This window comes from Amphibalanus amphitrite, unplaced genomic scaffold (assembly GCF_019059575.1).
Source record: "Amphibalanus amphitrite isolate SeventyFive unplaced genomic scaffold, NRLGWU_Aamphi_draft 000876F_arrow, whole genome shotgun sequence".
NCBI lineage: Eukaryota > Metazoa > Arthropoda > Thecostraca > Balanomorpha > Balanidae > Amphibalanus > Amphibalanus amphitrite.
Window position 1 is genome coordinate 165,280 of NW_024882370.1, and position 70,862 is coordinate 236,141.

Here is a 70,862-nt window from a genome sequence, read left to right on the forward strand (position 1 = left end):
TGTGATCAAAACTCACACGATACTCGTGATCAGCACAAAAAAAAAAACATGGCAGCCACACTATACGACGTTCCAACAGGTCTCGATTTCCCCGATTTTTGGGTCATTGACCTGACCTGGAAGGTCAACCATTGACCTAGGACCTTAAAACTGGGTACCATCGGCTTTCCCTTATCACGGGCGACACGCTTGTTTTTCCCCGAAGCTCTAGCTTGACTAGGAGCCAAACGGCAAGGAGATCCAACGGACCCCCCCCCCCCCTCTTCCCCATACGTTTGCGGCTGGCAAAACACCGATACGGACGAGGGTTAAATGTAGACGGTGTTGTGTAGACGGTGTGCATGGGCTGCTGAATTGGGTGGGTAGTAGTAGTAGTAGTAGTTTATTTCAAATCTGTCCTCGCAGACCGCTGAGGTTTTTCGAGATTATCGTCATACAGTACGATACAATGCATGTAAAACAATTGTATGAAAGATGGCATACCTGATATAAAATGACATGGCTTAAAAACACAATACATCTACATACGACAGCGAAGTGGAGTACACATCAGTGACTGGCGGACACCCATTATGTGCCCCCCACACGGCGCCGCCTCAGCTGGGCCCTGAACGCACCGCGGGTCGGACACTCCAGCGCCGACACCGGTAATGCGTTCCACGCCGAGGCGGCTCGGTACACGAAAGAACGCCTGGTTGCTTCCAGTCTGCAGCGAGGCAGTTGCAGGCAGCGCTCATGAGCTCGGGTGTCCCTGACCGATACTCGGTTTCGGGGCACAAAGAGAGAGCGGAGCGCGGCCGGTGCATGGTCGTCATGAATGGCCCTGTGGACGTTGATGAGGTCGCGCTCGGTCACCATCTCCTGGAACGTGGGCCACTTGAGCGAGCGCATGGCTGGCGAGATGTGGTCTCTTTTTCGCTTGCCAGTGATCACTCTGGCTGCAAAATTGAGTACCTTTTGCACTCGCGCCTGCTGCGTCTTACATGCGCCTCCCCACACAGGTAAGCAGTAGGTAACATGCGACATTACATGGGCCTGAATGATGAGCTGGAGTGCCGCAGGGGTGAAGTGGTGACGGAAGCGATTTAGACTGATGAGAGAGCCAAAACACTTGCCTACTACACTCGAAACGTGACTCTCCCAGGACAGAGTTTGGTCGAAGGTAACGCCTAGAATTTTCATGCTTGTTGACGGCTGCACATCGGATCCTGAGACACTCAGTGTCAGGTGAGATGAATGCTTATTTACAGACTGTTTTGTTCCAAAGATCATGAAGTTCGTTTTAGCCGCGTTCATTTTGAGAGAGTTACGTGAAAACCATCTTTTGAGCGCTGAGAGCGTGTCCTCGACCCGGTCTTTGAGGTCGGAGAGGCTGTCATCTGTTGGATGAGCCCTGTCCAGAATGTTCGTGTCGTCAGCATAAGAAATGACTTTGCCGAAAGGGATAAAATTTGCCAAGTCATTCGTTAAGACACTGAATAGGACGGGTCCCACCAGTGACCCCTGCGGCACCCCATGCGTCACTGGTAAGGTCAAGGTGCCTCCTCGCACCATCTGGCTCCGATCAGTGAGGTAGCTATCAAACCAGTGGCACGGTACTCCACACCAGGCCAGTTTCTCGATGAGGACGCCGTGATCGACGCTGTCGAAAGCTTTGCTGAGATCTACTGCTGTGATCGATGACAGCAGGCCCTGGTCGGTGTTGTTTGACACCCAGGTGACAGCGTCGATCAGGGCGTCCTCAGTCGAGTGTGCAGGCCGATACGCATATTGGCTGTCAGAGAGAATGTCGTTGCACACGAGATAGCTCACCAGCTGGTTACAAACAACCTTTTCGGTCACTTTTGATAAGACACTCAGTAAAGATATAGGTCTAAAATTGCTAGGCACCGTGCGGTCCCCAGCTTTGAAAATCGGCACGACGCACGCCGTTTTCCACGCCGAGGGAAACACGCCAGAGACCAGCGATGCATTCACGATGCGAAGTAGCCGAGGACCGATCACTGGCCAGCACTTTCTCACAGCGAGCAAGGGGACCCCGTCCACACCGACGGCGCCCGAGCTCCTCATGCCTCTGACTGCAGCCGACAGCTCCGTGAGCGTTACCGGCGTGAGCTGAAACCGAGCAGCGCAGACCCTCGCAGGTCTCACGGGACGCGGAGGTAATGGCTATACAGCGGCTCTCGTGGATATGCAAACCCCAGGGCCCAGGCTGTTCCTCCTGTCTCATACCCCTACATTTCAGCAAAGACTTCCAGGCTTGTGTCGCGGGCTTGGTGACAACAAAAGTCGTCAGGGAGTCAGCATGCACTTTTCGTTTCCCACTGAAGCAGACCATTTCCTAATTGGCTGATGTGTAATGCGTTGCGGCTCCACTCCTACGGTGACGTCACCCGGCTGCTGCTGGTGCCGGATGTGTGTCGGCTCGTTACCATGGCGATAGTGTGTCGGTGGCAGCGGCCGCGAGCAGGTGTCTGCACCGGCCAGTTTGTCGCTAATTGGGCGCTAGCCGGACGATGAGGAACGACTCGTCGGTCAGATCACCTGTCCAGCACTTAGAGCGCCGTCAAAACACCTGACCGGCAGTCACAGAAAGTGGCCGGCCTCCTCCTTCAATCGACAACAGCACCTGCCCACAAAATGATTCACTTATATAACGACGCAAACGATACCCGGCTCCAGGTGAAAGGTGGAGTAGTCCTAATTAATTGTCATCCTGGACGAAATACATGATATTTTGACAAATAATGCAGGCATAGCTAATCCCCGCCAGGCTAAGAGGCTGATGCAATTAGCAAATAGCGATGACTCGTAGTACAGGGTGTCTGGAAGGTCCTGGCGCCCTTTTTTGGACGCCGTCTAACGCGAGCTGTGAATGTGATTATTGGACAATCAGAAAATTACCACAGATATGAACCCTCGTTGACCGTTCAGCCAAGGGTCGTGTAAATAGCCGTTTTCATAACGGCCATCTGGTACACATTTGGTGCACATCTGGTGCAGATTAGGTGCAGATTTGGTCAAATTGGGTTCAGTGTGTCTCTTAGTAGCTATCAGCTAGGGTTGCACTAATTGTTTATATGCCTGCTTTGTCATGTTATCAGAGAGCATCATCGATTAAAACACTGAAATAAATTCATTAAATGAAGGTATTTGCTGTATAAGAGATTAGGTGAAGATTTAGTCAAATTAGGTGCATTCGCCGGATAGCCCGTCGTGAAAACGGCTAATATGACCTTGAAATCGTTTTCAGTGATGGGTAGATGGGCGAAGATGCGCCTGGTCGCCGGCCTGCGTGCGGCGGCCCGGTGCGGCTTGAACGGGGTGCGAGTTGCAGCACAATGCAGCGTTTTTTCGGCGAACATTGAGCAGCTAAAGGTTCATCCCGACCTGGCAATTCCTTAGAAAATTTTATCAGACCAGTTCGACCGCGGTATGTCAAAACTGCTGAGAACGTGGCAGCGTTTCAGCGGCAGTCGAAGAAAATCTGGGGTCTGATGGACGAAAGTGTTCCATTATCTTCCTCGACTTCAAATAAGTATATGAAAACAGGCTGGTCTAAGTGAGGGGTTCCTGGACCGGTACCTACATCAACCCGAGGGTCAATGTGACAATGTGACTTGCCCTAAGGGTCACTTCAAATTTCAACAGCACGGAATGCCCTCCAACAACGCCCCTGCCGTCCAAGCCAAACTGACAGAGGAGCTCGGCGGACCAGAATGATCACCGTGGTGAAATGAGATACTGATAAGGCGGCTTATCCCGCGCCCTGGTAGGGATCTGTTTATAACGCGACCTGGTGGTGGTGGTGGTGGGGGGGGGGGGGGGAGGCTATCCAAAACTACTTGATGGATCCAGAAATTCAAACGGTGTTCGAAAGCCCTGTCAAATTTGTCGAAGGAACTCCAATTTCATTGACCTCGGCGTCACCGATGACGTCACAGGTCAGGTCGAAGATAAAATATTTTGCCGTTCACGGGTCTTCTAGGGAATGTACTATAACATCGAGTAAAACATATTTTATCGAAAATCAGCGATACGGCGTCAGTTGCCTCGTACATATGCTGCTATTAGAGGTCACTGATAATACCAGGTCAGGTCAGAGGTCAGGTCACCAAGGGTCAGCAGTCAGCACATGAACCCAATTTTACTAGGGCCGTGCGATGCATGTTTTATGGCCAAGTTTTCATTTCCAACTCAATGGTGTTGGTTATATGACCATCAGGAACGGTTAAGGTCACTTCCTGGTGGAGGTCAAATCAATGTCAGGTCAAAAAAGGTCAAATTTCAAAGTTGATAGTTCTGCATAAAATGGGTATTGGTTTCATGCAGCTCGTCACGGGGAGTCTAATGGTGGCCTTTGTTTTGCGCTACGTGGTCTAGAATTGCTAAAAATTGAGTTTGAAAATTTGACGTCATCATTTTTGAACTTTTTTTTGCTATTTCTTGGCCAAAAAAAGAGATATCAATCTTAACCCGCGCGGGGCTGGGGTCTCCAGCCGAACGCGCGGGGCTGGGGGGGGATAATTTTACCCCCTGTTATCTCCCGAACTAATGGTCCGATTTGGAAAATTCAAACGCCAATCGAAAGATCTCATCACGAACAACTAAAAACATGTACTTAATTTTAAGTTTGAGGTCAAGGTCAAGGTCAGGTCAAGGGTACAAATTGCAAGTTCCTAACTTCCTACAGTATCGGCCTTGCACTGTAGTTGCCGAAGAATGGAGTCATGGACTTAGACTGATCGCCCAAAACGTGTTCTTAGGCTACCAAGACAGTATTCGTTGCATACAATATCATTCAGAGGTCAAGGTCAAGGTCAGGTCAGGTCAGGACAGGTCACCAAAAACAAAATATAGAAAAGGGCATGTGCGACACATGTTTTATGGGTCATTTTACTCATAGAATTGAATAGGCACACTCAATAAGTGATATGGACCACCTCTGGATGAATTTCAGGTCGAGGTCAGGTCAAGGTCAGGTCAAGTGAGGTCAAATTTTGAAGTTGGTTGTTAAGGCCTAAAAAGGTGTCTATCTGATGCAGTTTTTCACGGCAAATCGAATGGTGCTATTTTTGTTTCCGTACGAGGTCTAGAACTTCCAAAAAAGTCATTTTTCAAAATTTTTGTGTGTCGTGACTAGAGGTCGAAATGAATATTAGTCATTAGTCAAAAATTAGTCGACTAACGTTAGTCAAGCACATTTTTAGTCAGTCAAAAGTCAGTCAACCAAAATGTTTGTTAGTCATTAGTCAGTCATTAGTCAATGATTTTGTTGCATATTAGTCGACTAATTTGTCGTGATTCGTGAGGTGACTTAACCCTCGCCCTGACAGGGGAGGGGTCGATGCGACCCCCCCCCCCCCCTGAGTTTTTTTTTGCGATGCGCGCTGAACTATTAGTCGGATCGTGCTGAAATTTTCAATAGCCTCTGGGGTATCCTTAGCACAACTTTTGCTAGACAAAAAAAAATCGGGTCATGTCAGTTCACCGAGCTATGACGTCATAATAAGTACAACCTCCGACCGTTTTTGACAAAATCGTACATACCGTAACTGGACGTGATCTCATCGACACGAACGAAGCTATTCCGTGTGGTTTATGTCAGAATTTGAGTGGACATGATCTTTACATTGTATATTGACCATTCTAAGGTCAACCAAGATGATCTCGCATGTTCACACGCTGACCTCCGTGATATGAGCTGTGTTTAGTGTCCGTAGTGGGGTTTCTTGAGGTCCTGAATCCGAATCTGCGGTTCAATTTCCACCTAAACGCCTTCAAAACTGTTCCTACAAGTGGCAGTGAACTCCCCACTTCCCCAGGTCTCCGGTTGACGGGCGGCCGCTGCTGCTGCCGGTCAGCGAGCATAGCCTTGCGGCTTTTTGGGCCAGGTACCGTGGTACGTGACGTCATTGAAAGCCTTTTTTATCACCATAAAAAGTCATAAAAAGTCAACGATATGTAATTTTGCAGCTGAGGAATACGCTCTTCTGAGGAATACGCTCTTCGAAGTTGCAAGTCTCTATCTTTCATAGACGCACCAATGTTGACTCGATTAGTTGGAAAGCTCTCGATATTCGCAAACGTCCTCGCCAGCGGCGGGCGTGGCCTCCCATGTTCCCGGGGAATACGTCACGCCAGTAATGACTGAAATGCAGTCAACTATTCCTCATTTTGTTGCTAATTCGTTGCGAAACGCGGTCGTGAAAGTTTCATGACGCTATCTTTCATAAATTCGCCAATATTGGCTAAGTAATCTGGAAAATTATAGTTTTTCTACGAAATTTGACCTTTGACCAATGACCTGTCATAACTGGGTCAAATATTGACCCATGGTAAAAATATACCACCAATCGCGAGTACTCGTTGAGACCAATCGACTGGTCTTTGTTGCGAAACGCCACGACGCTTAGTTTCGAAACGCCAGAAGGATCGCATCGACCCCCCCCCCCCCCCCAGCCAGGCCGCGTTACGAAAAATGCCCTGCCAGGGCCGGGCGAGGGTTAACCCGCGCCCCACTGGGGGTCGCCGGCCGAATGCGCCCGGCTGGGGGGATAAATTTTACCCCCCCCCCCCCCCCCCCCTCCTCCCCGCCTGTTATCTCCCTAACCAGGCGTCGTAGCGGCCGACAAGATATCTTGCGGTGGCTTCGCATCGCGTTGGCCATAAAATGATTAGGGAGAAAATTTGGGATCGATTTGTGTTTTTCCGGTGTCGATCGGAATTATTTACGCAGTGCTAACAAATTCCGAAATTTAGTCAAATATTAGTCAAAATCAAGAAAAATGGCGTTAGTCATTCATTAGTCAATCAAGCCTTTTGAGACCAAAGATTAGTCAGTCAAAAGTCAGTCAACCGAAATTGTCATTAGTCATTAGTCAGTCATTAGTCAAGATTTTGGAAAACGTTAGTCATTTCCACCTCTAGTCGTGACGTCATAAAATTTTGAATAACTCCCACATTTTTGAACCGATTCTTCTAAAACTTGGTATGTAGGTGCACATAGACCACTTCTCTGACATATATTCCGTTTTTTTCGATACACTCAAAATTTTGGATTTTATAATTATTTTCCCAAAAAAGTCAGTTTTTTGAAAAAATTGGGGCCAAAATCCAAAATTTTCAAAAAACCGATATAGCCATCTGATAGACAAAGTAGAATTACGTATATCCTTTTTTTGTTACGTCTTGATTCCTTTAAAAATGAAGATGTTAGCGGCGCTTGAACTTTTGCCGTTTTTGAGGCGAAAATGGCGAACATGACGTCACTAAAACGTCAATTTCTCAAAAATTTTCCGACGGATTTCGCTCAAAATTTCAGAGAACGTGTCAAATTGATGTAAGAAAAGGTACTGAAAGTTTGGCGGCGCTGCGCGCCGCCGTTTTTGAGATATTGCAAAAATTCGCGAATCCCCCCAGCCCCGCGCGGGTTAAGTTGGGTATGTAGATAGAACACGTTAGATACTATCATATATATTCCGGTTTTTCCAAAATTCGAAAACTTTTTTGATTTTTTGCTAATATATAAAAAAGTTTTTTTGGTTTTAAGGGGTCAAAACTCAAAAATTTCAAACATCAGAGATAATAGTTTTGTAGCCCTGTCACTTTTACAGCTTTTGTGATCTTATCATTTTTCTGCATCATAAAAGCTTTACATAGGCCTGGAGCTCTTCCCGCGAAACCTTTTTTGGGTCGCAAACGGCAGAACATGACGTCACTCTGACGTCATTTCCGGCCAACCCATCATTGCCGTTGGAAAATTTTTGTCACAATGTGTAAAATTGACGCCCGGGAGGGTACTGGAAGTTTGGTGACGATCGGCACAGCGGTTCTGGAGATATATTGAAAAGTCTGGAGACCGGCAAAAAATACCCCCGCCCCCCCCCCCCCCCACCAGGGCGCGGGTTTTTCTCCTAACCTTAACCCGCTTGACTAAGGCGTGCTACGTGTTTTGCATTGACTCAAGTGAGCTCTAGGCCACCTCTCATCCCAACATGGAGTCGCTGACCCCCCCCCCCTCCCCCCCCCCCCACGCACGACACGGAAAACACAGGCCACGGAAGCGCGGCGCGGGTTAATATCGATGTTAGGGCGAGTTCCCGAAATCGGCGGATCGGCGGATTTCCTAGGAAATCTGCGGAGCCACCCATTTCGTAGACTCCCTCGACATCGACAAATCACCATTGTAAAGCTTCCAGCGATCCTGGAGATAACCCATCACCTTGCTCGAGCATTTTGACAAGCACACCCGATCCAGTGAGCTCTACTCGAGGCCTGGTTACGTGACGGGGCCGCGGCATGGACCCGCCTCACTTATTACCCCGGCAATTACGACCAATCACTGTATCGAGCTCTCGCCGAGCAATAGCCCGTCACCGCGGCAATATGGCATATCGGTGATTGGCTTGGGAAGGGGACGGAGCGCGGCTCTGGCCGGCCGTCCAGCGCCCGGTCTGTCGCGCCGCGCCGCTCGTGGCCTGTGGCGGCCGGCGGCCGGCTCTCCGATGCCGAGCCGAGAGATCGGCGCTGGCGACGGCCGCCGTCCGGACCCGCCGCGCTCAGTGATCAGCAGACGCAGCGGCAGAGCCTCCGACCGGCGTCCGGACCCGCCGCGCTCAGTGACCGGCAGACGCAGCGGCAGAGCCTCCGGCGCCGCGCTCAAGGTGGGAGTCCCGACTGACAGTGGCAAAAAACTCAGCCTCTGCGTTAAGTTCTGAGAAAAAAGCTCAACTACTGATTAAGTACACTTCGCTTATTCTTGGAAATTTCTAGGAATTTGGAAGTTGCTTTGCTCTGCTGTTGATCGAATGTCAAGTAAATTACTCATTAACCGCCACCAGCAGCATATAACTTTCTACTCAATAGTACAATGGTTTGGAACTTTTCCAATTATGTAGGCATATTATACTTATCACCCAATGTCATTGGCATGGAAGTATCTTTAGGCATCGACACCCAGTGCGGCACGTTAGCTCGTTTTTCATTCATTTCTAGGTGACACAAATTGCAGCGAAGTTCGAAGCGATGTCGGTCGATTTTCTCGGCCGGGATGGATGGCTGTAGAAAACCGATAGGTCCGGCGAGGGTTAGGTAAACGGTGTTTTCGCTTCCACGCAAACCTGCGCAATCATTGCAATAGCTCTGAAACTGATATTGCGAATGACATGAAGCTTAACTTCAATTTTCCTGCATAACTTCTACCTTGTAGGCGCGTCGCTTTCTTAGATTTTTGGAACAAGTTTGAGTAGTTTCTCATCTTGTCACACAACTGTACATACTGACACCATGAGTCATCCTCGCATAGAAAATATAAGCATTCCATTCTTAGTATGTTTTATCAAAGATGCAAACAGGCAATAAAAAAGGCTCATCAATCAGCCGGCGCTGAATGATAATCTGTTCGCCGTCAGAGCTTATTTGGTGGTTGCATCTTTTCAGGTTTCCTTTTGCGCGCGTCCACTTCCGTAGCCGCGCGACGCCCGTAGGCTCAGCCCAATGCCTCCACCGGTCAACGTTCAGACCAGAGGAGCAAAAGTAAATATATCTGTGTGAATAAGCATCTCTAAAGTAGTTGAAAGTCACACATATGGTGCCTAATCTGCATGGACAGGTATTCACACACATACACGGCATTCCACTCTTGTGAAAATTGATCTCTGTTGCATGGCACTGACCGTATTTTGGTAAAGCTTGTTGCCTGATTATTAGTAGTTGCATCTAGATGAATAGGTATGCATAATTTACAAACCGATTCATTGAGCATTTGTTTACCGACAGTACGTGATCCTCGGCCGAGGAGCATATAGAGAATGGCGACGAGGACTGAGTCATCGGATTCGGATCGATGTCCATCGCCAATGTGTAAACTGTAATTAGGCACAACACCTCTTCCTGCGACCCTTCATGTTATTGTGGGCAAATCACAGAGCATGACGGCACTCCTTCGTGATGACCGGCCGGTGCGGCAATCAACATCCCAGAGTTATTTCTTAGTCTGCGACTCTGCATGCGAAGCATTGATATGGAAGGAGACCGCACTACGCGTCTCGCTACGATATGGACACCGCTTTTATTCACCACCTGTGACCCCCACCTGTGACCTCCTGTGTCCCTTGGTTAGCTCAGGTCATCAAAGGTCCCCAGCAGTTTTTTTTTTTTTGGCAATAGTTTTGATTTAGAAACATGGTAGAGCGAGGATAACTGTGTTCAGGTCGATGATACAGATCCACTGTCAATTAACCCGTGCCCTGCTGGGGGGTGTTTGAACACCCCCTTGCCGTTTTTCGCAGATATCTCAAAAACGGCGGCGCTCCGCGCTGCCGTTTTTTGGCACACCTGTTCATGCATCTTTTCTTCACATGTTGTGAAAATTTCAGACCCAATGCTCTCAAGGTCAGGTTGTGGCGAGCTCGTACTTCCTTTTATTAGAGGTCTTTGTTCCTATTTTATCACGCCTTATTTGATTCATGTTTATTTCCTTTTATTGTTGCTGCGATCGTGAAAAACAATAGTTTTTTTTTTTTGCTCAGAAAACCGAGTCAACGTCGATGTTAGAAATTGTTTTTAGTTCAGTGTGTGCGGCCTACTTTCAAACTGTATTGTTCTTTATTTCCGTCTCAATATAATTATATCATTTTTATCTTTTTGTCTCGGACGCCACAAGGTCACCAGGTCACGTCAACTGACCTTACCTCAGAAAAAGTTGCAATCCTCGTCATAACTACACCGACTGAACGATCGCCTTAAAACTTTCAGCGATTGATAAGGGTAACAGTATGTACAAAATTTATTTCTCGGAATTTTAATATGGGGGACCTAAGGTCAGGTCAATTTTGCGACCTCTCCATTAGGTATAACCCAGCCAGCCATCCCAAATGGGGCCCACATGGGCTGGAAGTGGGGAATCTGGGCGAATGTGGCCTGGGCCACATCTGTGTATGTCATGGGCGTCCAACTGGCTCCCAGATGTGCTAAATGGGCTAACTTTACGTGCTGGTGCTGGACTTGGTCAGCGCCTCCACTGTGCCGCTACCCTGCCTGATCTGTGCCGCTACCCTGCCAGACTCCTGATCTGGCAGCCGCCTGGGCATACCCCTGCCCGCGTCCCTGCGAGGTCGCTGATACTGTGTCGCCGGCGTTCGTTGTGTGGTGGGGCATATAACTCTGATTCCTTTTCTGGTATCAAAATAATACCAGTATAGCGCCTCTTGGGGCGACTAACGGAGCGAGCGAGGGGGTGAGTCTTGCACGTGCGAAATTTCGAGGGGGTACCTCCAACTGACTTGTGCACGGCAACCTACTGACCGGTTTCTAGCGATGTGCCAAATTTGAGCACAATCGGCCCAGCCGTTCTCGAGATCTGGGAGCGGCACCCTGCACGTGCGCACGTGCAAAATGGGTCCCAACTGACTTGTGCACGGCACCCTACTAGCTGGTCCCTAACCGTGTACCAAATTTGACCGCCATCGGTCCAGCCGTTCTCGAGATCTGGAAACGACCCCTGCACGTGCGCACGTGCAGCAGCACGCCAATTCTGGCACATGGATATGCAGTGCCTAGTGGGTGCCTACCTACATGCCAACTTTCAGCGCAATCGGCCAAGTAGTTACCGAGATATTGCAACAATTACAAAAGTGACACCTCTTCGTTTTGCACGTGGCACGTGCATAAGGGGTCACCCACATGCATCGGGAATAGTCCAATACTTGGTAGAAGGAATGAAGCTACCCTACAAAAATTACCGCATGTAAATCGGTCAAGTGGTTGCTGAGATATAAGCCTCGCAAAAGCGTCCGCACGGCCGGCCGGCCGGCCGGCCGGCCGGCCGGCCGGCCGCTCATACTCAGAAATTTCCGTTAATCTAAGGAAAGACTCCGCTCGCTTCGCTCGCTCCGTAATTAACAGGGTCTTGTAGGCAATTGATAAGGCTTTGATTTTTAATTATAAAATCAAATTGAAGTGACCTTGAAAGACAGAGTCAAGACATGCTTGCTTGCGTACACTTTCTGAAATGAATGATTGCTGATTAGTGGTATCCCAAACTCTGCGAGAATGGAAATGCATAGTCATCGTAGTCAAGCATTCAAGTTCCATAGTAAAAGTGTCTCAGACAAACAGTATTTTTCGGTGAATTTTGAGCCGTGTGGAAATGCATCATGAAGTAAATTCAACGAAAACATTATCACGCAACAATATCTTCACGTCTTTTTATCTTCACTATACGAAAGAACATACATTTTTGAGTATGTATGTATGGGGAATATCTATTTAATCCAATGACAAATATGGCAGTTAGAGGCCTGCTAAGAGTAACATGTCGCCGGCTGAGGCGGGATCGGCCGACGCGGGAAACGCAGCAATCACAATTTGGGTTTACACGTTCATATTTCAATTGTTTACCAACCGATTTTCAAAATTCTATCACCATAAGATTGCCTGTACATTTCTTAGTCTTCTCACAAAATTTGACGTGAATCGAACGTAATCAGCGGTAAGGAGCGTGATGTAAAGACGGAACCGTTCCGTTCCGTCCCGGCACAGTCTACAATTCAGGCGGCACGTAGCGGTCGGCGCCGGCTGCCGAGTCGCCGCGTCGCCGCGGCGACAGGATGTTCACTTTACACCGCTATTACTAGAACAGTTGTGAACCGATTTTCTTATTGCTTGCACGATGAGATGTGCAAATCAATTCTGGACAGGCAGCCATAATTAATTTCGCATTAACATTATGAGCTATGGGCGAATAACAGGAGGGGTGGGGCGAAATTCGCTCTTCCCCCTCCACTGCGCGTGCTAACATACGTTTGCATACATATGTGCCATTTTCTTCAAAACTTATGAATGGCCCACTCTAATTTTTTCACAGGTTGTTAAGAATATGGTAGGCAATAAAATATGTGAAAATGAGCCAAATCGAAGGTGGCGTGTTTTTTGCTATTTCAATTTTTGTGCTTGAGAACAGAGTTAAGCAAATTTCAAGGTCATATATTTAACCCTCGCCGGCCGAGGGGGGGGCGGGTGCCGCCCCCCCATAGGGTTTTTTCGCAATAGCTCCGAACACGCTGGCGATAGAGAGCTGAAACTTGGCATACCTGACCTTTGATTCAAGCCGGATCTTTTGACACCAAGCGCATTTTTGGGTCAGGTCAGGTCACTGACCTATGACGTCATAAGTGAACCTCTGCACGGTCTTCAGATGTCGCAACTTCGCAACGCCCTCACTGCCAGAGGAGATATCACAGGGAAATGAAACTTGCAGGATCTAGTATCCATTATGAGTCTCACAACTTGTATATCTCGGATTTTTCCTAAAGGTCATATGAGGTCAGGTCATTTTCGTGACCTCACCATTATAAGTCAATGGGGAAAAATGAAAAGTGCTATTCTGGTGCCGGGAACGATCTTCAACTATCTCAAGCACACAGAATCGCGATTTGATGCACTCCTTGCAAGGTTAGATGCGTCACTTTTGCAATGTTGACCTTGCGTGACGTCATTTATAGGTGGACTATTTCTTCTAATGTTTACAGCCCCTGAGCATAACCATTGCAAAGGTCACTGTGGTCGGTTGAAACGGCCTGTGTCCTGTTTCAACTGACCCTCAGAGAAGCGTTTCAATTGACCCCATCCGCTCCCGCCATTTCGCACGCGCCGTAAAGCACATGTCAAATGAGCTGGAGGGACGGCATCATGCTGAATGAGATGCCAAATAAAGTGACATTCCGGAGCCAGGAGCTTTTCTTTCAGCAAACAAAGATATATGAGATATCACAAAATATTCACAAAAACGATTTCTCCCAAACGCCCGTCAAAAACACAAAAACAAGTGCCAAATCAAAATTACCGTCCATTTGCCGCCAAAACGCCGTTGACAAAGGAAGTGGTCGAGCGCGCATGCGCAGTGGTGTCGGCAACGCTATCTGTTGCATACTGTTGAAATTAAAGCCATGTTTCATCAGTTTTGAACGAGTTTATGACGAGAGACTCCCAGTGCGAGGTTTTAAACTTCATACTACTGAAAACCCATTTGAAGGTATTTGACGTGACCTTGACCCGACCAGTGACCTCAAAATTCAACTTTCAAATGCTCATATGAAGCGTCTCGTCGCGTTCTGTCGTTTGTCGCCTCGTGCGTTTCACTGCGCCTATTGGTTCTCAAGTTATCGGCTGGGAGCGTTTATCAGCCCCCCCCCCCCCCCCAGTAAACGGTGGGTGGTGGAATATCCTAGTAACTGCCGAGTTAGAGGGAGAGGCAGAAAACTGTGAATCCCGTCTCAAATAACCGCACCTTACGGTATTTGTGTTTCCAGCCGTATCAGCCGCGGCCTGGCTGGCTGACCTGGTGTCGCGCCGCCCGCTGCCCGCAGGTGAAGGGATGCTGCGGCCTGGACCCGACCACCGGCCGCGGCAAGCAGATCCACCTGGCTCAGATGCTCTGCCTGCCCTTCATCCCCATCATGGCGCTCATCATCCAGAACGCAGCCAACATGATCAGTGTGCTGCAGTACCAGTACGAGATGCAGGAGACCATCAGCCAGGTCGGGACCGGACGGGTGTCGGCCAACACCCGTCCCCGGCGACGGAATAGAGCCACCAACGGCCTACCCTAGCTGCAGTGGTCACTGATCAGGCGTATACATTGTCTACAGCCAGCGGTGACATAGTTCACCGGATGCCATTGATTGTCAAGTGCTTTGATGAATTCTGAAGCTGTGACGTTTTGACGTTCAACAGCTGAAAGCTGAAGCTGATAAAAAAACAGTGTTACAACAAATGTGCTGTCTGCTCTTGTATTGCTGCTGATATTGTAGAAAATCACATCGATTATCTGTACATATGTATAGCAAACATGACTAACATAGCACCTTCGTGTGTGTGCTCGCAGGTTCAAATCAGCACCGGTTTAGGCAACGTAACTGAGGCACTGCAGTCGGAGCGAGCCGAGATCGCTTTCTTCCTCTTCACCAACGGCTCTGTGATCCGGAGAAACCTTTCCGAGCACTTTCAGTACACCAATCAGCTGCTCGACGACCTCAAGTGGCCAAAATTTCGCATCGGAGACCAGCTCTTCCAAAACAAAATCCTTTTTCGCATTCGACTGGACGATTTCAGGGATAAGATAACTCGTTTTGATACGCCTTCGATTGACGCCGGCATCCAATTCTACAACCGAGCTAACTACATTTTCCTCGACCAACTTACCAGGGAGATCAAAGAGAAGGATGCATCAGGTAAACAAAGCCCGGGACACAAGAAACTTCCGTTATCTACACTTTTTAGAATTACTGATTTCTGACGGCAGCTAGAGTTGGACAGAGGGCAGATAGGCAAGAAAACATGAACTGTGACAAAGGGTCATTTGATTCCTAGGCGGGCTGCAGTAGCGGCGGAACACCTTCAATTAAGGGGGGGGGGGCACTGCTGACTTTTGGTCCCATTCTTTCCATGCAACGCCAATAGGGCTAATGTTAAAGTGCCAAAATCAAAGGGGGGCACGGTGCCCCGGTGCCCTCCCCGTTCCGCCGCCTATGGCGGGCTGAGCGCTAAAACATCCATTCATGTGAGTGATTACTTAGGATTCTTTAGCTTGCAGTCCAGTGGGACCTGATTTGTCACTTGACGCACACACGCTCGCCTTCAGGAGTTTGGCGACCACTGCTGGCTTACAAGAACCTGATTCGCGCCATAGAACACCTGGGCATCAGCATGGTGTTTGGCGAGGAGTACTTCGGCCGGGGTGACCTCGACCACAACAGCTACCTCAGCTTCGTCACCAACGACGCCCTCGGTCAGGACTTTCTCAACGCCAGCAAGAGCTTCGCCTACTGGATCAAGGACAGGTGGGACCGGACGCCGCCGGGAAGGTGGTCATTGGCCGTTTTCACGACGGCCATCTGGGGCATATTTGATGTAGATTATTAATTATGTGCACATTTGGTGATGATTTGGTTCAACTCAGCTTCAGTGTGTTTCTTAGTAGCTGTCAGCTAGGGTTGCACTGATTGTTTATATACTTGCCTTGTCATATCATCAGACATTGTCATCGAGTAAAACCGTGAAATAAATTCATTATATGAAGATATTTGTTATCAAAGAGATTAGGTGCAGATTAAGTGAGAATGAGGTGCATTCGCCAGATAGCCCGTCGTGAAAACGGCTATTACGCGCGGAGTGTCCGGCCTCTTGGATTCTTATTTTACGTGAGGGTAATCAGACACGTGTGTTTAAATAGTAAGAGCTGTCCTTTTTTAACAAGGCAAGTAGCTGTCTGTTAGCTATGCTGTTGGTCGGTGAGTGAGACGCGGTAACTGACTGACTGAGCCGGCCGCGGCCGTCAGGTACCAGCTGCTGCAGTACGACTACCCGTGGTACTCCAACATCACACGGCGCAGGAAGGAGATCGTCACCCGAGTCAAAATCGAGCCCGACTTTGAAAAAGCCACCGAGTACTTCTACGCCATGCTCGGCTATCTGGATTCCTTACAGAAGATACAGTATGAAATCAGGGGGAAAATTGAGAAGACCATTCTTTCCGAAGTAAGTTAAGAAGTTCCTAATATTATAAGATACCCTTCTCAAGCATATTTTTCACTGGACTTAACAAGCATATCTTCAGTGACAGTGATGGACGGCTAGATAGTTTACATCTGAGTGAATCAACCTCGATGATATTGTTTTTACTCTTTTTTTCTCGATTTAGACTAGATATGTCAATCGGATACCAACTTTTTGATATAGGTACCGATACCAAACCGATTACCAACTTGGTATTTGGTATTTAAATCCTTATGTGTTTGGTATTTTGTTGGTATCATGAACCCTCACTAATGTATAAAAGGCTGAGAAGTTGGTAAGAAGTTGGTAGGGTAGCCTGGGGCAAGACGCCCCAGATAATTTATTTTGCTACATAAATTTTGTCCCACATCACCTGAAAGGCCAAATTTGTGCTCAATGCGTTCTTTGGACATTTTACTTTAAATTGCACGCCTCAAATTGATTCACTTATGATCGGACTCCAAGCTAGGAACTGAAGTGATTTGTGAAGCAACTGCAAATGGGGCATTTTGCCCCAACCCCAGGGCAAAACGCCCCACGGCCTGGGGCAAGTAGCCCCATACCTTAGATTAAAGATTTAACATGGTAGTTGGCTAAATCTTATGTGAGAGGTCCGTTAGACCTCTGGAGGCACGGCACTGAAGTTAGCACATTCCATCCTGTCAGGTGCTCAGCATATGACACTGTTGTATGAGAAGGTTTTTCACCTACCTCATAAGACCAAATAATAAATTATTGCAATGCAAATGTTAACAAAATACTTCCTTTGCCATTCAGTTGCTGAGAAAAATACACATAAAGGCACAGAAACTTACTGTTCGCCAGCTACCGAACATTAGAAAGTGGGTAGCCCCAACAACACAAGAGGTAAAACGCCCCAGGGGCTTTTTGCCCCGCGACCTACTGGGGCGTTTTACCCCATCACGTAGTTCGGTCAGAGAACAACGCCTTGCACTCCAGTAAGACATAATTTAACACGAACCAACCCGGCATGATAAGCGTTAGACAATAGTTGTTCAAAATACATAAAAGTCGTTAACCTAATGTGGACCATAAAAGAACGCCATGATTCATAATCTGACAACAAAACATAAAAATCACTCAAAAAACACATTTTTTGCTATATCTCCCGAAAGAGTCATCACAATTTATTTACAGTCTGCTCATATAATGATCATATAGTGCACGTTTTATAGAAGAGATGATGTTTCCCCAGAACCCTGCCAGTTCCGAGAAACATCGGTGAGGCGTTTTACCTCGGCGGGGCGACTTGCCCCGGTCTACCCTATTTCCCTCATTTTTCCAAGTTGGTTTGGTTTCGCTATTTCTCCATGGTTTTGGTTGGTAGGTATTTGGTTTGGTTCCTATCGGTATTCCGATTTTCCGTAACTGACATCACTAATTTAGGCGTGTCATGGAAGCGTAATGATTGTCGACATTTGACCTGAAAATCGGTAAAATTTGGCCTTCAGTGACTTCTGGTGACCTGACCCTTGAAACGACAAAAATGACCTATATAATTTCGTCATTATTTTGACGCTTTTTCGAACGCCGCCTTCCCCGTATCGCTACGTAGCCCAGGACCCGAGTTAAAAGGGGGTGTTCAAACCCCCCCCCCCTGCAAAAAGGCGTGGAAACCCAGGACCCCCAGCGGTGCGCGGGTTGAACGTTTAAAACCACACGGACTGTAAACGCGCGAATAATGTGAGTCGACATACGCCGGATCGCGATTACGGCCAAACATGGTCGGGAAAAGTAGGTCACAGGTTAAAAGTCATGTCAGGATCATGAAATTTCAGAGTAGGTGTAAGATTGATTAACTCGAGGATACCAGAGTTTCGTCGTGATCGGCCGGATTTTGCGCGAAATATTCGGGAAAAACCGAGGGGGGGGGGAAATTCGACGCCCCTCCCCCACATAAGTGCGAGGATTAATTTAAGTTTTTTTTTTAAAGGGACCCTCCCACCTTCAAAAAAGTTAATGAATTGGCATGAAAGTGATGTCGCTCGGTTCAGAAAGAGCAAAAACGCATATCTACCAAATTTCATCGAAAAATATTCACCGGTTTTCAAGATATTAGACTTATACTTTTGTTTACTTTTTGGGATCTCCGCTGTTCCTAGCGACTTTATTTGAAAGTGCGGCATTTGTTGCGCGCAAAGCAGCATATACCACCGCGTGCTACAAAACGTTTTAGTCAAACATTTAACGGACGTTCGAAAGCCTGATGACGTCATCAGATTCCCGTAATGGTTAAGAGATAGGGACCACGCTGGTCCCACCCTGCAAGTAAAGGGAAGAAATTTCTTGAACACCATAAAGCTGCGGGGGTTGCGACCAGGATAAATGGTGGTTTCTGAGCCTGGCCGCAAACTTGGCTATCTCAACTCAAAACTAATGTTAAGGTGGGAGGGTCCCTTTAAGAATCTAAGAGACGTCGCTCCACTTTTCCGGGATCGCGTTAAATTTATGTATGACAAGGTACTGACAAGTGACAAGTTGAAGTAGCTGTCTAAAACGCTCAGGAAATATTAGCAAAAACGAGACAGGCAGATTCTGACCCCTTCCCCTCCCCCCCCCCACACACACACAGCGGGGCGCGGGTTAACTATTGAAATGTAGTTCCAAACGTCAACTGGGTGTCAGATGCTGCCGAGTGTCGCAGCGGGCCCACGCTGCAGATGGCTGGGCGGCTGGTCACGGCGGCTGCCGGTGCGCTGTCGGCAGGTGCGCGCCTCCAACAGTCACGTGGTGATCGGCATCATCCTGCTGGTGGTGGTGCTCATCATCTCGCCGGTCATTATCATCCTGGTCAGGAAGGTGACGCGCACACTGCAGGTCAGCTCACGTCCCCTCAGCTGGCTGGGGTACGGCTTAGGCTGACTATCGCTCTGTTTTTGATGCAGTTGAGTAGGCACAACCAATTAGCCGTTTCCACGACAGGTTATCCAGGAAATGCCCCAGATTTGACCAAACTTGCACCAAATGCGACCAAATTTATGCCAGATCACGCTTTTATAGGCCGCCCCACACTGGACCTGGCATGCGGGTTGCGAGTTTGCGGGTTTTGAGTTTGCGGGCATAATACTAATTCATAGAGTGATTAGACCGTTCCCTTAAGGCAACTTTATGAATGCAATGAAGCCGGTACACCTTCAGAAAATTACATATAGTCGCAATACCAGCGCAACGAACCAAAATTCGACTCCAACGAAAAACCCGCAAACCTCGCAGACCTCGCAGTGAGGAAAATCGAAAGTTGACTCAAAATCAACTTTTGGAATGCGATGCAAGGTCGCTCGCAAGCTAAAAACATGCAGACTCGCTTATTAGATGGTAGTGTGGGTCACTCAGCTTAGATTGTATCTTTTGATTTTGAATAAACCCGAAAACCCAAAAACTCGCAACCCGCATGCGAGTTCCAGTGTGGGGCGGCCTTATGACGGGAAAACGCGCCTCTTCCTACGAACTGGATCAACATAAGAAGCACGTCTATTTATTTCGAAATGTTACGGCATTTGCATTGAAGTTGCATTACGTTTTCATAGGTCAAGTAATAATAGTTACGTCAAGTCCTCTCCCATTGAGCGCATTCTTCACCTCGAGGCTGGCTACAGCCAAGTTACGGCCTCAGACCTCAGTTCAGAGACACTTGGTGGCCAGCGAGATGGTCCAGCTCACGTTCACCCGGTGCACAGTTTCTCAGACAGCTATATGACCTATGACAAATACGCCACCCTTGCAGGCCTTCACTGAAACGTTACAGTACAAAACGTACGAGCTGCGCTACGAGAAGAAGCGTTCGGACATGCTGCTGTACCAGATGCTGCCGCCCACGGTGGCGCAGCAGCTGAAGCAGCGGAAACAGGTGTCCGCCGAGACGTACCAGTCGGTCACCATCTACTTCTCGGACATTGTCGGCTTCACCGAGCTGGCCTCCGAGAGCACCCCGATGCAGGTTCGCCCCCCCCCCCCCCCCACCTCGTCCCCAAGTCATTGGTCAACCTTCCAGGTCAGGTCCATGGTCCAAAAGTCGGGAAAATCAGGACCCGCTAGAACTCCGTATCGTGTGATTGTCATGGAGCTTTTCGGAGTGCTGATTACCTTGGATGTTATTTTTTTTTATCAAAAATGATGTAGGCATTTATGCATTTGGGGAAGGTCAGGTCGGGTCGGGTCAGATCAGGTCAGGTCAACCAGTAGGAGAAGGTGGGGGAAGACGGACCAGTTAAGGTTTTGAAGCCACATATCTTGCTACCCTGCTCTCCAACCTCATATTATTTATAGTCTCCGGAATGGTGATTCATTCCTCTTTTGGTATGTGCAGAGGCTGGATTTTCAATTCAAGAAATGTAGGTGGTGGTTGCTTTAACCCGCGCCCCGTAGGACTACCGGCGGACCCTACCACCCGTAGGGGGGGGGGGGGCGTTTCGACCCCCCCCCCTAAGATCTTGGAAATTTACCGGCCGATTTTCAAAACTCAAACGGCGTTCGATAGCCCCACCGGGGAACTACCTTGTGACCAAATTTCATTGATCTAGGTCAAACCGATGACGTCACAGGTCAGGTCAAAGGTCAGATTTTCACCGTTCACAGGCATTTCAAGAAATGTGTTGTGAAATCGAATAAATTGGTAATTTATTGAAAACGATCGATGGTACATTGTTCGTCAAACACATACTTCGCTAACTGAGGTCACTGATACCAGGTCAGGTCACAGAGGCCAAGTCACTGGGGGTCACAATATGAAAGTGTCGTGTGATACCTACATGTTTTATGGTCCATTTTACATGACATATGCGATTATGTGGGTCAGGCAGCCTTTGGGGTCAGTTAAGATTATGTTCCGGTGAAGGTCAGGCCAAGGTCAGGTCAAATTCGGTCAAATTTCAAAGTTGATATTTTTGCATAAAATGGGTATTCATTCGATGCAGCTCGTCATGGGGAGTCCAATGGTGGTCTTTGTTTTGCCCTACGTGGTCTAGAATTGCCATAAATTGAGTTTGAAAATTTGACGTGATCATTTTTGAACAGTTTTTTCGCTATAACTTGGCCAAAAAAAAGGAGATATCGATCTGAAATTTGGTATGTAGATAGAAGAAGGTAGGTACTATCACATATATTCCGGTTTTTCGAAACTCCAAAAACTTTTAGATTTTTGGCTAATATATCTAAAAAATTGCATTTTTTATTTTTGCAAAAATTGCATTTTGACTTCGCAACGCCCTCACTGCCAGAGGAGCTTTCACAGGGAGATGAAACTTGCAGGATCTAGTATCCATTACGAGTCTCACAACTTGTATATCTCGGATTTTTCCTTCAGGTCATATGAGGTCAGGTCCTTTCCGTGACCTCACCATTAGGTATCAGTCAATGGGGAAAAATGAAAACTGCTATTCTGGCGTCGGGAACGATCTCCGACTATCTCAAGCACACAGAATCGTGATTTGATGCACTCCTTGCAAGGTTAGATGCGTCACTTTTGCAATGTTGACCTTGCGTGACGTCATATGTGACGTCATCAAGGTTATGTTCGTTTTTCGTCAATAACTCCCGATCAAATTGGGCTAGCGAGTCGGAAAGGCACCAATGGACTCAGGAAGACCTGCCGAATCGAATGATATGCGACATGACCTCTTTCGACCAGCTTCGTGACCTGGGGGCGCTGACCTGACCGTGACCTGAGGTCAACACCTTAAGTTGACCTGACCCAAACAAAAAGTACGTATATCATTCGACGCGCCTGAGCGAGGCGAACACGATGCTGCTAAAATCGCGGCTCTGAGGCCGTTTTTTTGCGAAGTTATTCACAAAAACTGAACCGTAGGTACCTTGGGGCACTTGACCTGACCTCAGAGATCACCGGTCGACCAAGGACCTTAAAATCGGGTACCAATTTCTGCGTCTCTTAACGGCGCACACGCTCCTTTTTTCCGCGACGCGCTAGCTCCACCAGGGGCGAAACGGCGAGGGGGGTCGTACCCCCCCCCCCCTCGGCCGTCGCGTATGTAGAAAACCAATAGGTCCGGCGAGGGTTAAATGTGGCTGGCCGATGACGTCACTTGTTCGCGAACACAACTTTCCGTTAACACATTGTTAATGTTCCTTCAGTTGAAAAATTAAGCCGACACCAAACCCTGCTCATTTTCATTGCGAACGGCGAAGGGGACTGCAGTTCCCCTTTCCCTCCCCATCACGGTACACCCTTTGTACGCATTAAAGTCCTAAAAGTGTTAGGACACCATCACCGACACAGCTCGCGTTGTGTAGTGGTTATCACATCTGCTTTACACGCAGAAGGTCCTCGGTTCGAACCCGAGCGCGAGCACGTTTTCTTCATTGACCGGGAGGTCAACTGACTCCTCAGCAAATATCGTTCTTCATTGTAGTGGTAGCCCCCCCCCCCCCCCCAGGTGAATTCACCGACTCATCCAACTCACATGACAAACTGTTTTCAGGTTATATCTTTACTAAACGCCTTGTACAAGATGTTTGACTCCCGCATAGAATTATACGACGTTTACAAGATAGAAACTATCGGCGACGCCTATATGGTAGCCTCTGGCGTACCTCAACGAACACAAGGTGAGCCTCTTTGTAGATATAATTCAACTCTCTGACTGTGAAGGACTTATGAAAATTTCATTCCTCCTAGAAAGTAGGCATAGTCGTGTTAAATTACGAATCGCGTCGGTATGCAATACCTACGTAATACCAAACTATGGCCAAAGTACGTTCCCAGAACAAATTACGACTCATGTCGCTATCGGGTGAGCTAAGAGCGTAAGAAAATAGGCTGAAAACAAATCATCATAACCTTCACTACATAGAATCGCCATTTTGATGCACCTTGGACAGAAGGATCCCAGTGATCGTACGCTGTGTATGCTCCTTGCCCTCCCGTCCAACATTTCATATAGATGACGCCACTATAGAGCAAACCAGGCATCCTAGCGTTATAGGTGACGCCACGAGCGCGTCAGCCGCCCGTGGCCGATTGAGCGATGTTGGCTGACGCGCCGGTCTGCGCTCCCTCAGAGCTGCGCTGTGACGACAGTCTGGAGCGTCTCATTTTCACCACGCCCTGCTACAAAATCATGGGCCACCACCGACTCGGTAGGAGCCGCCCGGTTGCGTTGTCGAAGCGTCGCTCAATCGGCTCTGGTTCCGGCGCGTTTCCACAACGCAATCCAGCTCGCCCTCGCGAGCCCGCGCAGACATGCGTCTCATTCCCGTCATATGAACCATAGCCGACAAATGAAACAAATCCAATGCCACAACTCTTGATTTACCCTAAAACAATAAATTCAGCCTCATAACATTGTCGCTTGTCGTGAATGTGGCGCATGTCTGCGAGCACGACTAGTTTTTTTAAGTTTTAAGATAGGAAAGTTGTCTAAGAGGCAATTTCTAATAATTACAGCACTTTCCGCACATGTGAGAATTGCACTCTGCAGTAAGCCCTGCCAAACTCCGACAATCTTTTTTGGTTAGAACTAAGCTTGATGCCAACGTCGTGGCAGCAACCCTCTCCACTACACCGTACGTCATTAAGCTTTTCAGGGAGAGCTGGCGTAAAAAATCACTTTATCATCGTGACAAGCATGCTCCCGCCTCCTGTGGAGCCGTGCCGGCCTAACCCCCCCCCCCCCCTCGTCCGCCCGACCTGCAGGCAAGGACCACGCTGCCGAGGTGGCCTCCATGGCGCTGGACCTGCTGCACGCCACTGAGAACTTTGTCGTGCCGCACATGCCCGGCGAGCGGCTGCAGATCCGCATCGGCATCCACACGGGGCCCGTGGTGGCCGGCGTGGTGGGCACCAAGATGCCGCGCTACACACTCTTCGGCGAGACGGTCAACGTGGCCAGCAAAATGGAGGCCACCGGCCAGCGTAAGCGGACGGGCGGGGCCGGGTCCAGAGGCCGGCTGGGGGAGGGGGAGCGGGTCCAGAGGCCGGCTGGGGGAGGGGACCGGGTCCAGAGGCCGGCTGGGGGAGGGACCGGGTCCAGAGGCCGGCTGGGGGCGGGACCGGGTCCAGAGGCCGGCTGGGGGAGGGACCGGGTCCAGAGGCCGGCTGGGGGAGGGGGACCGGGTCCAGAGGCCGGCTGGGGGAGGGGGACCGGGTCCAGTGGCCGGCTGGGGAAAGGGGAGCGGGTTCGGCGGACGGGCCGGGTCGGGTCAAGCGGCCGGCTGGGGGAGGGGGAGCGGGCTCGGCGGACGGGCGGGTGCGGGTGCAGAGGCCGGCTGGGGGAGGGAGTGGGTTCGGCGGACGGGCGGGACCGGGTCCAGAGGCCGACCGACCGACCGGGGCGGGTGGACCTGGTCAGCTTATGTAAATTATGCAACCAGCTAATTATGGAGCACAATTGGAACACCGCGCAAAGCTCCGGCCTGTGTCACTCTGCGAATGTAACTTACACTGCCCCCCCCGTCCCCCTGCCGCTGATCGGCGAGCCGCAGCGTTCAAGATCCACATCACGGCGGCGACTAAAGAGGCGCTGGACCGGGCCGGCGGCTTCATCGTGAAACTGCGCGGCGAGATGGAGATCCGGGTCAAAATGGCCGACTGGGTAAGAACCGTGACAAACGGGGCTGGGTGAGAGCCGTGACACTCGGGTCCGGGGACTGGGTGGGAGCCGTGGCTGTGGTGGTCCAGAGACCCACCACGATACTGCAGAGCGCCACCCCGGCCCGCCGAGCCGTGCCTCACATGCCCCCGCTGCTCCAGGGTCGCGCCGGCTCGCAGACTGGAGCCATGGAGACGTTCTGGCTGATCGGAAAACACGGCCGCCTGCCGGAGCGCCGCGTGGACTCGGAGCGCGAGGACGTCATCGACCTGATGGCCGAGAACCCGCACACGGACGCGCTGCGACGCGAGCGCCAGAAGAAGAAGGAGCAGGACAGCCACAAGCAGAGCGCGTTCGCCCGCGCCCTGGAGAGCCTCAGGAGCCGCCTCACCGGCTGACCTCACGGGTACTATGGGCTGACACAGCCGCCCTTCCAGCCGGAAATATAGCGGGAAAACGATATTGTACAAAGACCAGCAGGGGAGTGATGGCCCCGTAATAAGTCCGTGGCTCTGTGTTGATTGTGATAGTGCATTGTTACTCTCTTGGTGGTAACAGAATATGAAGGCAGCCGTGTCTTCGAGAGCTCACCTAGGATAGATGTGCTTTTTCTTGTTGCTATGGCAATTACTGAAGGACTTGGACGCCAAGCGATTCGGCAGCAGACGTTTGCGCCGTGCGAGCATCTTATGGGTGTGAGTGTGTTGTAACGAGACACCGGGCAACGGACGGCGACCCTGACCCGCTCCCACCCACGTCGACGCACGGGGACACGGGCCCCTGTCGACGCCGCAGCAGTCACCGTAAGGCAGGCACCACAGTACAAACTGTGCGTGCGCTGGGTGTGACGTAGGTACGTCCGTGGTAAAATGTCCGCCCGCGTCAGTGTTCTATGTGCGCCCGTCGCTGGGATGTCGTGCGCAGTGCGCGCTCAGAGGGACCAAGGATGTCAAATGTGTGTGTGTGTTTCACCCGACTAGTGTAAGTCTCGTGTACGGGCTCCGTGCGGCGCGTCTGGGGAACTTCGGTCACACAGCGGCGCAATGTGTGACCCAAGTCCCCCAGGGTGTTCGCGAATATACTCTGTATCGGAAACAGACCCGCCTTTCACACCACCCGGGAGGGTCGGATTAACCCGGGGGTGCAAATGCAGCGGCTCGCAGCAGGGCCGCTCCCGGCTCCCGTCCTCATGCGGGGCATCCCCAAATGCGAACGGCCAGGATATTTTAAACAAACTCATCGCTCCGCGGACCGAGTAGCAGCGTGGTTTTCGGGGTCTTGGTAGCAGCAACGAATACTACAGCATGCCCCGTAAGGCAGCGAGCACTTTCACGGCAGGGAATATGAAATATCGACGCTACAAACGCCTGTGTATTGGGTGAAATATGGAGCGCAATGAGATGAAACAACAACGGTGATGGTGATGAACACAATCATGGAGGACATTCGCCTCGTAGCTGATAACGCGTGAAGGCACACGCCAAAGGTCCTTACAATGAGCAGCCTTGTGGAATTACGAGTGGCCGACGTGTCCCGCCACGGGCCCTGGCCGCCGTCCGGAGGGCGGTCCCGCCCAGTGAGGCGCGGCGGCCCCTGGACGCCCGAACACCGCGCACTGACCGACTGCTGGAGGGATGCACACGGCTGTCATGGGGCGCCGGACGTGGACGGAGCACCGAGCGGGGGCGCAGCGGGCCGCTCAGCCGCTCAGCCGCGGTCAGCGGGTCCGCTCAGTCGGCCGTCGCAAAACGTACACCACGGGCCCAGGTCCACACCTGAGGACAAATGTAGCACATCAGTACAGAGCGACACCTAAACACCACCCCTGGCAATTATATAGCAATACAAACGAACAAGCCGGCTCCGTGTGACTCGAAACAGTGTCAACGTGATGCCAGGGCACATTACGCGTCCTTTTAGGGCAATGTCGACCATCTGCTACCGACATGTGTCCATCAACAAAGCACTTAAGGCTTCACTCTATGTGCCGCCCTCACCGGTCTCCGCCTGCGTGCTGTGCACGGCGAAGGCGCCGCACTGCTCACAGCGCCGGTAGGGCACCGCGTCGCAGAGCGCCAGCGTCTGGCAGCAGACCGGCAGCCGGTGGCCGGAGTGACACTCGGCCGTCAGCGTGGTCAGACGGGCCACCCGTGTGCAGCCGGTCAAGGAAACAGCCGCACAGTACACCGCACCCCTCCCGGCCCAGCACCATTGGGGGTGTGGATTGAATGTTTGTGTGTTGGGGGTGGGGGAAGTCGAGCCAGGTCAGCGACACATTGAGCTCGGCGGTAAGCAAAGTATTAACAAAAACTACATGAAAAGGCCCTTTGAAGTGTTCTTTGCCAGCCTATCGATGAAGTACGTCATCTATAGAGCAGTTGTTAAAAGGGAAATAAACACGAAAATGCAAATCTAGTTTAACTTTTTAGAGCTAAATATCGTTCACTTGACAAGCCATTACTTGAGGTTTCCTTGTTGAAAATTTGCTAAAGAAATGGGCAAACCAACCAACAACCACGCATGCTGAATTCAGCAGTGCATGACGTCCATTGGCTGAGGGCATATCAGCAGTTCACGCTGAGGCCTATTTGACCAGGGCGGTCAGTAAAGGATATTGTCCTGGCAGACTCCGCAGGGTGGCATGACGTCCGCCAGTTCGTCCAGTCGGCCGGGCGAGCTGAGCGCCACCAGGGCGGCCGCGCGCCGCGCGAACGCCGCGGCCGCGGCCGACTCAGCGCGGTCGGCGCGCGCCAGGGCGGCCGCCATGTGCGCGCGCAGCAGGTACCCGCGCAGCAGCTCTGTGTACTCCGACTGCGGGCAGCGGGCGGGCAGTTACCCCACTGCGGACAGGGGGCGGGCAGTTACCCCACTGCGGGCAGGGGGCGGGCAGTTACCCCACGGCGGACAGGGGGCGGGCAGTTACCCCACTGCGGACAGGGGGCGGGCAGTTACCCCACGGCGGGCAGGGGCGGGCATTACCCCACGGCGGGCAGGGGGCGGGCAGTTACCCCACTGCGGCCAGGGGGCGGTCAATGGGGCGTTAGCTAGGCAGAGAGGAGAGAAGACAGATCGCTTGGAGCTAATACTGGCCATAGATCCTGGAATCGGCACAACTCAGCAGCGATCCCCAGCTCGCGGCGGGCCGGCAGTCCGACACCAGAGGCGGTCTCAGTGGCGCCTATTCCACCGGTCCGTCCCGGTCGGAGCCTCTCGTGCGTCACCCACCATTCCGGCTGAGTCGGCGTCGGCGGCCGTCTGCCCGCGCTGGGCCCGAGACGCGCACGCCATGAACAGGGTGCACTGCAGGTGGCGCCGGGACTGCCGCGCCAGCATCTCCTCGTCGGCCGCCACAGAGAACGGCGACCGGTCCACCAGCATGGTCAGCCTGCCGGCCAGCGGGCTGTCAGTACCGGGCCTCCAGCAGCGTCCCGGCACCCCGACACCCCGCGCCCCAGCATCGTCAGCCTGCCGGCCGGCGGGCTGTCAGTACCCCTCCAGCAGCGTCCCGGCCGCCCGACACCCCGCGCCCCAGCATGGTCAGCCTGCCGGCCAGCGGGCTGTCAGAGCCCCTCCAGCAGCGTCCCGTCCCGGCCGCCCGACACCCCGCGCCCCAGCAGAGCCCACTCACCGGTGACGGTGCGGCCGATCACCCTGACACACCACAATGCCGACATCCTATCAGAAACAGCTAGGCACCTCAGGGCGTGCTAGGGGCGGCTCAGATAGGGAGACAGCAGGACCCGCCACAGCCCTGTCCAGTGCGCGCTGAGGCGTCCCACCGGAGCCGTGTCCAGTGCGCGCTGAGGCGTCCCACCAGAGCGCTGTCCAGTGCGCGCTGCGGCGTCCCACCGGAGCCGTGACCCACTGACCTGGCTGCCTCCAAGGTGTCTGCCAGCCGGTGCAGCGGCGCGGCCGTGTCCAGCGCCGCGTTGAACAGCGTGTCCAGCGGCCGCTCCAGCAGCGTGAAGCTGACGCGGATCGGCTCTCGCAGCACCAGGTGGTCGTAGTAGTCAAACACCCTGCCGGGGCACACCGGAGCGTCAAACACCCGACCAGGGCCGCGGCCGAGCGGCACTCGGCCAGTTGACAGCCAAATCCCCGAGCAGCCAATCTGGCCCTCCCCGGCCGCGGCCACTCCTCTAATCACACAGCCCCTCCGAGAGCCGCAGTCAGTACCCGGAGCCCGTTGGACCTGTCTGCCCGCCCGCGGTCGCTGCCCACCTCTCCACCGTGCACACCATGGCGCTGTTGGGTGAGGCGGCCAGCGCGTGGCACGAGTAGTGCACCGGGTCGAGCAGCAGCGCGGTGGGCGCCGCCGTCAGCTCCAGACCACCGTCGGCGCCCGTCACCACCAGCTGGCAGATCTGGTTGTAGAGGGTGGAGACGACCGCCCGGCCGGGAGCCAGCAGCGACAGGCCTGCCGGCGGACGCGGCCGGTCAGGGGCGCGCCGCCGTCCACAAACAGCCGTACACGCACATCTCGCAATACACACGTCTGTCCGTGACCCAACACTCTCCCATTTGACTCAGCAGCTCAGCGGCCCTTTGTTTCACGGCTGCTGTGACCCGACCTGAGCGCACCTGTCACCTGAGCGCCCTCCAGCCGGACGAAGGCGGAGCCTGTGACGGCGGCCGTGTTGCCGGCGAGCGCCAGCCGCAGCGCCACCACCGCGAACCCCTTGGCGAGCAGCACCACCGGGTCGGCGCCGCAGCCGGCCGCCACCACACTGGTCACCTGTGGCGTCACAAACAGACGGCGCTGACGTCACTGCACGGAGGCTGACGTCACTGCACGGAGCTGACGTCACTGCACGGAGCTGACGTCACTGCACGGCAGGCGCGGACGCCGGGCACGGGACGAGGCACGGACGGGCTACCGAGGCTATGGCGAGCAGCGGCGCTGAAGAAAAACATGAATATCACAGTGTCAAACCATCACTCCCCGACAGAGAGTACCACCCGGCCGGTTTGCGAGCGTTCCCGTTCTAGTTTGGTGGCTGGTTTGGCTAGTGGCCGCTGCGGCCGGGCCACTGACCGCCAGCTGGTCGTCGTCGGTCACCAGCGGCCAGGGGTCTGTGACGGTCACCTCCTCGCCCAGTCCCAGTCCGAAGCCGGTCAGCCGACCCGAGAGCCGGCCCAGCAGCAGCACACCTGACGGAGCGGCGCCGGCGGGCCGTCAGCGACCACCCGACGGCGGCAACACACGGGGCTCGACAATGGCACAGCACCTAGCAACGCCATACACATTACGGCGAACAAAACACCAACAAACGGCGCAAACGACTGGCGAATTTCCCGAGAGGCTGACATGTCTGTAACGTAAAACAATACCATAGGAAGCGAAATCAAAAGACTTGATAGTGTAACGATTAGAGCTGAAGTAAACGAGACGAGCATTAACAAGTGGCCGCACTCTAGTGCAGAGGAAAACGATAAAGTAATTCAGACCATATTCATTCATCGTCCTTGTCCGACCAGGTCAGAGAGTTGGAGTTGGGCGTCCCGGGTGCCCTCTGCCCGGTGCTGCCCGGACCGGGCGGTGGTGGACTGACCCGAGTCGAGGCAGGTGACGCACGTGACGCGATCCTCGGGCTCCGAGAGCGACCAGTAGGAGACGAGGCGCGCCTGGTCGGCGCCGGCCGCCAGCCGCCAGACGGCCACCTGGCCCGACCGCGTCACCGTCACCAGGTGGCAGCGCCGCGCACCGCCCGCGTCCGTCGTCACCGGCGTCCAGGCCATCTCTGCCGCACCAGTCCGTCAGTGGGGCCGGTCACACGCGGCGGATAACATGCAACTAACGTCCTAACGTTTACAGCACCCATCCGGAACACTCACCTCCATGACTGGACCACGTCCGCCCCGCTACTTCGATATTTCATCGGGCATAGCGTCCGCTAAATATGTCACCCACCGATGATGGAGAGGGCGTAGGCGCGCCGGCGCACGTCGTCCATGGTTTTGACGGCCTTGGCGGCCGGCTGTGCGTGGTGCCGGGTCCACTGGCGGCTGATCTCGACCATCAGGCGCGCTCTGTCCGTGCGCACCTCGTACACCCGCAGCCGACGGTCCCAGCTCAGTGTGGCCAACAGACAGCTGGGGGCGGGACGGCAGGGCAGAGGGTCACCCCGTGGGGGCGGGACGGCAGGGCAGAGGGTCACCCCGCCGGCGACGCCACTACCCGCCATGTGAGCCTGTATATCAGAAGTAAAACTAGGCATAGGCGTGCCAAAAAAGACGTCCATTAACCCTCGCCGGCACAGGGGAATGCGTTGAAACCCCTACAAGGAGAGTTTTCTGTTCACCAGCCGCCAGCAGCACCTACGACGTCATGTGCTGGTCGGCTCATCTGCTGCGGCGGGGCGGAGTGTGGCGGTGCACGCACCTGTCTGCAGCCGCCATGCCGGGCGGCGACCAGAGCGCCCGCCGGAACCCGGTGAACGTCTCGTGCTGCGCAGTCACCGACATGACCGAGGTGTCCAGGAACAGGTCGGTAGTGCGCTGGTGCCGCTCCCTGCAGATGGCCTGTAGCGGCAGGTCTGCAGCCACAGGCGACGGGCTGTCAGGTACCCCGAGCATGGGTGCAGCTAGTCCAACACGATGGTTCAGTCTAAAGCATGAAAAACAGACCAGACACAAGGCTTTTCGGACTCCTTCATGCAATATACGGCATATCCCTACTATTGTTTTTTCCTACAATGTAGGCTCAATAGCCAAATTTTAAAGATATAAAATATCCAATAATAAAACACATTCCATATTAACCGGCGCCCCGCTGTGGCTTCTGGATTTCAACGCCCTGCTGGAGGGCGGGGAGGGGGGGGGGGTATTCAAACGCCCCTTTCAACTCGGCTCCTGGGTGATGTAGCGACGCGCCGTAGGAAGCGTTCGAAAGAGCATAAATATTAACCCGCGCGGGGCTGGGGGGTAAATTTTACCCCCCCCTCGCGAATTTTTGCAATATCTCAAAAACGGCGGCGCGCAGAGCCGCCAAACTTTCAGTACCTTTTCTTACATCAATTTGACACATTCCCTGAAAACTTGAGCGAAATCCTTCGGATTTTTTTTTTTAGAAAATGACGTTTTAGTGACGTCATGTTCGCCATTTTCGCCTCAAAAACGGCAAAATTTCAAACGCCGCTAACATCTTCATTTTTAAGGAAAATCAAGACGTAACAAAAAAGGTTATACGTGGTTCTATTTTGTGTATCAAGTTGCTATCTCGGTTTTTTTAAAATTTTTGATTTTGGCCCAAATTTTTTCAAAAAACTGACTTTTGGGAAAATAATTATAAAATCCAAAATTTTGCGTGTACCTATCGAAAAAAACCGGAATATATGTCAGAGAAGTGGTCCATGTGCACCTACATACCAATTTTTAGAAGAATAGGTTCTAAAATGTGGGAGTTATTCAAAATTCTATGACGTCACCACAAACAATCTTTTTTTGAAAAATTATTTTTTTGGAAGTTCTAGACCTCGTACGGTAACAAAAATAGCACCATTCAATTCGCATGTGAAAAACTGCATCAGATAGACACCTTTTTAGGCCTGAACAACCAACTTCAAAAATTGACCTAACTTGACCTCGCCGGCCGAGGAGGGGGGGGGCGGGTACGACCCCCCCCCCCTCGCCGTTTCGCCCCTGGTGGAGCTAGCGCGTCGCGGAAAAAACGAGCGTGTGCGCCGTTACGAGACGCAGAGATTGGTACCCGATTTTAAGGTCCTAGGTCAACCGGTGACCTTTGAGGTCAGGTCAAGTGCCCCAAGGTACGGTTCAGTTTTTTGGTGAATAACTTCGCAAAAAACGGCCGCAGAGCCGCGATTTTGGCAGCATCGTGTTCACCTCACTCAGGCGCGTCGAATGATATACTTTTTGTTCGGGTCAGGTCAACTTGGGGTGTTGACCTAAGGTCAAGGTCAGGTCAGCACCCTCAGGTCACGAAGTTGGTCGAAAGAGGTCATGTCGCATATCATTCGATTTGGCAGGTCTCCCTGAGTCCATTGGTGGCTTCCCCGACTCGCTAGCTCAATTTGATCAAGAGTTATTGACGAAAAACTAATATGACCTTGATGACGTCATAAATGACGTCACGCAAGGTCAACATTGCAAAAGTGACGGATCGAACCTTGCAAGGAGTGCATCAAATCACGATTCTGCGTGCTTGAGATAGTTGGAGATCGTTCCCGGCGCCAGAATAGCAGTTTTCCTTTTTTCCCATTGACTTATAATGGTGAGGTCACGAAAATGACCTGACCTCATATGACCTTTAGGAAAAATCCGAGATAGGTATACAAGTTGTGAGACTCATAATGGATACTAGATCCTGCAAGTTTCATTTCCCTGTGACATCTCTGGCAGTGAGGGCGTTGCGAAGTTGCGACATCTGAAGACCGTGCAGAGGTTCACTTATGACGTCATAGGTCAGTGACCTGACCTGACCCAAAAACGCGGTTGGTGTCAAAAGATCCGGCTTGAATCAAAGGTCAGGTATGCCAAGTTTCAGCTCTCTATCGCCAGCGTGTTCGGAGCTATCGCGAAAAACCCCTATGGGGGGGGGCGGCACCCGCCCTCCCCCTCGGCCGGCGAGGGTTAAAGGGACAGTATCACCATTTTGATGAAATTTGACATTGCATAGGCCCCACCTTTCTGGTCCGGGAACTGAAGACCGATCCTCGAAGCTCCACACCGTTATCCCGCTATCGCCGCTCAAAGTACGGAAGGTGTACTAAACTTTGAATCGTGCTTCACTATCTTCACTGTTTAAATGTTTGCGCCGTTTTGAATTGACCGCCAGTAATAAAACTTTTACCCTGGTCATTTCATCAAATTTTATTAAGCCAAAACGTTTTTCGCACTTATTCATCACTGTTAAATTCATTAAATAGTCGTAGGCAATTTCCGCTGTTTCCTTCGGATTCTGGCGGCTCAACAAAGGAATTCCTCCAGCTTGAATCACAATCTCCCTCCAATGTATGACGTATATGTATGACGTCATCTGATCTGCTAAAAGTACTTCACATTTGCTTCAAGTACGAGAATATTGTCACGTGATATCTTCTGGGCAATACCTAATGCTGCCTTTCCCTAACGACAACTCAATCAGAAGAGCGGCCGCGTAAGCGTAGCGTCAATAATGTATTATCTGCGCCAGTTCTGTAGTAATTTCACAGGCTTCCAAAGTGGCGGCCATGCTTGTAGTGGTGGTTCGCTCATGAAAATGACTCGCTCATGAAAAAATATTTTTCACCGAGTTTGGTCCTACAACTATGTTTTTCTGATTCAGAAAAATAAGAAATGCTAGTAAAAAAAAATCAGCTCCATACATTGATTTTTTTTTCGATGATACTGTCCCTTTAAGTACATGTTTTTAGTTGTTCGTGATGAGATCTTTCGATTGGCGTTTGGCGCGTTCGGCTAGAGACCCCAGCCCCGCGCGGGTTAATGAAGAAATTACTTAACCCTCGCCCTGGTAGGGCATTTATCATAACACGGCCTGGCAGGGGGGGTCGATGCGACCCCCCCCCCCATCGCGATTGGCTCCAATGGCACCTAGAAACACCAAATTCGGTAGGTAGGTGGGCCCCCTGGAGTTCTCGCCCCTGTGCAAATTTGGTTGCTCTAGGTCAATATTTAGGGGGGTTTTGGGGGGTATAAATGTAAAAATTTCGCTAAAAACAGGTCAAAAGTTTTTCGCATATAACTTTTGATCTAATTAAGACAGAGCAAAAAGAAAAGCACCAGTGAACTCAGCACGTCAAGGCGCGTCGAATGATATACGTTTTAGCTTGCTTAAGTGTACTTAAAGTTTTTTCTTAAATTTTAAGTACACTTAAATTAATAAATTAAGTTTAAGTTACCCAAATTGCATCATATCACATATCATTCGATTCGGCTGATCACCAGGAACACAATGGTACCATTTTTTAAGCTCTAGCGTCATTATGTGCCAAGTTATTGGCAAAAACGTCATTTGACCTCAGTTGACCTCATTTGACCTGACCCATGGATAAGTACACCAAACAAAGAAGCACCAAGTGACCTGCTGTTGAGTAATGTGGTTTCAAAGCACAAAAGTGATAGAACGAAGCGGATATCTCCAGTATTTTCCTAATTTAGTATTTTCCCATAGGCTTAACATTACGACGTAATGACCTCTAACTGACCTCAGGTCAGTGACCTCAAAAAACCCGAACTATATGTTATACAACTCGGTGAACTTAGCACATCCTGAAAGTTTGAAGGAAATAAGTGCAAAACTGTGAGTTGGACAGGTGCAAAAAGAAATTTGAAATTTGACCATGACCTTGTACCGGTTTTTCTGACCTGGTGACCTGACCTAAGGTCACCCGGACCTGAAATTTTCAGGTCATATGTAAAAAGGTTGCCCCATAGGCTGTGCCAAATTTGGCGGCGCTGCGCGCCGCCGTTTTTTCGCTATCTTCGAAAAACCTTAGGGGGGTCGCATCGACTCCCCCCCTGCCTGGGCGAGGGTTAAGTCACTTTTTAGGTCAGATCAAAGGTCAGGTCACCAGAGGTCACCGAAGGTAGAATTTTGCCACTTTCCAGGTCAAACTTCGATAACTTTCGACAAACCGGCGCATAGCCCTCGCGGGCCCGGGGGGCGTTTTTCGCCTCCCCCCCCCCCTGGCGAATATTTGCGATAGCTCCCGAACGCTTAGGGATAGGAAAGCGAAACTTTCAGTACCTTTTCTCCCATCAATTTGACATCTTCTGAAGTAAAAAATTTGGACCTAGCCCCCTTGATGACGTCACAAGGTCCATTTTTCTAGACCCCTGCACGGCAAACTTCGGCGACACAGACGCAAACTTCAAATAGCTGCTAAAAATAGAGTTTTAGAGATAAAGACAAATTACGAGCACGGTTGTGTAGCATTTGACCTAGAGAAAAATAGAAAAATAGTTTTGGTGACCTGAGGTCAAAGGTCAGGTCAACGACCCCGAAATGTGGTTTTAGTTTTTCGCAAATAACTTCGACAAAAATGGTCCTAGAGCTACGGCAGTGGTACCATCGCATTCGCCTTGTCAAGCCGCGTCGAATGATATATATTTTGTTCGGAAGATGTCAAATTTTATGCTGACCTCATGTGACCTCGAATGACCTCTGGTTGACCTTGACACATGAAAGGTCGTTTATGATGGATTTGTACCCGCTGATCACGAATCTGGCATCTATTTTCCTCTAAGCCTTCATTTAGAGCTTCCGGATGGCAAAATTGTCTTATTTATTATTACTAACTTGAATTAGTGAAATAGCCTCTAGCAGGGATACTATTCAGTGACCTTGACCTTTGAACAGCCTTGTATCGTAAGAGGAACCACAAATAGGGAACTGATAAGCCTCAAAACATTTCAAAACATCTTGAAAGTTAGCACGCAAGATGTGCGAAAAAGTGCCAAGTTTGAGGTCAATTTTGAGCGTGACCTTGACCTTGACCTTTGATTTTGAGCATATTTTCGGAATCCTCAGATTCTCTTCTTTCGTTTGACACCCAATTTTGCCGGTTTGATGCCGCCTGCCGTCCTCTAGAAGGCTTACTTTGCTATCACTACACATGTGCCGGTTTTTGCCTTTGGCCTTGACCTCTGACCTTGAAAATTGACCTGAGGTCAAAAATTTTAGGTGCTTTAGAATCGTTTCGTAAGGACCTGTCATTTGGTATCGCTTTTGTTTCCGTAGCTCCCTAATTTACGGAGTTAGACAGGGGGGGGGCGAAAAACGCCCCCCGGGCTGCGGTGGTTGGGATTACCCCCCGGGCCCGGCCGGGATAGCTCAGGAACGGATAGAGCTACAGCGCCACAGAAACGCGTCGGAATGGCCCAATATACCATAGACGGCTTTAGATACGATGAACTTTGACCACCTTGAGGTCTGTTTTGCCATTGAGCAACTGTAAGGTCATGTGACGTCACCAAAGGTCAAAGTTTTTTTTTTGCTAACTCCTTACAGGAACGAGATGCAGCCGCGCAGATGTTCTCATTGTGTTCAGCTCGTCAAGGCGCATCGAATGATATACATGATGACCTTGAGCCTTGAGGTCACGTGGCCTGAGGTCAACCTTTGACCTTGACCTTTCGACGTCAACACATATATGATTCGATGCAGATTGACGAGAGGATCACGGTGGTTAGCTTGGCTACTTCGAAAGTTATTCGAGAAAAACTCATCTAGCACTGCCAATTTGACTTTTTTGACCCCTGTGACGTCATTTTTGACCTGAACTAGCAATGGCCTTAGTAAAAATTGTAGGTAGATCTTGTCCGTGCGTACCTCATGCCGTTTACCACTTGTCTCTTTGGGTCTGTTCCAGTCGCACTTCCTAACACCTCTAAACTCCTCCAAGAGCAAGATAGTGGAGGTTGGAGCAGGGCCCTCCTTGGCTTTGTAGGTTCACTCATAGTAGTGTTGGGAAGTGTTTAAAATGACCTTCGTCCAAAAGAGGCGCCTTTCAATTTTGCTTCTATAGACTTATTATGGAGGCGCGTAAAACGGACCTGACCTTTAGGTCACTGATATCAAAACTGGAAGATATTAATTCTGTATATCCTGTTGCTCTTTTTACTTATTTTTGTTTCATATAGGTAGGTACTGTTGCTCTTCTAAATTGCTGAAAGTGTCAAAGCCATTGGTCAGTCGGCATAGCTATGGCAGGCTTTGACCCGCGCCCCAGTGGCGGTCTCGGCCAACTTCGCCAAAAGTTGACCTTAGGTCACGTGACCTAAGGTCAACTTTTGACCTTTCGACCTTTCGAGGTCAACATACATATGTTTCGATGCGGATCGACGAGAGGATCACGATGGTGCTATTAGTTTGTTCCTAGCTGGGATACCTTGAAAGTTATTCGAGAAAAACTTCATATATGTAGTGCCGCAATTTTGACTTCCTTTTTTGCTCCTGTGACGTCATCTTTGACCTGACCTGAAAATGACCTGAATAAAAATTATAGACCTTATCCGTGTGTACCCTGCACCGTTTACCGCTTGTTGCTATCTTGCTTTATTCTCGAGATCTCGCTGTCGCTCCCACTCGTCACGTGACCTAAGGTCAACTTTTGACCTTTCGACCTTTCGAGGTCAACATATATCGACGAGAGGATCACGATGGTGCTATTAGTTTGTTCCTAGCTGGGATACCTTGAAAGTTATTCTAGAAAAACTTCATATATATGTAGTGCCGCAATTTTGACTTCCTTTTTGTTCCTGTGACGTCATCTTTGACCTGACCTGAAAATGACCTCAGTAAAAATTATAGACCTTATCCTTTTGTACCCTGCACCGTTTACCGCTTGTCGCTATCTTGCTTTATTCTCGAGATCTCGCTGTCGCTCCCGCTCGTAATAATGGACAGGTCATAAAAATGACCTGACCTGAGGTCAACGCAGGGCGATATCCACTTTTTTATTTTCGCATATGAATGACAATTGATAAGGCTTTAATCGTCATCAGACAAAATTGCAACTTTCAGTGGGGAAAATATCAAGGTCACTCTTCGAAAAATAGGTCAAAAGGTCACGTGATCAAAATTTTCAAAAATTGAAAATCCGAGATAGCCAAAATATTTGTTGGCTGATTGTGAGTTGAACCATATAAGGTTTTTATCGTAGAAAACCAGTAGTTTCTGAGTTATAGGCCGCCAAATATAGGGCTGCAGCGCGACCTGCTGGAATTGCCCGAGGCTATATCTCGGAAACCGTTGTTCGAAGAAAAAATCCTTGCCACAGCTGGCTTCCCCGCCCATCACAACCCCTTACACCAGTTTTCAACGAAAAAAAAATATGAGGGTGCAAATTTAATTTTTTATTTGTCGATTTGTCGTGGAACGCCCCCATAGTGAGGGGGGCATATGTTACCTACCACCAACCTCTAATTCAAAAAGTAAGAGGGCTAGGCTAGAAAGACGCAGTACAAAGCAGTCGATAGCTCTCAATGTGTACGTTTGAAAGTAGGTATTTCGGTCATTTCTCATCTTAGAGCAATATTGGGGTCACCGGAGGTCATCAAAGGTAAAACTTTGCCAAATGTCATTATATTTTTCAGAATACATGCCATTATCTCAGGAACTGTGATAGCTAGCAAAAACACTTGGAAAAGCAATCGATAGCTTTTTAACTCTTCTTTTGATAAGGCCATCATCAAAATTGACGTCAGGTCAACGGTTGAGCCTCCATAGGTCAAATATTGTAAAAATAGCTGTTTTTGGATAGAACCTTTTCACGAATAACTTTTGAACCAGCAAAGATCAAGAATTGGCAATGGCACTATCGTGTTTCTCTCCTTCAGTCGCTTCGAAACATTTATTTTTTACTTGGAAAGGTCAATGTCAAATTTCTCACCTCAGGTCAAGGTCACGTGGTGACCCAAATAGGTCATGTTGCATTTCATTCGATGCGTATCGACAAGACACAAACACAATGAAGCATTCCCCAGCGTTCTATCTCTTTCCAATCGAGAGTTAATCGCAAAACAATGTTTGTAGTCTCAAATGACCTCGGATGACCTTTCTGAGGCGATCAGCAAAAAAGACACCATGGTCGTCACGGGTGGTCCAAATCATTGTGATTCTGAAATATTTGGACTGTTCCTATGCGTACACACGGATCTAGAGGCATGTTTATTTTTCTCCATTGACTTATAATGGAAAGGTCACGCTTCTGTCCTGACCTTAGGTCACGGATATTAAAATCTAAAATATATAAAATTATAAGTGCCCATAACAGCATGCAATCCATTCAGTTTAAAACCTCTCTGACAAACACTGCAGGCTGGACATGATTGCAAACTTTTTTGGCTTCGTCAGTTAACTTGACCTGGCGACCTGACCTGACATGACCTGGGGTCAAGAGTTTCACACATTGTCCAAAATTGATGTACAGAAATAAACTCCAAGCGGCGCGGTTTCTTATTCGCACGCAATAAACGCGGCTGGGTGTTAACATATGCCCCCCCCCCCCCCACTGGGGCGAAGGTTAAAACTTTTTATGACGTGAGGTCACTTAACCCGCGCCGGGCCGGGGGGTTTGAACACCCTGCGGTTTTTCGCAGATATCTCAAAAATGGTGGCGCGGAGCGGCGCCGCCGTTTTTGGCACACCTGTTCGTGCATCTTTTCCGCACATGTTGTGAAAATTTCAGACCCAGGTCGCCTTAGGTCAGGTCACCAGGTCACGCCAAGTGACCTCACCTCAGAAAAAAAATAATGCTCGTCATAGCTACACCGATTGATCGATTGCCTTGAAACTTTCAGCGATTTATAAGAGCAACATTATCTATAAAATGCATATCTCGGAATTTTGATATCGGTGACCTAAGGTCAGGTCAATTTTGAGGCCTCTCCATTATAAGTCAATGGGAGAAAATTGAAAAGCGTCTGTTTTGCACGAACGCTATTCTAGACACTCTCAAACATCGAGATCATTAGCGTCGCCACGGGGGGGGGGGGCAAGCGGGGCAGCTTGCCCCCCCCCCCCAACCTCGGACCGGGCACCCCCTGAGATCGATACAGATCCGATGAGATTTAGGGGTCGGGAAAAATGGGGGGTATTTTTCTGAGAATGCCTGTGAGGTCAGACTCGGTTGGAGCGTGCAGTTCAAACCAGAGTCGGAGTCGCAGTCGCCAAAATCTTCAAGAATCCTACTCCAGACTCGGAAATGTCAATGCTGTGGTTCATTCCCTGTTCCTAGTTGGTTCTTTATTACATTTTATAGCTTATTTTCATAAGTTTTGGAGTGCTGACACATAATTTTCGTTCAAAGCATGACACGAAATCTTCGGGACCTTTCTCAATTCTCGTCAAATGTCTGCGACAGGCTCAAGTACTGTTCAAGCGTCGCAAGGTTCATGAGCTTGCTTTTCACACAGGCTCCTAAGGAGCTCTACTGAGCTCTAAGAAGCTTTCAGAGGGCCCAAATCGGCCTCTGAGAGTCCCACTGGTGGCCATGTTCTCTGAGGGTCCATACAGGGATCTTTGAGGATCTTATACATACGTAGACCTCCGAAGGGCCACACGGATCTTTGAGGATGCCTTCGAAAATTTCTGAGAACCTTAACTGGCCTCTGATAGCTCAGCCGAACTTTTGAGGCGACAGACTTTGCTAACCCCAAGCCGGCATCTGAGGGGTCACAAATCACGTGTCCCTCTCAGGGCCGCAACACATGTTTCTTTTGTCCCTACGTAGCGTCCTTAGGGATTCGAAACAGACCCCGATGGTTCACACTGTTATCCGAGGACTCCAAGCTCCCCTGTGCCTAGTCGCTTAGCGCCCGCCACCCACACTGGCTTCTGAGGGCCCCACCTTGGGCTCAGAAAGCCCTAAAGCACCACATACACGTAAATATTTGGGGTGACCCTCGCCGATCTCCGGGATCCTAAGCAGGCTTCTGAGAATCCAAACTGACCGTGAGTGGCCTGAAATGGCCTAGAAGTACCAAGCTTATCTTAACGGGATCCCTTGCCGCTATGCCGTGCGTAACTTTTGGTTCCGTTAAACATTTTTTGTTCGCGTTTGCAGCGCTTCCCTTCACACGAAAAACGAGAAACTTTTTGTTCACACTCGAGTTAACAAAACACTTCACCTCGCGGGAGCAAAGATAAATTACTTCCGATTCACACTTCCGACATTCACTCTCCGCCGAATGCCCAACTTAGCCACAATCGGCGGCTGGTATAAGCCCTATGCATTTCATGTAAAACCTCTGCATGCATGCGTGAATGGAGTTTTGGCAGGGTGATCCGATCAAATGGACCGTTTTTTCACCATTTTTCTGGGTGATGATCATGAGCGACGAGCGCCTGCACAGGGGCCCTCTGCAGTGCGTCGGCAATTGCAGCCACTGTAATTCTACCGGTCGTTTTTTGTCCGGAAATTTCAAAATCTCGTATTTGTCTGTAAAAAATTACATGTCATAGCTAGAAGAAAAACATTGTCACCATCGGATTCCTCGCACCATTGCGCGTCGAATGATATGTAAAACGAGTGAGTAGCGACTGGGAAAGGCAAGATTTAACACAAAAGTTGATTTTGCCCCCCAACCGAAAATCTCTGGCGACGCCTATGATCGAGATGTAGGTAAAATTGACACACTGAACCGTAAAATGGCAACTGTGACCCCTCGTTAAGTCCCCGAGGTCATCTCAGGTCACGAACAGCATCTAACAGTTTTTCGTAACTTCTGATAGAGGCGTGCTAGAGCGCTGAAAACGCCTTAGATGTGTTCGGCTCGACGTTGCGGATCGACTGATATGCAACATGACCTTTTCCGGTCAGGTCATGACCTTGACCCGAGGTCAAATTTTCAAGTTGACCTTTCAAGTTCAAATTATAGTTCATTCGACGCGTCTCGACGAGAGGAACACGATGCTGGCAAAAGAAATGTCATGGCTCTTTTGAGTCAAAAGTTATTGCCGAAAACCACTTTTCGTAAAAACGGCTATTTTTGGAGTTTTTGCCTTCTGGAGGCTAGACCGTTGCCCCGAGGTCAAATCTGAGAGCATTAATCAGAAAGGTCTGTAAAAGGGCTATCGAACGCGCTTTTCCGCGGCGCTGTAGCTCTATCGGTTCCCGAGATAGCCGTTGGCAGTTTCCAAAATGTTGAAATAGTCAGCATTTTACCTTTGGTGACCTCTGGGGACCTGACCTTTGACCTGACCCAAAAAATGACCGGTGTTTTCGTCCTTATTTTGGACGTTCTTTAGATTGTCGCTTACCGCGTGTCGCTACGTGGCCCAGGAGCCGAGTTAGAAGGGAGGAGGGTGTTCAGACACCCCCTCCCCCCCCCCGGCCCGGCCCGGAATCTCAGAGCACCGGCCGGCTCGGGTTAATGTGACCTGGTGTCCTGACCTTGAGTAACCTTGGCCTGAAGTTTTCACAGCATGTGTGGAAAAGATGTAGGTATGAATTGGCGCACCAACAACGGCGGCGCGCGCCGCCGTTTTGTAGATATTCGAGAAGAACCGAAGAGGGGGTGTTCAAACACTTCAAGCAGGGCGCAGGTTAATGCCTTATACGACTGACCAATTTATTCATATTTTAAGCTGCAAAGCTACACTAACTGGATGCCAATGTCACTGGCAAGGATGGGAAATACTTATCTTTCTAGCTGGTTTATTTGTCATTGGGTCTACAATGCAGGAATATTTCTATCTCGCACTTCTCTGAGATGCAAGGATAAGGTCTCGAGGGTTCATAGCCAAAAATCAAGACTTCAAGTGATGACGGGTCAATAACTGAACCATATTTAATGATTGTGTATGAACCCTATGAAATGAAAACAAACTAATTTTAATCTATTTTTACGTGGATGAATATAACATTTAAATATAATATTCAATTAATTAAGAATAAACCTCAACATAGAAAGATATGGGATTCTTCATGGCTCACTCGTGGAAGATCGGATATCTTTTCCTCTCGTGTTACAGAAAAACCTCGCTCCTTTGTCGCTCGGTTTTTCAGTAACCCGCTTGGAAAAGATATCCTCATCTTCCACTCAGAGCCATGAAGAATCCTCTATATGGATGGAAAATCATAAAAAAACAACACCACACTTTTGGATAGCTCTTGATATATACAAAATTTCCACAGACCTTTTTCAAAGCAGAGATTCTGCTCCTTCTCTGGCATGATCTTTGTTAGCACGCCAGCAGCAGTGAGTTCTTTTTCATGGGGTTTACATTTCACCTCCTGTAAAATGAGAAGTCTAATCAATACAACTTAAAATAAATATTAAGTGCCTACAAGATGTTTCAGCCTACATCTATTACTTGGAATGATAGAAATACAACAAGATGCCTTTTGGGGCAATCAACAAGTGAGCATGGACAAACAAAGGCGATGCAAAGAAATGTGCAGATGAAGATGTACAGCTGAATATTTGCACAGCAAATATATGCTGGAAAAAGATTTGTTCTAAAATCCTGATCAGATGAATGCCTCTGCACAGACTGTGGGTCTGTTCCCGAGGCTAATAAAAAAAAGGAAAAATATGGATGGAGGAAGGCTGGATGAGCTTCAAGGAGAGCAGTTTTGGAGCATCCATGGGACTATCCCCAAGAGGAAATCAGCTGTTTGTGGGCAGCAACAGTTTACAATGTATGGCACACCAATGATCGTTGAATACAAATTATCTCAATCCCTGCACCATTGTTCACTTCACTCAAATCTCATTGTTCAGCAATTCATGCTAGCATTGTATGCACCAATATACCTCTACCAAAGCCTCATCCAGGGCCCTGTTTTGCAGCAAACTGCCAGCATGAGTGCCACATTGGGTTTCCAAGGAGACATCAACAAACTTGTACTCTCTAATATTGAGTCAAGTCATCAACCTTGGCCCTGTTTCACCGGTGATAGCAGCACCCGGCTGCTATTACAGTGTCAAATTGGGTTTCCATGGAGACGTCAACAAGCCTATTCCTCCAACACTAACATAAGTGTGACGTCAGCTCGCGAAATAGAATAGTAGCGCGCCGCTATCAGCGGTGAAACAGGGCCCTTGGGTCCAGGTCCAAGCATGACATCATATGTTTGACCACAACTTGTGACATTAGCCTACAAAGTGAGCCAATAGCAGCTCCTGGATAGCAGAGCGTGATGGAACAGTAGGTACAGTCCACAGCAGAAGTAATGTGGGGTTTCAGTCATGCTCATGGGTATGTTCTGCTTCTGAAGCTTAGGAACGATTAGCCAGACTACAATGAAACTTTGAATGTACCTAGCTTATATGTATCGTCACCCTTGCAGCTGCAACTTTAGCTATTGACATCTTCTTTTCGATCACTCCGCATTAAACAATCGCCAGTCAAAGCCAACCGTTGAGATTGGTAAAACTCTACATTACTTACCTAAGCGGTGGGCTGTACCTGCCTACCCTGAAATCTATTTTTGTTTGGGAAGAAGGAGAATAATGATGGTGACATGCTTCTGCTGTTCCTATGATGTCATTTGGAAGCAATAATTTGACATTCTGAAAGTGCAGCAGATATTACGCAAAGCAGTATATACACCACGTTTTACCTTACCTTACCTTACTTTGATCAGAATTTGATGTTTGCCCAGTGGGCGTCCAGCCTAGATTTGAAGAGGTTTTAACAATGGTTTTAGTAAAAGAGTTAAAAATCGTTAGATCTCTGCTGACATCAAATTCTAAGGGGGCATTCAAATGCATTAATTAGCCTCTTAGCATCTGAAAACTGCAAATTTGAAATAAAATATCTCTGAATAAAGCGATTCTTGATGTTTTGAGTTCCGAAACCGGTAAGTACAAGGCAGGGATACCAATTAGGCTATTTCAACTCAAAACTAATGTTAAGGTGGGATGGTCACTTTAAAGAGGAAATCAAAGGACCTAGAAGAAGGTCCAATGAACCACTGGAACAGACCCCAAGCTTTAAGGATTGGGAGCAGCCGAGACCCATGATGCATGAAATATAGATCATGCCATGCATGTCAGATGACATCCTCATACCATATAAGCCGTGCTCATATAATCATACTCACATAAATGCAAACCGCATGTTGAGTTGCAACTGCAATTTTGTTATCTTTTGACCAATCAACTACAAAATCATTTAGAAGAGCCCCAGGCTCATGGAAAAGCTGTGTGAGCTTAGCCATACCAAGTTGCAGTTTCAGGTCTTGAATTTAACGAGTTGAGGGCTTCCGCTTGAAGCCTTGAAGTCTTTATTTGTAGAGGTTTGAAGCGTTTGAAAGTTCCCAAACTATCCCAAGGCTATAGAACTCCAGGTAAGGACACCAGCCGTTTGACCTTGAACGCCGCCGGCCGGCCGATGACGTCATTGGAGGCAAGCCGGCTCGGCGGACGCATCGAGCGAGCGTATAACGGAGGAGCGTTGGGACGTTGCGGGAGCCGGGGAGAGATTTTAAAGCGTTTGCATACCACCATTGTTATATTAATTGATCTAGACTGCATTCTTATAAAGCTCGACGCATCTTAGGCCTGGATGGTGCGTACATTCGTAGAACGGTCCGACGTCCGTGGTCGAAGCTGTCTACTTTATATACCAAAAGACGCCAAGACCGGTGCAATAACGGCGACCCGATCCCGTCTGGTGATAGACTCGTTAAGACCCAGGCCGAGTCTGACCCGTCTACTTTTAGGGAAACGGGGTGGGTGAATTGACAACCGAATACCGATGGTTAGAATTGATCCCGTCGTAGAGCGATGGTTGATTGACAGACAAACAACACATGTTGTAGTGGGCGGATAAGCATCAGGGATAATGCCTGAACGTAGGCAAGCATAATTGGTCTGCCATATTGTTTAGGAATATGGAATCGTAACGGAGGTCCTTGAGGATATGATCTCTACCTACATAATTACTGTTAAACCCTCGGTCCCGGGCAACTCCGGGGAGCTGCAGTACCTATCCGGCGGCCACCTCGTCGACTCGCAGGTCCTGTGGGCTTCCGTGATGCTTCATTGCTTCGCCCAGAGGCACGGGTAGAGCAGTAGGATGTGGGGTAAGGTGTCTGTGACTGTACGCCTCTTCATTGTAGGTACGACGTATACAGCGCCCAGTCCCGCCGAAGCTCGATAATCGACCGTGACATATTCTTAACTGGCGGATCCAGGAAGCGGTCTTGAACACATCGGGGGGCATATACCCTAAAAAAGGTTTCTGTGAATTAAAAAAAGCATCGGATTTCCATTCCTTGTGCACTACTGTGCAGTTCGATCAATAAACTTTTCCTCAGAAAAGTTGTGAAGTTTTCGTTTTATTCTCGTAAAACGATTTCGGACGCTGCCCCGGATGTGGGCCTGTGGGGGATAACATTTGTCCCCTTGGATCCGCCAGCGGGTTGCCCCACCCTGAGCTTAACTAAAAACGTCTTAAAATCACACCAAAGAGCCGAATCCGACAACTCATCTCTGTCTGCCCGTCTAAATTACTGCGCACCGTACGGTGCCCTGCTCCGTCGGAGCTCTGAACCGACCGTGATATTTTTGGTTTTCCCTCATCCCAAGCTCCATTAGAAACGTTCTCTCTCCCCATCCAATTGCTCATGATGTCATTTCAAATTCAATACCTACCTCATCTCTGTCTGCCCGCCCATTCATTGCACACCTTACGGCGCCCGGCCCCGCCAGAAGGATCCTAGCGCGCTGAGTGGTTGCCTCCAGCCGCGTCATCGCGAGGCCCCGCGAGGCCCGCAAATGAATACATTGCGTGAATAGCCGTGTCGCCCCCCTGAACTATCCCAGAACCTTTGAAAAAAAAAACATGCAATGCATGTTTTCGATTCCCATCCAGAAATGACAAACACAACTTCTGATTGGCCGATTTTTGGCTGACAGACGCAGAATACTTGTCAGCCATAGAATACTATACTTTGGCACTTTTTCAATAACGACGCATACGTTACGTTAATAAGTTAGGGCAGCAAAAATATTGTAATGGATCTAGTATGTTAAGTATAACATTTTTTGGAAGCCCGTACGAATTGATTCTTGTGAGTTAGATGTTACAAAGCATGAGAAGAAATCATTGTTCTCAGTTAAAGTTTTTAGCCACTGACATACGCCCGACAGTCTCCAGAATCCTGCGTACGGGGACACAGCAGCCTCTGAGTGCTGTTACCGCAATAGGTATGGGGAGAAAGCACGGACGTATAAATAAACTGGACCCGCAACCACCTCCATTCAGGTGAAGCCGACAAGGCGCCATCTTACGTTGCCAAAACCCGTGCTCTGAAAGGTCATCGAGCCAATACAATTGGAATTGCGTCTAAACGGATGATCGGATCGAGATGCTGGTGGTACCGTTCGACGGGTAATGCTTTCAGGCAGGTGATGATGCATGTCACAGGTTATTCGGTGTCACGTGGCGCGTGCCACGTGCCGACAAAGTCAGGAAGGGCAAAAACCTTTAAGCGACGCTCCAAATTAAACGGTGGGCGGCACAGGTGCCAAATTCACAGGTCACATGTCCCGGTGTTTGGCCATTAACATATGGTATGCTCGGCGGCAGGGGGTGCGGAATGCACGCGCCCGAGGCGAAAAACATGTTTTGAGGAGGCATCCTCCGATTCCGGAAAACCTTGACCTAGGCACACCAAATTTGGCACACTGACACGGCTGGACGAACGCTTTAAGGCGCTGTACAAATAAATGTGCTGGGGTGCACGGTGCACGTGCTGTGCACGTGCAAACCTTTTGACGTTGCACTCTGTGTCACATATACGGCAGAGCGGGTAGCGCTAGCAAGTTCAAAGTGCCAAATGTACACAGGCCATCCAGAATGCATTCCCGCATAGTTATTGAGCATATCCATCTCCTGGTGGACCCCGAAGGTGCGCTCTGCACGTGCAAAAAAAATTGTCCGCGCCGGGCGGTGGGGATGCTTGGAAATGGACACTCCATGTGGATTTATGTAAATATCTCGAAAACGGCGTTGTGTAGCGCCGCCGTTTTTGGCACACCTATTCATACATCTTTTTCACACATGCTGCGTAACTTTCAGACTTAGGTCACTCAAAGTTAGGTCATCAGATTACGTCCAAGTGACCTTACCTTAGGAAAATTGTTATAGTGCCCGTCATAGCTACACAGACTGAACAATCGGTCTAAAACGTTGGCAGCGATTACTAAGAGCACCAATACGTAAAGTACCTCTACCTCGGAATTTCACTGTCAATGACCTAGGGTTTTGTTGATTTTGCGACCTTTCTATTATAGGTAAGTCAATGGGAGACAGTTAAACTGCGCTTCTGTTGCACGAAACTCATATAAACATACTAAACAATGCACTCAAATATGAAATAACGGGACACGGGTAGCACGGAAACGTGACAAATTTAATCGGGAAATTGTACCTGTAACTTGTACTTACTTATGTCCTGGGGTTATTTCAGGTCATGATAGCCCTCCACAACATTTTGACAGTAACCTTTGGTAGAGACGTGCAAGAGCGCTGAACACACTTTTGATATGTTTAGTTAAAATTCGTAAATTGAGGTTGTTGCGAGTTCTACGGGTCAGTTATCAGGAATGTCATGTTTGTTTTTATCACAGCTGATGTTTTCATGCATTTAGGCCAGGTCGGGTCAGGTCAGGTCAGGTCAACCAGTAGGTGTCCTGCGCTTATCCATAGTAGGTGTCAACCACCACTGATGGCGTCGTAACATGTTACGAAGGCACTAAAACTATAACTTCTTAAATGTTAAACTGAATGCTAAATTCGAAATCAGCTCCAAAAATTGTCCTAGAAACATGTAATTTGTAAAACTCCAAAGGGTGAACTAAGGTCATTAAAGGTCAGTGACCTTGACCTAATTTTCACGTGACCTTGACACCCACCATATTGCATGTGACCAACATTATATCACACGTTTGAACGCTTGAAACCACGAAAAGACAGCATACGCGCGGCTAGTGCGCGCCGACATACGCCGAATCGCGGTTCCGGCCAAATATGTTCTCGTAATAATAAATTAATATCAGATGCTGATTTACCGCTGCCCAGTCAAGTTAGAACCATTTCTTGGCCGCGATCACCGGCCAGGCCACCACATAGGTAATCGTATTACACCGCGCTTGCTCAATGCTCAGTTCGTATTGTAAAAGCACTGCGGCACAGCATAGATGCAGGCGCTCTGCTACTGCCATCTATGGGTGAAAGATGAAGATAATGGTTATTACGGTACAGTATCGCTACAGGCGCAAACAACGTGGAAACAAAGATGCCTATGCTGCGCGCTACCGGGCGATGGTAGCGTAAATTTGCGTTGCTGGATAGCTAAAAGTTTTGGAGCCCGAATTAACGTAACCTGATGACCTAACCTTGAGTGACCTAAGTATGAAAGTTACGCAGCATGTGTGAAAAAGATGTATGAAAAGGTGTGCCAAAAACGGTGGCGCTACACAACGCCGTTTTCGAGATATTTACATAAATCCTCATGGGGTGTCCAAGCATCCCCACCGCCCGGCGCGGACATTTCTTTTGCACGTGAAGAGCGCACCTTCGGGGTCCACCAGGAGATGGATATGCTCAATAACTATGCGGGAATGCATTCTGGATGGCCTGTGTACATTTGGCACTTTGAGCTTGCTAGCGCTACCCGCTCTGCCGTATATGTGACACAGAGTGCGACGTCAAAAGGTTTGCACGTGCACAGCACGTGCACCGTGCACCCCAGCACATTTATTTGTACAGCGCCTTAAAGCGCTCGTCCAGCCGGGTCAGTGTGCCAAATTTGGTGTGCCTAGGTCAAGGTTTTCCGGAATCGGAGGATGCCTCCTCAAAACATGTTTTTCGCCCCGGGCGCGTGCATTCCGCACCCCCTGCTGCCGAGCATACCATATGTTAATGGCCAAACACCGGGACATGTGACCTGTGAATTGGGCACCTGTGCCGCCCACCGTTTAATTTGGAGCGTCGCTTAAAGGTTTTTGCCCTTCCTGACTTTGACGGCACGTGGCACGCGCCACGTGACACCGAATGACCTGTGACATGCGTCATCACCTGCCTGAAAGCATTACCCGTCGAACGGTACCACCAGCATCTCGATCCGATCATCCGTTTAGACGCAATTCCAATTGTATTGGCTCGATGACCTTTCAGAGCACGGTTTTTGGCAACGTAAAATGGCGCCTTGTCGGCTTCACTATCTTCCATAGGAGGTCCATTGGGATCGTCAGTCCAGTTTATTTATACGTCCGTGGGAGAAAGTAAAATTTTGTACGGTCGTCAAGTTAGATGTAAGTGAATCCTAATCTATAATCTAAGATCCGGAATCAGGTGAGCCCCTACGATTTGGACCAAACTTGGTCAGTGGATAGTACGTAACGTCCTGATTACGATGCACCCAAAATCTAAGATCGGCCCGCCATATTTACGAAGTTACGGATGTTTGAATTTCAAGGTCATTCGGGAGAGCCCCTGCGATTTCCGTCAAAATTTGTGTACGGACGCTCTAGATGCTCCTCATTACGAATATCACAAAATTTAAGCTCGGCCCGCCATATTTACGAAGTTACGGAGGTTTGAATTTCAAGGTCATTTGGGTGAGCCCCTGCGATTTCCGTCAAAATTGGTATACGGACATATTACATCCTCCTCATTACAAATATCATAAAAGTTAAGCTCGGCCCGCCATATTTTTTAAGTTACGGAGTCACAAAGTTACGGAATTTCAAGGTCATTCGGAGAGCCCCTCCGATTTTCGTCAAAATTTGTATGCGGACACATTACATGCTCCTCATTACGAATATCGTAAAAGCTAAGCTCGGCCCGCACTATTTCAAAAGTTAGAGATGTTTGAATTTCAGTGAGTTTCAAACGTCAGTAACTTTTGAAATAGTGCGGGCCGAGCTTAACTTTTACGATATTCGTAATGAGGAGCATGTAATGTGTCCGCATACAAATTTTGACGAAAATCGGAGGGGCTCTCCGAATGACCTTGAAATTCCGTAACTTTGTGACCCCGTAACTTGAAAAATATGGCGGGCCGAGCTTAACTTTTATAATATTTGTAATGAGGAGGATGTAATATGTCCGTATACCAATTTTGACGGAAATCGCAGGGGCTCACCCAAATGACCTTGAAATTCAAACCTCCGTAACTTCGTAAATATGGCGGGCCGAGCTTAAATTTTATGATATTCGGAATGAGGAGCATCTAGAGTGTCCGTACACAAATTTTGACGGAAATCGCAGGGGCTCTCCCGAATGACCTTGAAATTCAAACATCCGTAACTTTGTAAATATGGCGGGCCGAGCTTAGATTTTGGGTGCATCGTAATCAGGACGTTACGTACTATCCACTGACCAAGTTTGGTCCAAATCGTAGGGGCTCACCTGATTCCGAATCTTAGATTATAGATTAGGATTCACTTACATCTAACTTGACGACCGTAAATTTTGTGTTTATCGAAAAAGCCGGATGTTAGAGAAGTGGTCTATGTGCAATGTGCACCTACATCTACCAATTTTTAGAGGAATCTGTTCAAAAATGTGGGAGTTATTCAAACTTTAACCCTCGCCCGCAAATGGGGGGTGCCACCCCCCCCCCCCCCAGGTAGTCTTTCTGCTCTGCACTCGACATTTTTAGAGCTAGAAGCAAGGCCATATATAGGGCTAGAAGCGTATTTGGAAATTCCGACCTCGATGAGCATCTGTGGTAGAAAACCACCCCTTTGGTAGGGGAAACTACTGCTGTCTGCTACCATTTGCACTACATGTGTCGCTATAGCTGCGACAGTGCGACATCTATGCATATTAAATCGCGACGTGTGTGTGCGGTGGCCGGTGAGTCTTGGGTGATTCTAATTAGCGATTAGCTAGGGCAGCAGGGTGGATCCAGACTTTCAGTTTGAGGGTGGGCGGACTCTTGGCCGGCCCGATCCCCGGCAGTCAAAGTTGCTGAGCGGGGGCCCGGGGGGGGGGGAAGGAAGGTCCAATATAATGACACAAAAGACATGCCTATTGTCCATAGGTATACATATACGTATGTATTGAATGGTATCAGCACTCAGCAGTGTGCCTCCTGAGATGTTAGTGATTTTTATCGATTCATCAAGTTGACGATTTGTTTTTTGCGGATATCTTAAAAACGGCAGCGCTCCGTGTCGGTGTTTTTTAACTTATTTAATAACCTTTAGCTTTAACTTTACCAATACCAATACAAACCAATACATACTATGTATGCCTATAGGCAATAGGTGTGGCATCATATTGGACCTTTCTCCCCCCCCCCCGCTCAGCAACCGGACTGCCAGGGATCGGGCCGGCCATGAGTTACCCCACGCCCACCCTTAACCAGGGATGCGGAGTCGTGGACATTTCAGACGGTTCCGACTCCGGCTCCGGCTCCGGGTGAAATGCCATGGCGGCTCCGGCTCCGGCTCCGGCTCCGAGTGAAATGGTCCGGCGGCTCCGGCTCCAATACTCAGTACATTTTAAATATACCTACGGGTGGCAGAAAAAAGAAGATGGGATTGGTGCACGTTGCTTCTGCATTTGCATAACTTAAGGCTATTTTCATATTTTGAATACCGTATTTCTTACTGTCTGGAACTGTAAGTTCCTGGCAGTTCGGTTTGACAAAACCGAACTAGGTCAATATTTGTTTCCTCTTCAAAAAAGGAGCCTGAGTCGCCCCCTTTTTTGACAGCTCCGGCTCTGGCTCCGGCTCCGAACTATATTGTTTCACAGCTTCGGCTCCGGCTCCGGGCAAAATATGCCGGCTCCGGCGGCTCCGGCTCCGGCTCCGCACCCCGGCCCTGCCTCAAACCGAAAGTCTGGATCCACCCTGGTGCCCTAGCTAATCGCTTACTAGAATCAGCGCACACAGATGTCGTGGTTTACATGTATATGCATAGATGTCGCAGCGATAGCGACACATGCAGTGCAAATGGTAGCAGTCAGCAGTAGTTTCCCCCTACCAAAGTGGTGGTTTTCTACCACAGACGCTCGTCAAGGTCGGAAATTCCAAATACGCGGGCTAGAAGGCTGATTTTTCGTATAGCTGCTCCTCTATCCTTTCATGTCCATAAAGTTAGCGTCGTATTCGTATTCGGATTCAAATTCGAGTAATGATTTCGCTCAAAATTGGCATACAGATAGCCCATGGCACGCTGAGTTCCAAAATGGTGACCTTTTTTTCCTAGGTCAAACCGTTTGACCTTGAGAGGTCAAAATACTGCGTACCCTGTAGAATCTTTGTTTATGGTCCGATTTAAAAAATTCGACCACCAGTGTGTTCGTCTCATCGAGAAGCAGTACAACATTCAAAAAAATCCGAGGTCAAGGTCATAGGTCAAGGTCAAGGTCACTTTAAAAATCGCCGTACCCTATAAAATCTTCATTTTTGGAGCTATCGGAAAATTTCGGCCACCACTGTGTTCGTCTCATCGAGAAGCAGTAGCACATTCGAAAAAATCCGAGGTCGAGGTCATAGGTCAAGGTCAAGGTCACTTTAAACGTTAATTTTAGTCCCCGTACCCTGTAGAATCTTTGTTTATGGTCCGATTTGAAAATTTCGGCCACCACTGTGTTTGTCTCATCGAGAAGCAGTAGCACATTCGAAAAAATCCGAGGTCAATGTCATAGGTCAAGGTCAAGGTCACTTTAAACGTTAATTTTAGTCCCCGTACCCTGTAGAATCTTTGTTTATGGTCCGATTTGAAAATTTCGGCCACCACTGTGTTCGTCTCATCGACAAGCAGTAGCACATTCGAAAAAATCCGAGGTCAAGGTCATAGGTCAAGGTCAAAGTCACTTTAAACGTTAATTTTAGTCCCCGTACCCCGTAGAATCTTTGTTTATGGTTCGATTTGAAAATTTCGGCCACCACTGTGTTCGTCTCATCGAGAAGCAGTAGCACATTCAAAAAAATCCGAGGTCAAGGTCATAGGTCAAGGTCAAGGTCACTTTAAACGTTAATTTTATTCCCCGTACCCTGTAGAATCTTCATTTTTGGAGCTATCGGAAAATTTCGGCCACCACTGTGTTCGTCTCATCGAGAAGCAGTAGCACATTCGAAAAAATCCGAGGTCAATGTCATAGGTCAAGGTCAAGGTCACTTTAAACGTTAATCTTAGTCCCCGTACCCTGTAGAATCTTTGTTTATGGTCCGATTTGAAAATTTCGGCCACCACTGTGTTCGTCTCATCGAGAAGCAGTAGCACATTTGAAAAAATCCGAGGTCAAGGTCATAGGTCAAAGTCAAGGTCACTTTAAACGTTAATTTTAGTCCCCGTACCCTGTAGAATCTTTGTTTATGGTCCGATTTGAAAATTTCGGCCACCACTGTGTTCGTCTCATCGAGACGCAGTAGCACATTCGAAAAAAAATCCGAGGTCAAGGTCATAGGTCAAGGTCAAGGTCACTTTAAACGTTAATTTTAGTCCCCGTACCCTATAAAATCTTCATTTTTGGAGCTATGACCTCGGCATTTTTTGAATGTGCTACTGCTTCTCGATGAGACGAACACAGTGGTGGCCGAAATTTTCAAATCGGACCATAAACAAAGATTCTACAGGGTACGGGGACTAAAATTAACGTTTAAAGTGACCTTGACCTTGACTTATGACCTTGATCTCGGATTTTTTTCGAATGTGCTACTGCTTCTCGATGAGACGAACACAGTGGTGGCCGAAATTTTTTAATCGGACCATAAACAAAGATTCTACAGGATACGGGGACTAAAATTAACGTTTAAAGTGACCTTGACCTTGACCTATGACCTTGACCTCGAATTTTTTCAAAAGGCGAACACAGTGGTGGCCGAAATTTTCCGATAGCTCCAAAAATGAAGATTTTATAGGGTACGGCGATTTTTAAAGTGACCTTGACCTTGACCTATGACCTTGACCTCGGATTTTTTCCAATGTGCTACTGCTTCTTGATGAGACGAACACAGTGGTGGCCGAATTTTTCAAATCAGACCATAAACAAAGATTCTACAGGGTACGGGGACTAAAATTAACGTTTAAAGTGACCTTGACCTTGACCTATGACCTTGACCTCGGATTTTTTCAAATGTGCTACTGCTTCGCGATGACACGAACACAGTGGTGGCCGAAATTTTCAAATCGGACCATAAACAAAGATTCTACAGGGTACGGGGACTAAAATTAACGTTTAAAGTGACCTTGACCTTGACCTATGACCTTGACCTCGGATTTTTTCGAATGTGCTACTGCTTCTCGATGAGACGAACACAGTGGTGGCCGAAATTTTCAAATCGGACCATAAACAAAGATTCTACAGGGTACGGGGACTAAAATTAACGTTTAAAGTGACCTTAACCTTGACCTATGACCTTGACCTCGGATTTTTTCCAATGTGCTACTGCTTCTCGATGAGACAAACACAGTGGTGGCCGAAATTTTCAAATCGGACCATAAAAAAAGATTCTACAGGGTACGGGGACTAAAATTAACGTTTAAAGTGACCTTGACCTTGACCTATGACCTTGACCTCGGATTTTTTTGAATGTGCTACTGCTTCTTGATGAGACGAACACAGTGGTGGCCGAAATTTTCAAATCGGACCATAAACAAAGATTCTACAGGGTACGGGGACTAAAATTAACGTTTAAAGTGACCTTGACCTTGACCTATGACCTTGACCTCGGATTTTTTAGAATGTGCTACTGCTTCTCGATAAGACGAACACAGTGGTGGCCGAAATTTTTAAATCGGACCATAAACAAAGATTCTACAGGGTACGGGGACTAAAATGAACGTTTAAAGTGACCTTGACCTTGACCTATGACCTTGACCTCAGATTTTTTCAAATGTGCTACTGCTTCTCGATGAGACGAACACAGTGGTGGCCGAATTTTTCAAATCGGACCATAAACAAAGATTCTACAGGGTACGGGGACTAAAATTAACGTTTAAAGTGACCTTGACCTTGACCTATGACCTTGACCTCGGATTTTTTCGAATGTGCTACTGGTTCTCGATGAGACGAACACAGTGGTGGCCGAAATTTTCAAATCGGACCATAAACAAAGATTCTACAGGGTACGGGGACTAAAATTAACGTTTAAAGTGACCTTGACCCTGACCTATGACCTTGACCTTGGATTTTTTCGAATTTGCTACTGCTTCTCGATGAGACGAACACAGTGGTGGCCGAAATTTTTAAATCGGACCATAAACAAAGATTCTACAGGGTACGAGGACTAAAATTAACGTTTAAAATGACCTTGACATTGACCTATGACCTTGACCTCGGATTTTTTCGAATGTGCTACTGCTTCTCGATGAGACGAACACAGTGGTGGCCGGAATTTTTAAATCGGACCATAAACAAAGATTCTACAGGGTACGGGGACTAAAATTAACGTTTAAAGTGACCTTGACCTTGACCTATAACCTTGACCTCGGATTTTTTCAAATGTGCTACTGCTTCTCGATGAGACGAACACAGTGGTGGCCGAAATTTTCAAATCGGACCATAAACAAAGATTCTACAGGGTACGGGGACTAAAATTAAAGTTTAAAGTGACCTTGACCTTGACCTATGACCTTGACTTCGGATTTTTTTTCGAATGTGCTACTGCTTCTCGATGAGACGAACACAGTGGTGGCCGAAATTTTCCGATAGCTCCAAAAATGAAGATTTTATAGGGTACGGCGATTTTTAAAGTGACCTTGACCTTGACCTATGACCTTGACCTCGGATTTTTTTTAATGTGCTACTGCTTCTCGATGAGACGAACACACCGGTCGTCGATTTTTTTAAATCGGACCATAAACAAAGATTCTACAGGGTACGCAGTATTTTGACCTCTCAAGGTCAAACGGTTTGACCTAGGAAAAAAAGGTCACCATTTTCGAACTCAGCGTGCCATGGGCTATCTGTATGCCAATTTTGAGCGAAATCATTACTCGAATTTGAATCCGAATACGAATACGACGCTAACTTTATGGACATTATCCTTTCTTGATGTCCACTGAAAATTTCAAGTTTCTGTGATTTTTTGTTTCGGAGATATGACCTTGTTTTTCAGGTCATGTCATGACCCAAATGGCCAATTCTCCACATCTTGCGTTTGCTATGGGCCTTGTGAGCTTTTGACACCTTGATTTCGGCCTTTTTTGCCATTCTTACCTCCCACCTATCCAGGGTTACTTTTAAAGGGGGAAAGAGGGAATTTCCCCCTTCGAAAATTCCGCTCCCCCTTTCAAATTGTGTCATAATGCTGGGGAGGGAAGGGGGAATTTCCCCCTTTCAGAATTATCTTTGAGCCCATTTTCAATTCATTAGCTATTCAGATTCTCTAGTCATCGTTATTCAGATTCTAGTCATCAATTAACGTTGCTGGCGCTAAGATATTATCAATGATCAGGGCTGCGGAGTCGGAGTCGGAGTCGGAGTCGGAGTCGGTCGGAGTCGACAGTTGTGACCGGAGTCGGAGTCGTAGTCGGAGTCGATTTTAGAAACCCGAGCCGGAGTCGGAGTCGGAGTCACCGAAAATCTGTCGACTCCGCAGCCCTGCTAGGTCTGCGGAGTCGGAGTCGGGAGTTGGAGTCGGTCGGAGTCGACAATTCTGCCCGGAGTCGGAGTCGGAGTCGGAGCTGGTTTTTGAAAGCCGGAGTCGGAGTCGGAGTCGGAGTCGCCGAAAATCCATCGACTCCGCAGCCCTGTCAATGATTGTGGGCAGTGGCACTGTCCGGGCGGAACTTAAAATACGGAACTCCAGATTTGACCCGATACCGATCGGATGGTCGGTGGGACCGTCTCTTGTCTTGTCTTTTCGCTCTCACTCAGGGGCGGATCCAGCAAAACTCCAAGGGGAGGGTTATGATTCGAAGTGGATTCAGCTCAACGGATTTCGGCCACTTTATTTTGGTGGTGCCCTAATTTCATTTTTTGGACCTGAGGTTCCCCTGCTAGGCCGCAGGTGCCCCTAGCAGATTCGTGGTGCCGCTGGAAGAAACATGGTGCCCCTGACAAGCCTGAAGCGTCCCTGACAGGCCCCTGGTGTCCCTGACAGGTCCGTGGTGCCCATGCGAGGCCGGTGGTGCCCCTGCGAGGCAGGTGGTGCCCCTGCCAGGTCTGTGATGCCCCTGGCATGCCTGTGGGGCTCTTGCGAGGCCGATGGTGTTCCTGACAGGACTGTGGTGCCCCTGACAAGCCTGAAATGCCCCTGACAGAACCGTGGCTCCCCTGACAGGCCCAAAGCACCCCTGCGAGGCCGGTAGTGGCCCTGGCAGGCCTCTGGTACCCCTGGCAGGTCTGTGGTGCTCCTGGAAGACCTGTGGTGCTCTTGCTAGGCCGATGGTGCTCCTGACAGGGCTGTGGTGCCCCTGCCTGACAAGCCTGTGGGCCCCTGACAGGCCCGGGTGCCCCTGCTAGGCCTGCAGTGCCCCCGGCGGGCCTGTGGTGCCGCTGTTGGGCCGCTGGTGCCCCTGGGCCCAGACACGGGACTGCGGTGCCCTGACAAGCTTGAAGTGCCCCCGACAGGCCCGTGGTGCCCCTGACAGGCCCAAAATGCCCCTGTGAGGCTGGTGGTGCTCCTGGCAGGTCAGTGGTGCCCCTGTCAGACCTGTGGTGCTCTTGCTAGGCCGATGGTGCTCCTGACAGGCATGTGGTGCCCCTGACAAGCCTGTGGTGCCCCTGGCAAGCCTTTGGTGCCCCCGGAGCCCGGAGGGGGTCATGACCCATTTGACCCCCCCCCCCCTGGATCCGCCACTGCACTGACTGGCATATCGGCACAGGCGTCGGCGTAGAAACCGGCGGGGGACGGGGGTCATGACCTCCCCGAATTGTATTCCCCCTCTCGACTTTTCCTGTAAAAGTAACCCTGCACCTATCATGGAACATGTTGTTCGACGATATACAGGTGTCAAGGTCAGGGTCAAGGTCAACCTAGGTCATCTAAGATAATTGCGTTTTAGGCAAGCTGAATTTACTTTTTGTGAATTTTTTTGACTGCATTTTGGGTAAAAGCTTCTCAGATCATGATTTCATGTAATATGGACACATAAACAATCGGCGCACACATCAATATACACACAGACACAGACAGACATACAAACGCATATAATTGACCTTGACCTAGCTTGACCTGAAATGACCTCAGCAGCAAAAATCTGGTCGGGTAGTGTGACAAAGAGGTTCTAGCTGGCCTGGCACCAGAAAACGGCATCGTCATCGGTATATGATAAGCAGCGCACTTGATATCCAACGGTGACCCAAAACAGCAACATTTTTTAGTTTGACCTGACCTGGAAGGTCAATGACTGACCTGAGAAGGTAAAACTAGGTATCATTGGATTCGTCTCTTCCCAAAGAATCTTTTTTATCTTTACCGCTAAGCCCTATCTCCAACAGGAACGAAATGGCGCGGGGGGTGGCAACCCCCCCCCCCCCATGTGCGTTCTAGGATGGGAAAATGGCATGTGCGGGCGAGGGTTAATGACTGCTCGACACACAAAATTTTCAAAAAAAATTGTAACATCTAGATGTCATACGGAGACAAAAACAGCGCCATTCGATTCGCCGTGAAAAACTGCATCAGAAAGACAACTTATTAGCCCGCGCCCACATGGGGGGCACGCCGCTAATATTTTCATTTTTAAAGGAATTAAGACGTTACAAAAAGATTACACGTGATTCTAATTTGTCCATCAAATGACTAACTCGGTTTTTTAGTTTTGGATTTTGGTCCATTTTTTCAAAAAATAACTGACTTTTGGAAAGTAATTATAAAATCCAATATTTTGAGTGTATCGAAAACAATGGAATATATGTCAGAGAAGAGGTCTATTTGCACCTACATACCAATTTTTAGAAGAATCGGTTCATAAATGTGGGAGTTATTCAAATTTTATAAAGTCACTGCAAACAAAATTTTCGAAAAATGATTTTTTGGAAGTTCTAGACCTAGTACGGAAACAAAAATAGCACCATTCGATTCGCCGTGAAAAACTGCATCAGATAGACACCTTTTTAGGTCTTAACCCTCGCCCGCACATGTCATTTTCCCATCCTAGAACGCACATGGGGGGGGGGTTGCCACCCCCCGCACCATTTCGTTCCTGTTGGAGAATAGAGCTTCGCGGTAAGAACCAAAAAGATTCTTTGGGAAGAGACGAATCCAATGATACCCAGTTTTACCTTCTCAGGTCAGTCATTGACCTTCCAGGTCAGGTCAAACTAAAAAATGTTGCTGTTTTGGGTCACCGTTGGATATCAAGTGCGCTGCATAGCATATACCGATGACGATGCCGTTTTCTGGTGCCAAGCCAGCTAGAACCTCTTTGAACACTACCCGACCAGATTTTTCTGCTGAGGTCATTTCAGGTCAAGTTAGGTCAAGGTCAATTATATGTGTTTGCATGTCTGTGTGTGTCTGTGTGTATACTGATGTGTGCACCGAGTGTCTATGTGTCCATATTACATGAAATCATGATCTGAGAAGCTTTTACCAAAAATGCAGTCAAAAAACTTCACAAAAAGTAGGGGAGAGCGGGGCCAGTTGAACCACTTTTTATATATTGACATGCACAGCGAGATCTAGTTGTCATATCGAAAAATGCACAATGCCATGAAAAAATATGCTCTTTTGGCTTTATTTTAAGATACGTAAAATTATGTTTCAAACATATTTTGCTGCCAAACGCATGCTTATAAAACAGCTCTACGCCCGTTTCAAATGACCCCGATGCGAGGGTCAATTGAACCAGCCTATGGGGTCAATTGCACCTATCCTTAACAATGGGATGTTTTCCTCTTTAAGGCCACTTTCTTAAAGGGAGATAATGAGCTTTCTTTTTTCTTAAATAAAAATTACTCGACATCTATACTATTTCTACTGTAGTTTCTATAACATATGAAAATTTTCTAGCACATTTTCGTATGTGAAAAAGGTTTTTATTTTTGCAAAAAAGAAGCAGTACTTGCAGTACTTGTAACACCCACCGAAATGCGTTGTCCTTCTCTATAAAAAAGTCGCAGTATATGGCGCTTTTGTTTCAAACAGCGACGCTTGGGTTTTTGTTTATGTTATCGCCTTGTCGTTGCTTGGTTGTAAGGATTCTAATTTGAATTAGAGTTAATTCGGTTTAGAATTAATTAGATTCTAATTCGGGGGTACATAGTGCCTACTCTTCTTTGTTTCCAAGTATTATTTTGCGCCACAAATGAATGGCATGCGCCAGAAACGCAGCCAAATCTTGCGATTGCGACTACGAAATTCATTATTTTGGCCTCAGAGCCAGAAGCGAAAAATACAAGCATATTTATTTCAAAAAGACTTCAGGTTTGTCGAACGGTGTTATGAGAATTTTGATAACAGTACCTACTGCATAAGTTTTTCAGTGATGCCGCAAAAGTGTTGTATCTATCTTCTTTTATTGTGCAGTCGGCGGGACCGATTCAAAATTGAGTGGTTGCTACTAAAATAGCAGCATATGGCGACAGATGATGAACAGGAAAATAGTTGCGTAAATCATAATAGGTGACATAAAGTACATAGACTATGGTAAAATGGGCGGATGAGAAAAATGAGAAATATCTCAGGCTATAGTGTGCTTTCAAGCAAAAGGCTGGAGAAAAAGGGGTCAAAAATTGAGCTCTATTAAACTATTATTTCAGTTTAAAAGCTCATTTCAAAGGTGGACTATTTCCTTTAATGTTCACAGCCCCTGAACAATAACCATGGCAAAGGTCACCGGGGTCCATTGAAACGGCCTGTGGCCCTGTTTCAACTGACCCTCAGAGAAGCGTTTCAATTGACCCCATCCACTCCCGCCATCTCGCACGCGCCGTAAAGCACATGTCAAACGAGCTGGAGGGACGGCATCATGCTGAATGAAGGGCCAAATAAGGTGTTATTCCGGAGCTAGGAGTTCTTCTATCAGCAAACAAAGGTATATGAGATAGCACAAAATATTCATAAGAACGATTTCTCCCAAACGCCCCTCAAAAACACAAAAACAAGTGTCAAATCAAAATTACCGTCCGTTTGTTGCCCAAACGCCGTTGACAAAGGAAGTGGTCGAGCGCGGATGCGCAGTGGTGTCGGCAACGCCATATGTTGCATACTGTTAAAAATAAAGCCATGTTTCATCTGACCCCGTGTTTCAACTGGCCCCGCTCTCCCCTAAATTACGCTTGCCTAAAACGCAATTATTTTAGATGACCTAGGTTGACCTTGACCCTGACCTTGACATCTGTACATCGTCGAACAACATGTTCCATGATAGATGGGAGGTAAGACTGGCAAAAAAGGCCGAAATCAAGGTGTCAAAAGCTCACAAGGCCCATAGCCAACGCAAGATGTTGAGAATTGGTCATTTGGGTCATGACATGACCTGAAAAATAAGGTCATATCTCCGAAACCAAAAACCACAGAAACTTGAAATTTTCAGTGGACATCAAGAAAGAATAGAGGAGCAGCTATACGAAAATCAGCCCTCTAGCTCTAAAAATGTCGAGTGCAGAGTAGAAAGACTACCTGGGGGGGGGGGTGGCAACCCCCCCCCCCCCCATGTGCGGGCGAGGGTTAACAACCAAATTCAAAATTTGACCTCACTTGACCTGACCTCGACCTGAAATTCATCCAGAGGTGGTCCATATCACTCATTGAGTGTGTCTATTAAATTTTATGAATAAAATGACCGATAAAACATGTGTCACACATGCCCTCTTTTATATTTCGTATTTGGTGACCTGACCTGACCTCGACCTTTGTATGACATTATATGCAACGAATCTTGTCTTGGTAGCCTAAGAACACGTTTTGGGCAATCAGTCTCAGTCCATTCTTCGGCAACTACGGCGCAAGGCCGACGCTGTAGAAACTTGCAGGTTGTACCCTTAACCTGACCTCTGAACTACTTAAGCAAAAAGATCTTATGATGGCTCTTACGATCAGACTTGTTGAGACCTTTCGATTGCCGCTTTCACCGTCTTTTTACGACCATCGGTTCGGAAGTTAGACGGGGGGTTACGCAGAATCTCTCCCCCCCCTCCCAGCAGGGCGCGTATGGCTGAATAGCCCAGCGGGCCGCGGGTTAATTGATATACGAATACTGCATGGGGGAGCGGGCAATAGCAAAAAATATTCCCCGATGTGACGTCACTGTCGCCCGAGGGTGAAGACCGAAACAAGTGCTATTGCCCGAGGCGAAGCCGAGGGCAATAGCACTTGTGGAGGTCTTCACCCGAGGGCGACAGTGACATTACAGAGGGCAATATTTTTGCTATTGCCCGCTCCCGCATGCAGTATTCGTTTTATTACATGGCCAACTCTCGGAATCTTTACTTAGTACTCATTCACCCCGTAATAAAAAATATCCAAACACAAATATCATGGTTCAATTGAATGTATTGGATATACAATCATAGCCACGTCACATGTCTACGGCACACACTTAGTTGCTTTACATGTTAAAGTTGAAGATGCAGCCTGTGAAGAGCTGGCCGCCGCCGGTCTGAGGCTCCACTGTTTCACGCCGTACTTGAGGAGACTCTTCGATTTGTAGCGTTCATCGTCCTTGCGTTTTACAGTAATGAAGAACTCCTTCACAGCGTTGTCCAGGACATCGTTGCTGTGCATGCAGCTTTCAACAGATATGCCTTTTACTTGCAAGAACTCAATGAAGACGTCTTCTGCTGATTTAATCACCTTTTTAGTGCCCTGAGCCCTGCGCGATGAAAATAGCTCATCCAATTCATGCGGCTCCAACAAATTAAATCGGGGCATTTGAACGGACATGTTCAAATGACGGCCCAGTTCTAGATGACTTGACTAGCCAATCACGAAATCAAACTGAACAGTCTGAGAAAACGACGATAAAATTACGACATTTGAATTTTTGTTCAAACACCACTGCGCGAGCCAAGGCCCTAAAACATAGCGCGAGCAACTTACTATTGACCGTTGACATGGCAACCGCTTCTCACCTTCAGAAAGGTCAGTAACCTGACACTGAAAGGTCAGTAACCTGATGCCGGGCAATAGTAAAAAATATATCATGCCAAATTAACACAGGAGCCATGTAATAAAATCATATATTTATATTATTCTAGCACGTGACAGATAAAATGGGAAAATCGTGCTTATCACAACCACGGCAAGTTGAGAGCGTCTCACTGAGCTGTGAATCTATAGTCTGACAAACCTAAGGAAGAACGAATTTAAAGCACAACCGTGCTTTTTTTGCACTTGCCTTAATATACCCGACATAGTAGCATGCCTTTATATACCCGAGAACACATAGGCATAGCAACAGGGGGGAGGGGGCGGCGGGGACCATGGCCTTCCTCCACCACTTGTTAGCCATTTTTTAGTAAAATCTTTATTTTCTATTTAAATACAAAACTAAAAGCAGGAAATGGTTCAGCAAGGTGAGATGATCACAAAACTACAAAGAATTTCTTCCTATGGGTATTGGGGCTCCGACAAAGTGACATTGAAGTTTCGTTGCCCCCCCCCCCCAACACACACACTTTTCGTGAGTCGTGAGGTTCCTACAGTCTACACCCCTGCGAGAAAATTTCTCTGAATGCTTTTCAGACAGGTTTTCTCTGGGCTATGCATTAGCATTTAGCAGCAGTAAATTTCGTGCCAAACGCATATGGCGCTCTCACTACGTTCTTTCTTATGTTTGTCAGACTACAGGCATCACATCACGATACCTCTCCGATCATCACACATTGAAATGTATCATAAATAGCGAGTGACTAACTACGATAGGCACCTTGCATTTCTCACCAGTTTCTTCGCACACAAGCCAGTACTTTCTATGGCAACCGACACCCGATAGACCCGACATTCTATCGCTTAATACACTCGTCCCCTGAAAACCGATTACTGCAGCAGGATGCGTCTTGCGAATCTGTAGCATTCCGGTAACGTATAACTGCCCACCACTGCGCAATACACCGTGCGTTCTGGCGCAGACAAGCCCCCGTGACGATATCGAACGCCCGGCACGTGAACACACAGATAATCTGACCCTCACACGCTACGCCTCACTGGAGCCAAACCACGCTGGGCTGCAAATGACTCGCCGAACGCATGCCCCGTCCTTTCACACAAGTGGTACGCCAACTTCACCCAAACGCGCAACACGGCGGAAGCTCATCTACCTCACCAGTACTCAGCTGACTTGTCGATGCATTGTCAACTTTAGACATATCCACACTCCCTTTCCCTGAAGTCACCCGATAAAACGTCTATTGCATTACATTGAGGTCCTGTCCGTTGACCGCACGACAGGGGAGAATTTTCGTCGTGTGGCGGCGTTGTACAGGACGACGCCGCCGAACACCACGGCGGTGCCCAGCGTGCTGAGCGGCGTCACGGCGTTGTGGAACAGCAGCACGCTCAGGATGATCAGCAGCGCCCGCTTCACCGTGTTGGCCACACTGGAACGGAACGGTCGCAGTCACGCGCGGACAGAGCCCACAGGAGACGGCCGACACCTGTGCTGCGGGCCGGACTTCCGCTGTACTCTACTAGGGAACAACGCTTAGCCACGTCGTGATTCCTAAAAAATTACATGCTACTGGCCAGAGCACCTGTTGGCTCTGAAGTGAGCGACAAACGGAACATGTTCGAAGAAGTCAACGCTCCAGACAGATTACACATACTCAATTGGGGGGTGGTAGGGAGCGGTACCTGAGCGGAGGCTCATTACGGAGCGAGCGAAGCGAGCGTAGTCTTTCCTTAGATTAACGGAAATTTCTGAGTATGAGCGGCCGGCCGGCCGGCCGGCCGTGGTCACGATTCTGCGACGCTTATATCTCAGCAACCACTTGACCGATTTACACGCAGTAATTTTTGTAGGGTAGCTTCATTCCTTCTACCAAGTATTGGACTATTCCCGATGCATGTGGGTGACCCCTTATGCACGTGCCACGTGCAAAACGAAGAGGTGTCACTTTTGTAATTGTTGCAATATCTCGGTAACCACTTGGCCGATTGCGCTGAAAGTTGGCATGTAAATAGGCACCCACTAGGCAATGCATATCCATGAGCCAGAATTGGGGTGCTGCTGCACGTGCGCGCGTGCAGGGGTCGATTCCAGATCTCGAGAACGGCTGGACCGATGGCGCTCAAATTTGGCACATGGTTAGGGACCGGTTAGTAGGGTGCCGTGCAAAAGTCAGTTGGGACCCATTTTGCACGTGCGCACGTGCAGGGTGCCGCTTCCAGATCTCGAGAACGGCTGGGCCGATTGTGCTCAAATTTGGCACATCGCTAGAGACCGGTTAGTAGGGTGCCGTGCACAAGTCAGCTGGAGGTACCCCGTCGAAAATTCGCACGTGCAAGTCTCACCCTCTCGCCCGCTCCGTTTAGTCGCCCCAAAAGGCGTTATACTGATTCTTAGCCATTTTCGTAGATGTCGGGCTAAAACTTTTTACAGTGGGTCTTCGGTATGTGTTCACTGTTCAATCACATGTGCTCCAATCTCCATTTCTTCTTTTTTATTTAAGCACAAATGTAAGTTTTGAAGACCATCACAGTAGAAAATGCTTCGAAGTTCGAAAGATGGATAGTGGGCGAAATATCCTGAATTTATGGTACTGCATGGGAATAGGTATTGCTGAGAAAATGTTTTTTTCCAGATTATTGTGGGTGCAGAATACATTGTCTGCACCCACTGGGGAATTATTGTGGGTGCAGCTGCACCCACTGCACCCATGGTTCCTAGCTTATGCTTACCTGTAGGTCACAGGACTGATGTATTCCATCAGCATGTACGCCGTCGCGGTTTGCAGGTAGTAAAAGAAGCCGGCGGCGGCCAGCGTCGTGCCAGTTGCCATGGAGACGGCGCCAACGGCGGCCCGACCTCCAGTCAGATGCAGAATCGGCGTCTGAATTAGGACGCCGGCCACTCCCGGGTAGAACTGCAGCTCAGCAGCGCTGCGAGCCGGTGCGGATACAATCACTTGACGAAAATAGCAGAAACTTGTCGGCCATACAGAATCCCGGTCAGTAGGACAGCAAGATGGTAGTACCATGTTTTAATTCACAGAGTGACTGGAGGCGGAGGGCTAAAATATTGTCAACCCTTGCCAGTCGCTGGCAGTTTTTCACGATTGCTCGGACCACGTTAGCGATAGAGCTGAAATTTAGCATGCCTGACGATGGATTCAAGACAGAATCTTGTAAAACCAATGGTATGCATCATAAGTACCTAAGGTACCTAAACCTCTGCAGCTGCGCGGTGCATGCATGTCGCATTGCCGTAACGAACTCATTGGGATTGAATCTTGCTACCAGGAAGACAATAATCAAGGGGTGGTGGGCTTCAGAGTCCTCACAACTTGTATATTTTAGATGTTTCCTTCAGGTTAATTGTGGCCATTGTTGGCGCCAGCCGCCAGATCCCTCGAGTCGCTAATTTTTCGCTATGGGCGTAGGAATCTCATGAAAAGTGTGTGGGGGGAGGGGGAGGGGGGCAGCAAACTTCAATATCACTTTATGGGAGCCCCAACACCCCTATGAAGAAATTTGCAGTTTTGCGCTCATCTTACCTTGCTGAACCATTTACTGCTCGTAGTTCTGCATTTAAATAAAAAATAAAGCTTTTACTTAAAACAATGACAGGAAAGTGGGGGGCATGGCCCCCAGTTCCCTGTTCCTACGACTATGTTTTTTGCGATTATTTTTGAATGCGTGGAATAATTTCATCCAAATGCAGTAAATGGCCGTTTCAAGACACGCAAAAACTTCAACTATTTGGATATTTTCTCGTCATTTTAATATTTAAGACACTTCTCAATGATTTGTAAGTTTAAATTCCGATAAAGATTTTCGCCCGATGTGTGGAGGCTATCAATTGTGAGTCTGTGATGCGTCCAGGGTTGGGTTTTAGCCGGCTGAAATTAATTGTATGCCAGCCAGTGGCTTTTATTGATTTAAAGGGACTATCCCACCTTCTAAAATGTTGTTAAAACAGGTTAAACAAAACGGATTTAAATGTTTTTAGTAAAACATTTAAAATCGTTAGATTTCCGCTGACGTCACAAATTCTAAGGGGACATTCCAATGCATTAGCCCCTTAGAATCCGAAAACTGCAAGTTTGAAATTCCATATCTCAGAATTAAAGCAATTTTTGATGTTGTGAGTGCACAAACCGGTCTTTGCGGGCCATGGCCACCAATGTGGCTATCTCAACTCAAAACTAATGTTAAGGTGGGATGGTCACTTTAACCCTCGCCCGTATAGGGGGGGGGGTGGTCGAACGGACCCCCCCCCCCCCTTGGATTTTCGCGAATAACTCGCGTAAAAAGCTGCCGATCGCGACGAAACTTTCAGTACCCTCGCGTTAATCAATTTTACACCTACCCTGAAATTTTCATGACCCTGACCCTAATGACCTTTGACCTGTGACCCACTTTTCGAGACCATGTTTGGCCGGAATCGCGATTCGGCGTATGTCGGCTCGCATTAGCAGCGCGTTTGCAGTCTTTTCGTGGTTTTAAGCGTTCAAACATGGGATATGATGTTGCTCCCATGCATGAGGGTGGGTGTCAAGGTCACCGAAAGGTCAAGTCAGGTCATTGACCTTTGATGACCTCGGTTCACTTTTTCGAGTTTTACATGTTTCTAGCCTTCTAGGCCAGTTTTTTTTAGCTGAATTCGAATTTAGCAACCATATAAACATTTACGAAGTAGTTTTGGTGCCTTCGTAACATGTTACGAAGCTGTCAGAGGCGGTTGCTACCTACTACGAATACCCTTACTGGTTGACCTGACCTGGCCTAAATGCATGAAGACATCATCTGTGATCAAAACTAACATGATATTCGTGATCAGCACCCCGAAAAAAACCCATAGCAGCCACGCTTTACGACTTTCTAACAGGTTCCGATTTTCCCGACTTTTGGGTCATTGACCTGACCTTGAAGGTCAACCGATGACCTAGGACCTTAACATTGGGTATCATTGGCTGCCTCTCGTCACGGGCAACACGCTCGTTTTTCCGCGAAGCTCTAGCTCGATCAGGGGCGAAACGGCAAGGGGGGTCCAACGGATCCCCCCCCCCCCTTATACGTTGGCGGCTGGAAAAACACCAATACGGGCGAGGGTTAAAACAACTGCCCAAATTCTACCAAACAATACACATCAAAATCAAACTTTCTGCACCCAAACCAATGCATCCGTAAAATTAAATACCGCTTGCCAAGGGGATTCGCCGGCAAGTAAAATAAAATTCTTGCAATAACTCAGCCGCTACTGGGCCGATGGCGCTGAAACTTGGACTGTGGGTGGACACTGGGCAGGGTAGGTTATGGGCAGAGTAAGGTATGGCCAGGGTTGGTTTGGGGTAGGGTACCTAATACCTTACTGTTCAATGAAAACAACTGCCCAAATTTTCCAAATAATGACCATCAAAATCAAACTTTCTGCACTCAAACTAATGCATCCATAAAGGTCACCAAAGGTTTTTTGCTAATAACTCCTCGTTGATTACGAGCGAGCGAGCGAGTTCATTACGGAGCGAGCGAAGCGAGCGGAGTCTTACGTAGAATAACGGAAATTTCTGAGCATGAGCGGCCGGCCGGCCGGGCCGGCCGTGGTCACGATTCTGCGACGCTTATATCTCAGCAACCACTTGACCGATTTACATGCGGTAATTTTTGTAAGGTAGCTTCATTCCTTCTACCAAGTATTGGACTATTCCCGATGCATGTGGGTGACCCCTTATGCACGTGCCACGTGCAAAACGAAGAGGTGTCACTTTTGTAATTGTTGCAATATCTCGGTAACTACTTGGCCGATTGCGCTGAAAGTTGGCATGCAGGTAGGCACCCACTAGGCAATGCATATCCATGTGCCGGAGTTGGGGTGCTGCTGCACGTGCGCACGTGCAGGGGTCGATTCCAGATCTCGAGAACGGCTGGACCGATTGTGCTCAAATTTGGCACATCGCTAGAGACCAGTTAGTAGGGTGCCGTGCGAAAGTCAGTTGGGACCCATTTTGCACGTGCGCACGTGCAGGGTGCCGCTTCCAGATCTCGAGAACGGCTGGGCCGATTGTGCTCAAATTTGGCACATCGCTAGAGACCGGTTAGTAGGGTGCCGTGCACAAGTAAGCTGGAGGTACCCCCTCGAAATTTCGCACGTGCAAGGCTCACCCTCTCGCTCGCTCCGTTAGTCGCCCCAAAAGGCGTTATACTGGTACTGAATTAAGGGAAAACCCTGAGTATGAGCGGCCGGCCGTGGGGACGCTCTACAAAAGCTAATTACGAGCGAGCGAGCGTAGCGAGCGAAGTGAGT

The 70,862-nt window shown here is 48.7% G+C and overlaps 3 protein-coding genes and 1 non-coding gene across 10 annotated transcripts in view; 2 read left to right on the top strand and 2 right to left on the bottom strand.

Moving 5' to 3' along the window:
* Nucleotides 1-8,464: 8,464 nt before the first annotated feature.
* On the top strand, nucleotides 8,465-26,221 carry LOC122367528. 3 transcript variants are annotated; one of them, XM_043340712.1, is made up of 13 exons: nucleotides 8,591-8,666; nucleotides 9,442-9,537; nucleotides 14,370-14,540; nucleotides 14,888-15,233; nucleotides 15,644-15,842; nucleotides 16,341-16,539; nucleotides 19,285-19,395; nucleotides 20,303-20,515; nucleotides 23,016-23,142; nucleotides 23,596-23,673; nucleotides 24,230-24,448; nucleotides 25,018-25,127; nucleotides 25,286-26,221. In XM_043340712.1, exons 2-13 carry the CDS (start codon nucleotides 9,499-9,501, stop codon nucleotides 25,520-25,522), a joined length of 2,049 nt encoding a protein of 682 aa, XP_043196647.1. In that variant the 5' UTR covers nucleotides 8,591-8,666; nucleotides 9,442-9,498; the 3' UTR covers nucleotides 25,523-26,221. The 3 variants fall into 3 exon arrangements, with proteins under 3 accessions (XP_043196646.1, XP_043196645.1, XP_043196647.1); XM_043340710.1 differs by lacking the exon at nucleotides 9,442-9,537 and having other exon boundaries at nucleotides 8,477-8,666; XM_043340711.1 differs by lacking the exons at nucleotides 9,442-9,537; nucleotides 23,596-23,673 and having other exon boundaries at nucleotides 8,465-8,666.
* On the top strand, nucleotides 22,813-22,885 carry Trnav-uac. The gene has a single exon. It is a non-coding gene; the product is annotated as a tRNA-Val (tRNA).
* Nucleotides 26,222-26,482: 261 nt separating the features above from the next.
* Nucleotides 26,483-45,881, bottom strand: LOC122367543. 3 transcript variants are annotated; one of them, XM_043340754.1, is made up of 13 exons: nucleotides 45,638-45,881; nucleotides 43,726-43,822; nucleotides 31,507-31,660; nucleotides 31,036-31,217; nucleotides 30,677-30,865; nucleotides 30,160-30,275; nucleotides 29,706-29,859; nucleotides 29,346-29,541; nucleotides 28,994-29,143; nucleotides 28,350-28,509; nucleotides 27,740-27,935; nucleotides 27,122-27,274; nucleotides 26,483-26,899 (listed from the first exon to the last, which is right to left on the bottom strand). In XM_043340754.1, exons 1-13 carry the CDS (start codon nucleotides 45,752-45,754, stop codon nucleotides 26,832-26,834), a joined length of 1,932 nt encoding a protein of 643 aa, XP_043196689.1. In that variant the 5' UTR covers nucleotides 45,755-45,881; the 3' UTR covers nucleotides 26,483-26,831. The 3 variants fall into 3 exon arrangements, with proteins under 3 accessions (XP_043196689.1, XP_043196688.1, XP_043196690.1); XM_043340753.1 differs by having other exon boundaries at nucleotides 45,757-45,860; XM_043340755.1 differs by lacking the exon at nucleotides 43,726-43,822 and having other exon boundaries at nucleotides 45,638-45,749.
* Nucleotides 45,882-64,622: 18,741 nt separating this feature from the next.
* The window catches only part of LOC122367531 (solute carrier family 35 member E2B-like), a 27,874-nt gene continuing 21,634 nt past the window's right edge, over nucleotides 64,623-70,862 (bottom strand). For all 3 annotated transcript variants that reach the window (XM_043340715.1, XM_043340716.1, XM_043340717.1), the window contains 2 exons: nucleotides 67,298-67,498; nucleotides 64,623-65,997 (listed from right to left, as the gene is read on the bottom strand). In XM_043340715.1, the coding sequence (XP_043196650.1) occupies nucleotides 65,814-65,997; nucleotides 67,298-67,498 (385 nt within the window). In that variant the 3' untranslated portion in view covers nucleotides 64,623-65,813. The remainder of the gene's footprint in view (nucleotides 65,998-67,297; nucleotides 67,499-70,862) is intronic.

Excerpts from the sequence above, each read along its gene's own strand:
- LOC122367543 (XM_043340754.1), bottom strand. The coding sequence starts at position 45,754 with ATGGCTAAGCTCACACAGCTTTTCCATGAGCCTGGGGCTCTTCTAAAT. Across the intron at positions 31,218-31,506 it reads GGCATGGCGGCTGCAGACAG|CTGTCTGTTGGCCACACTGA; the intron begins GTGCGTGCACCG and ends TCCCGCCCCCAG. Across the intron at positions 30,866-31,035 it reads CTACGCCCTCTCCATCATCG|AGATGGCCTGGACGCCGGTG; the intron begins GTGGGTGACATA and ends CTGGTGCGGCAG.
- LOC122367528 (XM_043340710.1), top strand. The coding sequence starts at position 8,508 with ATGCCGAGCCGAGAGATCGGCGCTGGCGACGGCCGCCGTCCGGACCCG. Across the intron at positions 19,396-20,302 it reads AGGTGACGCGCACACTGCAG|GCCTTCACTGAAACGTTACA; the intron begins GTCAGCTCACGT and ends CCACCCTTGCAG. Across the intron at positions 24,449-25,017 it reads AATGGAGGCCACCGGCCAGC|CGTTCAAGATCCACATCACG; the intron begins GTAAGCGGACGG and ends GGCGAGCCGCAG.